This window comes from Macaca fascicularis, chromosome 9, assembly GCF_037993035.2.
Source record: "Macaca fascicularis isolate 582-1 chromosome 9, T2T-MFA8v1.1".
Taxonomy (NCBI): Eukaryota; Metazoa; Chordata; class Mammalia; order Primates; family Cercopithecidae; genus Macaca; species Macaca fascicularis.
In genome coordinates, this window is record NC_088383.1 from 66,739,551 (window position 1) to 66,811,415 (window position 71,865).

General features: G+C 43.1%; 1 protein-coding gene and 1 non-coding gene across 3 annotated transcripts; both read left to right on the forward strand.

Annotated features, from left to right (window-relative positions):
- The first annotated feature begins 22,413 nt into the window (after positions 1-22,413).
- Positions 22,414-22,879, forward strand: LOC102132039 (nuclear nucleic acid-binding protein C1D). Its single transcript, XR_006700882.3, has one exon. It is a non-coding gene; the product is annotated as a nuclear nucleic acid-binding protein C1D (transcript).
- Positions 22,880-28,332: 5,453 nt separating this feature from the next.
- Positions 28,333-46,678, forward strand: LOC123575570 (double homeobox protein 1-like). Of its 2 annotated transcripts, none has more exons than XM_065520826.1 (5): positions 28,333-28,520; positions 29,268-29,422; positions 36,616-36,721; positions 40,992-41,137; positions 43,079-43,312. In XM_065520826.1, exons 1-5 carry the CDS (start codon positions 28,496-28,498, stop codon positions 43,295-43,297), a joined length of 651 nt encoding a protein of 216 aa, XP_065376898.1. In that variant the 5' UTR covers positions 28,333-28,495; the 3' UTR covers positions 43,298-43,312. The 2 variants fall into 2 exon arrangements, with proteins under 2 accessions (XP_065376898.1, XP_045255930.2); XM_045399995.2 differs by lacking the exon at positions 43,079-43,312 and adding an exon at positions 45,608-46,678 and having other exon boundaries at positions 28,340-28,520.
- Positions 46,679-71,865: the final 25,187 nt, after the last annotated feature.

Sequence of the window (71,865 nt, forward strand, 5' to 3'; positions counted from 1 at the left end):
CTGAACTCGTGATTCGCCCGTCTCGGCCTCCCAAAGTGCTGGGATTACAGGCTTGAGCCACCGCGCCCGGCCGAACTCTTGGTCTTAAGCAAACCTCGGCCTCCCCAAAGTGCCAAGATTACAGACATAAGGCACAGCGCCTGGCCATATTTATTAAATATACTTGATTGAAGTATCATGTCTCCCTAAAATGTATAAAACTAAGCTGCACCCCGACTACCTTGGGCATAAGTTCTCAGGACCTCCTCAGGGCTGTGTCACAGGCCATGGTCACTCATATGTGGCTCAGAATAAATCTCTTCAAATATTTTACAGAGTTTGACTCTTTTCGTCAACACAACTGTGAACAAGACAAATTCAGGTTGAGCATACTGTAGTTCATATGACAGAAAACGGAATAATCAATAACGATTTACTAGAGGCAGCATAATAATATTTTAATACAGGTTTCTATTTTGCACTTACGAGATTCTGTATTCAAAGATTGCAAACAGAAATGTTCTCAGGGCATTGCATTAATGAATGAGGGGGCAGGGATAGTCCACCAGGGTGTTGTGGTAGAAGGGAGGAGTCCAGGGTGTGTTTGGCCTTCCTAAAAATCTTCAAATAATGATAGTGATGATAATTAGGTTTTGTGCAGAAATCTGACCTATATGACACTTTTTAAAAATATATTTATATGTTTGGAAAGCGGTTAGCTTATTTACTGTTTTTAAGACAGAGTCCCACTCTGTTGCCCAGGCTGGCGTGGGAGTGGCATGATCTCAGCTCACTGCAACTTCTGTCTCCCAGGCTCAAGTGATTCCTGTGCCTCAATCTCCCGAATAGCTGGAATTATTGGCATGTGCCACTACGCCGGGCTAATTTTTGTATTTTGGGTAGATATGGGGTTTTGCCATGTTGGCCAGGCTGATCTCAAACTCCTGGTCTCAAGTGATCTGCCTGCCTCAGCCTCCCAAAGTGCTGGGATTACAGGTGAGCCACCGGGCCTGGCTAGTGGTTAGTTTAAAAATGGTGCAAAGTAAAAATGTAATAAATGTTAGTTATTCTTACTTTCGTAAGAATTTAGTGAAATAAGTTTTGTGATATGAAAGAGGCAGACGAGTAGCTGAAATTTAGTTTGAGAAAATATAAGTTCACTGAATAGGCAATTGACATAAAATCATCAACAAAACAGCGTGTTGAAAGCCAATTTGCTGAATCACTGGTTTGCTAAATTTGCTGGTTGTGTCATGCCTTAATAGTAATGTTAAAGAGCTTTATCAAACATGTTCACTTTTGGTCATGAAGAAGGCAAATGCTGCATTTTTGAAATAAGGAAACCAAGGACTAAACATGCTTTTGGACATTTAAGTTAAATGAACTTTTAACATTCCAAAAGCAATAGGGGAAATAAATAATAAATTCATTATATCCAAAAATGGAGAAAATGTCCCCCAAATCTGGGAATTTCCTGCCCCCAACCCTGAAAACAAACAAACAAACAAAAAAACACTTAAGGAAAACAAAATCATTTTATAGAACACTGAATCTTAAACTCACCTGTTAATGATGTCTTTTTCATTTTAACCAGATAACCATTTAAATCAAATTGCCATGTTGATAATTTTCTTTTGGTCAAAGTGTTTTTCTTCCAGAGTCATTTGGAACTCTTCTGCGGCACCTGAAGTAGATAGATGAAGCCAGGAGGGCTGGGAGTATCTCAGAACCTGGAGATGGACAAGGCTGGTTAGAACATTTAGAACAAAGATTTCGCAGGTGGTGAGAGTCTCAAAGGCGAAGCTGAATGGTAGTATAATTAAAAAAAAATTTTTTTTTAAATATTTTTTGGGGGGAACAGAGTCTTGCTCTGTCACCCAGGCTGGAGTGCAGTGGCACTATCTCAGCTCCCTGCAACCTCCACTTCCCAGGTTCAAGTGATTATCATGCCTCAGCCTCCCGAGTAGCTGGGATTACAGGCACGCGCCACCATGCCTGGCTAATTTTTGTATTTTTAGTAGAGACAGGGTTTCACCATGTTGACCAGGTTGGTCTCGAACTCTTGACCTGAAGTGATCCACCTGTCTTGGCCTCCCAAAGTTCTGGGATTACATGTGTGAGCCACCACTCCCGGCCTGAATGGTCACGAAACTCCCTGCCAGTCATTCTAATAAGTTCTGACTTTTCTTTGCAAGTGATAATTGGGAGTTATGTGTTTTTTGTTTTGTTGTTGTTGTTGTTGTTGTTGTTTTAGACAGAGTCTTGCTCTTGTGGCCCCAGCTGGAGTGCAATGGCGTGATCTTGGCTTACTGCAACGGCCCCCTCCCAGATTCAAGCGATTCTCCTGCCTCAGCCTCCCAAGTAGCTGGGATTACAGGCACCCACCACCACCCCTGGCTAATTTTTGCATTTTTAGTAGAGAAGGGGTTTCACCGTGTTGGCCAGGATGGTCTCGTGATCCGCCTGCTTCGGCCTCCCAAAATGCTGGGATTACAGGCATAAGCCACCGTGCCTGGTCTGGGAGTTACGTATTTTTAAAAGTTCACCAGAATGTTGATTTTCGGAGACTCCATTTGTGCTATTCACAGCTGCATTGCAGGTCTCAATACACAGCACTCAGTACAAACTGGGCCCTTACTGTTACGAGGTATTTTGAAAAAGGATGAAGGACTCAGCGGGCATCCACTGAAACCGAACTTAATAAAGAATCTGGGGCCGGGCGCGGTGGCTCAAGCCTGTAATCCCAGCACTTTGGGAGGCCGAGACGGGTGGATCACGAGGTCAGAAGATCGAGACCATCCTGGCTAACACGGTGAAACCCCGTCTCTACTAAAAAAATACAAAAAACTAGCCGGGCGAGGTGGCGGATGCCTGTAGTCCCAGCTACTTCGGAGGCTGGGGCAGGAGAATGGCGTGAACCCGGGAGGCGGAGCTTGCAGTGAGCTGAGCTCCGGCCACTGCACTCCAGCCTGGGCGACAGAGCCAGACTCCGTCTCAAAAAAAAAAAAAAAAAAAAAAAAAAGAATCTGGGCCGGGCACTGTGGCTCACGCCTGTAATCCCAGCACTTTGGGAGGCTAAGGCGGGCGCATCACCTGAGGTCAGGAGTTTGAGACCAGCCTGGCCAACATGGTGAAGCCCTGTCTCTACTAAAAAGGCAAAAATTAGTTGGGTGTGGTGGCAGATGCCTGTAATCCCAGCTACTCGTGAGGCTGAGGTAGGAGAATCCCTTGAACCCGGAAGGAGGAGGTTGCAGTGAGCCGAGATGACGCCATTGCACTCCAGCCTGGACAGCAGAGCAAGACTCCGTCTCAAAAGAAAAAACAAAATCTGAAGTAGGGGAGTTTTCAAGGAAAACAAAGATTGGCCAACAGTGTTCAATGAGGTAGGGAGGAAGATTAACCGTAAGATCGGGCAATTTAGGAGTTGGCTTGTTAATTTTTACCAGTGATGTCTAAACAATGCAGTGAGAACAGAGAGATTGGAGTTGAGAAAATAATGAAAAGCAAGAAAGTGAAGGTCCCTTGTAAAAATGTTTTTCGGAAGCAGCTTGATGAGTGACGGGGAGGGGGAAGGTCGCCACCTAGTGTGAGTCCAAGGTACTGAGAGTAAAATAAAGCGTGGGCCGGGCTTGGTGGCTCAGGCCTGTAATCCCAGCGCTGGGGAAGCCAAAGCGGGCGAATCACCTGAGCTCAGGAGTTTGAGACCAGCCTCCGCAAAGTGGCGAAACCGGTCTTTTAAAAAAAAAATACAAAAATTAGCCGGGTGAGGTAGCGCGTGCTTGTAATCCCAGCGACTCAGGAGGCTGAAGCAGGAGAATCGCTTGAGCCTGGGAGGCGGAGGTAGCAGTTTGCTGAGATCTCTCCACTGCACTCCAGCCTGGGCGACAGAACGAGACTCGGCCTCAAAAAATAAACAACAACAAATCAACAACCACAAAGCGGGCACGAATTACTAGGAAGACAAAAAAGCCAAAGAAATCAGCATAGGCCCAATCCAATTTTGGTTTGCTCTGCTCTCTCAGTCGTTGATATTCTCCAAGACTTCCAGCTACCGAAATATTCCTTCAACTACCCCAAAGCATCTGGCATTGCTCCAAAGGACCTGCTGAAGTCCCAGGATGAAAGGAGATTATGTTAACCACGGAAATGAAGAAAACCATGAGTTGTTCCTCTTGCTTTTTCTCATTTTTCATTGCAGAGGCACGATCCACCCTGGAATGAACTGAGAAACTGAAATCATTTGGGACTCTTTCCTTCCTGCAAGTCTGCCATTACCTTGCCCAATTAAAACTTTATTTTCATCTGCTTTGATTCCTGCTAGTTATTTTCCTCTTTTTAGTTTGACCTCAGGTAAATTAGCTAATCTCTTTGTGCTTCAGTAGTCATCTTTCTAATAATATATATCCCCGTAAGGCACTGTAAGATTTAGGTAAGAGAATGTCTGAAAAATCTGTTCTTTGGGCCGGCCATGTAATGAGTCCTCATAAATTGTAGCAATTCGTTTAAGTAGAAAGAAGAATATATGTATCACTCTGAATTAAGAGGGATTAATATAAAACAGTTGTCGAGCATGAGCTGCATTTTCCAAACCTAGAGGACAAAAAACCCTTCAAGTGTTATTACCTTACCCCACACATTTGGGAACGTACCATGTCCTAGAGTTGTGAAAAAAACAGAAAAGCCCACAGTTTCCTTGTCTGTAATATGGAGGTTTTGGCTATTTCATCGGGTGGTTTTTAGAATAGGATGAATTAGCAAATGGTCTAATGTTCATAAAACATTCATTTTATATCTTTTAATGTCCTTATTCAGTGTTAATCTATGGTCACTCCTGCCTCCAATCTCAGTATTCTGTAAGCAATGATATATCAGGTGATTTGGACCTTCTGTGAGCCTGACCAGACTTCCATCCTCACAGAACGTGCAGTCTATAAACATGAAAGTGATGGCCACAGGCACGAGATTCAAGGTCAGACTGCCTGCGTCAGAGGCTCACTCTATGGTCTAAACCTCTCTGCCCCTGCTGTTGTCAAGTCTAAGTAGGATTAAAATAGTATGTGTCATGCGTGTCCATGTGAAGAGACCACCAAACAGGCTTTGTGTGAGCAATAAAGCTTTTTAATCACCTGGGTGCAGGCAGGCTGAGTCCGAAAAGAGAGTCAGCCAAGGGAGATAAGGGTGGAGCTGTTTTATAGGATTTGGGTAGGTAAAGGAAAATTACAGTCAAAGGGGGGTTGTTCTCTGGTGGGAAGGAGTGGGAGTCACAAGGTGCTCAGTGGGGGAACTTTTTGAGCCAGAATGAACCCAGAAAAGGACTTTCACTAGGTAATGTCATTACTTAAGGCAAGGACTGGCCATTTTCACTTCTTTTGTGGTGAAATGTCATCAGTTAAGGCGGAGCGGCGCATTTTCACTTCTTTTGTGATTCTTCAGTTACTTCAGGCCATCTGGGCGTAAACGTGCAAGTCACAGGGGATTCCATGGCTTGGCTTGGGCTCAGAGATCTGACAGTATGCACTTTATAAGGGTGTTGTAGGGATTAAATAAGCAAATTGTTTTCACTGGGTGCTCATTGAGTGAATGGGATTTGAAAAGTTAGGTAAAGCCATCAGGAGGTGTGCCTGGGGCAGGGCTGTGCCTAGGGGGGGCTGTGTCTGGGGCAGGGCTGTGTCTAGGGTATGTGTAGGGAGGGCGTCTCAGGGTTATGTTTGATGATTGCTGCTGCAGAGTTAATCACTCTATCTTTCAGAACCTGGACTAGAGATTCATCTTAACTTCCAATGGTGAGTTTCTTTGGTGGAGACCAAAGCGTGTTTCTTTTGCAAGAGGCTCCTTAGCTGATGCATTAGTGTTTTGTATTAATAGATGTTTGGACTTTTTTTTTTTTTTTTTTTTTGAGACAGCGTCTTACTCTGTCACCCAGGCTGGGGTTGGGGAATCTTGGCTCACTGCAACCTCTGTCTCCTGGACTCAAAGCTATATTCTCCAGCCTCAACCTCCCAAGTAGCTGGGACCACAGGCGTGCGCCATCACACCTGGCTAATTTTTGTATTTTTTGTAGAGACAGGGTTTTGCTATGTTGCCCAGGCTGGTCTCAAACTCCTGAACAAAGCAATCTGCTCACCTCGGCCTTGCAAAGTGCTGGGATTACAAGCATGAGCCACCGTGCTTGGCCTTTCATCTTTTAAAAGTGCTAGCTTATAGACTGGGAACAGCTCATGTCATCAAAGTAATTGTGTGTGGTTGCTGTACGGTAGAATTGGGGATAGGACTTTACTAGAGGCTCAGGTATTTAAATCTTAACCCATGATGGCATTAAAAGAGACTTTATATTTTAGAGATACATATGGACGTGTATTTTTGGGTGAATGACGTATCTGAGATTCACTTCAAAATATTGAGGGTGAGGTGTCAAGGGGATAAAATTGGCCATGTATTGCTATATATTACATTTCAGTGATAAGATCATCAGGCTAATTATACGCTTCCCTCTACTTTCCTGTACGGTTAAACGTTAACAGTATAAATACTGAAGACAAAAACGTCCTCAAAGCAAAAGAGCTATACTGGAAGAATTGTAGAAATGGCCCTGGGCATTTTTTTCCCTTTAGTTTACAGATTTGATATTCCATGAAATTCAGAAATAATTTGGAGCTTTTCAAACCTGGAATATGGAAAAGTGACACTCCTGTTTTCTGGGAAGGTGCGCTTGCAAAGTATGGGGATTCTGGCTTTATTTTTCTAGATGAACCCTAGTTGAGAGAAGGCTCCGGTTAGTTCTAGTGGTGCCTTGTACCTTAATACGTTGTGTTTTATGAGTAATAACCGAAGTCAAAGCTGCCCCAACTATATACAGTGGGCCCCAAAGTCCACTGGGCCCATCACTATGTTACAGAGGTGAGAATCTGCATCAAAGAGCCCTGGAAGCAATCATGGTTCAGCTGTGATGCCTTTAGAACATGAAGTCCTCCAAGAAGATGCCATAGGAATGGCCTCCATCCCAGGGCCTGGAGAGCAGCCAGAGACAAGGAGAGTGGCCCAGGAGGGCCAGCCAGTGACAGTCAGTGCTACACTGGCCTGTCAGCCTCAGAGCCAGGATTTAAACACAGGTAGAGGGCCGGGCACGGTGGGTCACGCCTGTAATCCCAGCACTTTGGGAGGCCGAGGCGGGTGGATCACGAGGTCAGGAGATCAAGACCATCCTGGCTAACACGGTGAAAGCTTGTCTCTACTAAAAAATACAAAGAAAAAAGTTAGCTGGGCATGGTGGCGGGCGCCTGTAGTCCCAGCTACTCGGGAGGCTGAGGCAGGAGAATGAAGTGAACCCGGGGAGGCAGAGCTTGCAGTGAGCCAAGATCGTGCCACTGCACTCCAGCCTGGACGACAGAGGGAGACATCATCTCAAAAAACAAAACAAAACAAAAAAACCCAACAATACAGGTAGGCAGGCTCCAGAGGCTATGAGTGTTAGATGTGCACATTTGCTTTTGAGAAATGTTGGGAACATTTTATATTGAGTCATGGCTATTGGAAACAATATGCTGCTATGAACACAGGTGTATAAATCGCTGTTCAAATCCATGCTTTCAATTATTGTGGGTATTTACCCAAAAGTGGAATTGCTCAATCATATAATAACATTTAATTGTTTGAGAAACCATCAGAGTGTTTTTCTTTTCTTTTTTTTTTTTTTTAGACAGAGTCTCACTCTGTCACCCAGGTTGGAATGCAGTGGCGTGATCTCGGCTCACTGCAACCTCTGCCTCCCAGGTTCAAATGATTCTCCTGCCTCAGCCTCCTGAGTAGCTGGGATTACTGGTGTACACCACCATGCCTGGCCACTTTTGTATTTTTAGTAGAGACGGGGTTTCGCCATGTTGGCCAGGCTGGTCCTGAACTCCTGACCTCAGGTGTTTTGCCCACCTCGGCCTCCCAAAGTGCTGGGATTACAATACAAGCATGAGCCACTGTGCCTTATATGGCCACACCATTTTACATTTCCAGGGTTCAGGGACTCCAATTTCTTTACATCCTTGAGAACACTTACTGGTTTTGTGTGTGTGTGTGTTTTCTCTTTTTTTTTTTTTGACATGAGCCATCCTATGCTAATGGGGTGAGATGATGTATCACTGTGGATTTGACTTTTTTTTTTTCATTTCCCTAATGATTAGTGATGACGAACATTTTTTATGTGCTTAATGGCCATTCATATACCTTCTTTGGAGGAATATCTGTTCGAGTCCTTTGCCCATTTTAAAATCAGGGTTTTTTTGTTTGTTGTTGGGTTGTAGTTTCTTGATATGTCTTTATATTAACCCCTTGTGAGACATGATTTGCAAATATTTACTTCCATTCCACAGACTGCCTTTTCACTCTGCTCATTGCATCCTTTGCACAGAAGTTTTCAATGTTGGTGCAGTCCTATTCTCTTGTTATCTGCGTTTTTGGTGTCATATCCAAGAACTCATGCCAAATCCAAAGTCAGGTTGCTTTTCCCTTCTGCTTTCTTTTAGAATTTTATACTTTTAGCTCTTGCGTTTAGGTCTTTGAGCCATTTCGAGTTAACTTTTGTGTATGGTGTAAGGTTAGGGTACAACCTGATTATATTGCATATAGATACCCAGTTTCCCCAGCACTGTTTGTTGAAAAGAATGTCCTTTCCCCAGTGAATGGTCTTGACACCCTTGTGAATCATTTGACCATGTTTGTGAGGATTTATTTCTGAGCCGTCTAGTCTATCCCACTGTTCTACATGCCTGCCTTTGTGCTAGTACCAAACAGTAATTGCAATGGTAACCTCAAGAAAATATCTACAGAATATATATACACTTGTACTTCCACTAGTACCACATTGTTTCACTGTAGCTTTGTAGTAAGCTTTGGAATCAGGAGGTGTGAGACCTTCAACTGTGTTCTCCTTTTTAAAGATTGTTTTGTCTATTTAGGATACCTTGAGATTCCATATACCTTTTGGGATTAAATTTTCTATTCTGCAAAACATGTCTTTGGGATTTTAAAAATAGGAATTGCATTAAAGCTGTAGATCACTTTGGGTAGTATAGACATCTTAACAATATTAGTTCTTCTAATCTAGGAACACAGGATAACTTTGTATCTTAATTAAAAAAATTTTTTTTTTTTTTTGAGACAGGGTCTCACTCTGTCACCCAGGCTGGATGGAGTGCAGTGGTGTGATCATGGCTCACTGCAGCCTTGACCTCCTGGGCTTGCTCAAATGATCCTCCCACCTCAGCCTCCCAAGCAGCTAGGTTAACAGGTATGTGCCACCATGCCCAGCTAACTTTTAAAATTTTTTATTTTAACTATTTTTGTTTTTTGACAGGGCCTTGCTCTGATGCCCAGGCTGGAGTACAGTGGCACAATCATGACTCACTGCAGTCTTGAACTTCTGGGCTCAAACAATCCTTTCGCCTCTTAGCCTACCAAGTAGCTGGGATTGCAGGCATGCACCACTATGCCTGGCTAAGTTTTTATTTTTTAGAGATGGGGTCTTGCTATCTTGCCTAAGCTGATCTTGAACTCCTGGCCTCAAACAATCCTCCCATCTCAGCCTCCTGAGACAAGGAGATTACAGGCTTGAGCCACTACACTTGGCTAATCTCATTTGTAATTTTATTGTTATGTACGGGTATGAGATTGGGCTCCACTTTAAAAAAGTTTTATGAAATAGCCAATGACTGACCTTTTTTTTTCCCACACTCTGGACACTACTAGTATTCTCCAATGTGTTTCTCTTTCTGTTTGTACATTTTTTAGGATCTCCCATGGACAGTCATAATGAAGGAATAACAAGAAGACGGGGAAGAGGAAGTGTAAAACCATGGCATAAATTTACCGAGTATAAGCTGAGTGTGCTTCAGCAGTCATTTGCACAGAATCCTTATCCTAATTTTACAACCAGGGAAAAACTGGCTGGACAATCTCTTGTCCCGTGTTTGTAATTGATGTAAGTAAAATATTAAAAGCTTTGCATGAGTATATCTTCTTATAGTTAATATGGAAAATGTAAAGAAGCATGAAAAAGTTTAATAGCATTTTATCACGTAGCACAAAGTGATTTTTTTAGGCAGAGTGCAGTGGCTCACGCCTGTAATCCCAGCATGTTGGGAGGCTGAGGCAGGCAGATCACTTGAGGCCAGGAGTTCAAGACCAGCCTGGCCAACATGGCAAAACCCCGTCTCTACCAAAAATACAAAAATTAGCCAGGCATGTTGGCATGTGCCGGTAATCCCAGCTACTTGGGAGGTAGAGGCAGGAGAATCCCTTGAACCTCGGAGGCAGAGGTTGCAGTGGGCCATCGCACCACTGTACTCCAGCCTGGGCCACAGAGTGAGATTCTCAAAAAAAAAAAAAAAAAAGAGCTTTTTTTTTGTTGTTGTTGTTTTTCATCTCAGTGTGGGTGTGAATATATTATGTATGCATTTTATGGAAAAATAGACTATTGTGAGGCAAATTTGGGACGAGTGTCCAGTTAAGCTATTGTAGGCTGGCTGTGGTGGCTCACACCTATAATCCCAGCACCTTGGGAGGCCACAGTGAGTGGATCACCTGAGGTCAGGAGTTCCAGACCAGCCTGGCCAACATGGTGAAACCCTGTCTCTACCAAAAATATAAAAATTAGCCGGGTGTGATGGCACGTGCCTGTAATCCCAGCTACTTGGGAGGCCGAGGTAGAGGAGGTGGAGGTTGCAATGAGTCAACATCAGGCCACTGCACTCCAGCCTGGACAACAGAGCGATACTCTGTTTCAAAAAAAAGAAAAAGCTATTATTGTAATTCTCCAGGATAGAGACAGTGATGGTTTTGACAAGGGTGCTGGCTGTGGAATTAGAGAACTGGGAAGACCTTTAATTTTTAAAGGTGGAGCTGCTTATAGTTTGCCGAGCTATTGGGGATGCAGTGAGCAGGCCAGAGGTAAGGATAGCTCCAAAGTTTTAGTTTGAGGAAATGGAAGATTGGAGATGCCTTTAACTAACAGGGGAGCTTGGGAGAAAAGCAGTTTTGTGTCAGACATTTGGAGTTTTACTTTGGACATGTTAAGTTTGGTGTGCCAATTAAACCTCCAAGAGGTTTACTTACTTCAAAGAGTAAGTAAAAAGTTCGGCATGCAAGTCTGAAGTGCAGGAGGAATAAATTGGCTTGATAGTGTCGCGGGACTTGGCATAGAACCCCACAGCATCAGCAGTTGCTTCATACACATTTATTGCATGAACCAGTATTTTGTTTGGGGATTTTCTGGTATGATTGTTGTAAATTGTTAAAGCACAACATCTTATTGTATTTGAATTTATATTATTTACACACACAATCTTTTCTCTAATCCCCTGATAGATTATATATACACATTTAAGGAGACTTTCATATTTCTCTTCTGTGATTATCCATTGACTATTGAATATATTAGTTGCTTGACAGATGGACAAAATTGTGTTAGTGAAAACAAAGAATATAAGCAGCTTTGGAGAATAAAATAAAAGTGTAGGCAAATATTGCATAATGAAATTTTTATAAAAATTTTGTGAAGTAGGCCAGGCATGGTGGCTCACGCCTGTAATCCCAGCACTTTGGGAGGCCAAGGTGGGTGGATCACCTGAGGTTAGGAGTTCGAGACCAGCCTGGCCAACATGGTGAAACCCCATCTCTACAAAAATACAAAAATTAGCTAGAAGTGGTGGCAGACACCTGTAATTCCAGTTATTCAGGAAGCTGAGGCAGGAGAATCGCTTGAACCTGGGAGGCAGAGGTTGCAGTGAGCTGAGATGGTGCCACTGCACTTCAGCCTGGGTGACAGAGTGAGACTCCATCTCACTCTGTTTCGTGAACTGAAAACATTTCAAGGGAAATACAAACCAATGCTTTCCTGCCAATAAGTAGAAAATCCAAATAAATAACCAGGATAGAAATGGAAGGACTGGTTGATTTTTTTTTTTTTTTTTTTTTTTAAGAGACAGGGTCTCACTCTTGCCCAGGCTGGAGTGCAGTGGTGCAATCATGGCTCATTGCAGCATCGACTCCCTGGGCTTAAGTGATGCCACCTCAGCCTCCTGAGTGGTTGGGACCACAGGCCATGATGCCTGGCTATTTTTTTTTTTTTAATGTAGAAATGGGGTTTTGCCATATGGCCTAGCCTGGGTTCAAACTCCTGGTTTCAAGGAATCCTCCCGCCTCAGCCTCCCAAAGTGCTGGGATTACAGCATAAGCCATTTCTCCTGGGCTTGGTCAAACATTTAAGTAAACGTTCTTATACTGTTCATTTATTTACATTTCTAACTTCGTGACAATTGGGTTGCTCATGGTCAAAACTGCTTTTTAATTATTTTTTATCCTTCCTACTTGTCAAACGGATAGATTCCTAAAAGGAAGTTCATAGATAATGGCTGGTCAAATTACACTGAATTGAACTGACCTGCATGTGCTTAAGGAAAGTGCCTATGACGTAATCAGGAAGCAAGCCTGGTTGAGGGGAGGGCCACAGGAGGCTCTGTCATGAGACAGTGAGTTCTTGTCTTTTGGTTGGGTCCTCATGAGATCTACCTCCTAATGGCTGTATAACGTCTGACTTCTAGAGGCGCAAGTTGACTTGTACCTTATCTTTCCGTAAAATATGTATAATTATGTTGTGATGGTGTTGTGAGAAGAAAATGAGTATGTCTGGAGGTGCCAGGTTTATTGTGCATGGTCGCAATTTTATTTATTTATTATTTATTTATTTTGAGATGGAGTCTCACTCTGTTGCCCAGGCTGGAGTGCAGCGGCACAATCTCAGCTCACTGCAGCTTCTGCCTCCCGGGTTCAAGGGATTCTCCTCCCCCACCTCCTGAGTAGCTGAGATTACAGGTGTGTGCCATGATGCCCAGCTAATTTTTGTATTTTTAGTAGAGATGGGGTTTCCCCATGTTGGCCAGGCTGGTCTCAAACTCCTGACCTCAGGTGATCTGCCCGCCTCAGCCTCCCAAAGTGCTGGGATTACAGGCATGAGCCACCACTCCTGGCACACAACTTTGTTTTAAGCAGTCATTATAGGTTTGGATCAGAGATCTTTCTAACTTTAAGTGCTATTAACCTAAAGCAATTCTGAACTTGCAGACAGAGGGGTTCCAGGAGGGATCAAATATTAAAAGACCCCCATGCATCCTTACCTGTATGGTAGGGCTCTAGGCGCCCTACCACAACCAGAGCTTATTAGGATGGAGAGTCTAAAACAATGCTGATCATTTCTCCCTTCCCCAAACCCCTAGGGATTAGGGTTGGCATGTGTAATTATCCTCTCTTTATGGGGAAGGGAAAAGAATGAAGACTAGAGGTGTCAAATGGAATGCTTAGAGTCACATATAAAATGCCTTGTCCAAGTTATTACAAACTCTTGCTTGTTCTTTTTTTTTTTTTTTTTTTTTTGAGACAGAGTCTTGCTCTGCCACCCATGCCAGAGTGCAGTGGCACAATCTCGGCTCACTGCAACCTCTGCTTCCTGGGTTCAAGCAAGTCTCCTGCCTCAGCCTCCTGAGTAGCTGGGATTACAGGCACACGCCACTATGCCCAGCTAATTTTTATATTTTTTTTAGTGGAGACGGGGTCTCACCATGTTGGCCAGGCTGGTCTTGAACTCCTGATCTTGTGATCCACCCACCTCCGCCTCTCAAAGAGCTGGGATTACAGGCATGAGCCACTGTGCCTGGCCAACTCTTGCTTGTTCTATGTATAGCATTTGAATACAGTGAATTTAAGGGTATAAATTAGAGGATATTGAATCGTAAGTTTATCCTGGTAGGTCAGCTTGAGTAAAATAAGTAAGTTAGGGAAAGGCTGGAAGTCTGTTCTTTCCAAATGCGGAGGATTGCAAACAGGTTGCTGGGAGATTTTGAAAGGTCCGGGTTTGCATGTACAAAAGGGCCACTGCAACTATGAGGCAGTTGAGATTTTGGAATTGTGCACAATTTATAACCCCCATAATGTGCGGCCCCACAAAGGATTGCTTTCATTATTTGTGTCTTATTCAAGTCAGGAAACAAGCCAGTGATCATCCTGAGACTAAGCTTAACTGTAAAATTCTCCTACATTGTGGAAATGCATTGTACGATATAACTTAACAAACAGATTGAATTAACAAACTATTCTTTCTCTTCAGAACTGGTTTCAAAATAAAAGAGCCAGACTACCACCTAGAGAGAGACATACAATGTTTGCTGCCGGGAAACTGCATGATTCCTTTGCCAAAGGCCACCCATTTACAAGAATCCAGGGAAACCAGGTGGAATCTCCCAATGATGACCCTGAGCAGAACTTCTTGTGCCCAGGAAGTTCTACTGGTGGAACTGGCCACTCTTCCGTGGAGACACAGGGGATTCCCAATTAACATGATGGCGCAAATAACTCTGTAGCCTTATGAATTAAAAGGAAACTAAGCTGTGATTTAGAGTATCCAGGTGACACAGATAATGGCCCTTCTCAATGTAGATCGGCATTATTTCCTCATCCTTCTGCATCTCCTCCTCAGTATTCTGAAATGGACAAGCCTGAGATGGGGAAAAGCCAGCATGCAAGGCCCTCCCCTTTGCACTGTGTTCGTGGTATATGCAGGGATACAGGCAGCTTAAAAAGAAAGAAAAGGCTTGATCTGTGTAATTGTGTGAGTGTTCTGGGACATACTGTTTATAAAAAATCAAGTTATTGGCCGGGCGCGGTGGCTCAAGCCTGTAATCCCAGCACTTTGGGAGGCCGAGGCGGGTGGATCACGAGGTCAGGAGATCGAGACTATCCTGGCTAACACGGTGAAACCCCGTCTCTACTAAAAATACAAAAAACTAGCCTGGCGTGGTGGCGGGCGCCTGTAGTCTCAGCTACTCGGGAGGCTGAGGCGGGAGAATGGCATGAACCCGGGAGGCGGAGCTTGCAGTGAGCCGAGATCACGCCACTGCACTCCAGCCTGGGAGACACAGCGAGACTCCGTCTCAAAAAAAAAAAAAAATCAAGTTATTGAATAGTTTGATAATATGATAATCATGAAAATAAAGGATAAAGCAGCAAGTAATGATTATTCTTCCATATATATATCCAGTCACATATGGAAAAAATACAAAAACATGAACAGGGTTTACATTCACTAAATTACTAAGAGTTACTTTTGGATAATGAAGAAAAATTTTTTTCTTTAATGTTATGAAACATACCTTGTAAATGTGAATAAAAATTCTAGAACTTTGATTTGTCAGGTTTCATATATACCTAATTACCTCAGCTATCAAAGATGGCAGTATTTCTATACAATCCTATTCCTTCATCTTTTTTACTTTACTGCATTAGCTGAAAACTGCCAGTAACACTCTATATGGAATCAGAACAATGAGAGATGGCGTCATTGTCTGAATTTCCTAAATTCGACGTGATCTTTAGCTTATATTAATAAATTTCTGCCAGAAGAGCCCCTTTGGTTCCTAGTGCAGCTTTGTATCTCCCCTTTGTATAGGTTTTGAGTTAAGTGCTTTTTTCAGTGATTGCTAGAATCATGACTTTTTTCCTGTCATGTGATTTCAGTGGATTTTTTTCTATTAAAGAATATAAGGCCAGGCCTGGTGGCTCACTCCTGTATTCCCAGCATTTTGAGAGGTCAAGGGGGGTGAATCACTTGAGGTCAGGAGTTTGAGACCAGCCTGGCCAACATGGTGAAACCTCATCTCTACTGAAAATAATACAAAAATTAGCTGGGCATGGTGGTGGGCACCTGTAGTCCCAGCTTCTCGGGCGGTTGAGGCAGGAGAATGGCGTGAACCTAAGAACATAAGACTCCATCTCAATAAAAGAATATAAGAAAAATCCACTGAAATCACATGACCTGAAAAAATTCTTGGAAAAACCCACTGTAACATGATATATCCTTCTAATGTATTGCTGGGTTAGGGTTGCTCATATTTTGATTAAAATTTTTATATCTGTGTTTCTGAATGAGATTTTGCACATACTGTCTTTAGGGGTTTGGGCCATGTTAGCTTTATTTTACTTATTTATTTATTTATTTTGAGACAGAGTCTTGCTCTGTTGCCCAGGCTGGAGTGCAGTGGTGCAATCTTGGCTCACGGCAACCTCCAGCTCTTGTATTCAAGCGATTCTCATGCCTCAGCCTCCCGAGTAGCTGGGATTACAGGCTCCCGCCACCAGGCCTGGCTAACTTTTGTATTTTTAGCAGAGATGGGGTTTCGCCATGTTGGCCAGGCTGATCTTGAACTCCTGGCCTCAGGTGATCCACCTGCCTTGGCCTCCCAAACTGTTGGGATTAGAGGCATGAACCAGCACGCCCGGCCCCATGTTAGCTTTAGTATGAATCAGTTATGGTACCCTCTCTTTATTTACCCTGTCTATACACTATACTTTAGAGAATACTAATTTTTAAAATCTTGTGGAAAATGACATTTATTCCTTTATTAAACATTTGGTTGAATTTTCCAGGCTGGTCTGACATTTTCTTGATGGGAAGATTTTTGAGTACTGATTCCATAGTTTAAATGATTATAAATCACAATAGTTTATTTTTGCACGAGTCGTTTTGGGAACTTAAATTTTAACAAGAATATGCCTATTTCATGAAGATTTTCAAATTTACTGCCATAAAGCCGTTTGAAATATCCTCATAATACTCATTCCTAGAGTACATGTAGTAGTGTACTATTTTAATGTTTTTATTTGCACCTTTTGCTTTATTCTTTGTTAGATTGCTAGAGGTTTCTCTTTTCAGAGAATCAGTGTTTGAAACTGATGCTCAGGTAGTATGGAGGTCATAAAATTTCTTCATGGGCAGTCACTCTGCAGGCCAAACAATGGTGCTGACAGCAGGGCTTCTGCTGGGGTGGGGTCCCAGGTAGGGGCACCCAGAGGAGGCTTGTGGCTCAGTCTTGAGCAATAGATCTTGCCCCATCCTGGTAGGGCTCTGTCAAGTGATATCTGCATACTCCCGGGAAGCCCTGGATGCTGTGCAACTCACTCCTCTCCTCTCTCTGCCTCAACCTGCAACAAGAAGCATCCAAGCAAAACTGGAGGCGGTTTGGCAGCCAGAGTGTGATTGAGGGGATGGAGTCTAGGGGTTTTGGAGACTCTCTGCAATGACATCTATGCCCAAGGGGAAGGATCCCACGGACCTGAGAACTGGGGACCAGAAGTGTCCAGGACTGGATCACAGTTCTACGTCACGTCCAGACATAGAACTGGACCCTATAGTTATCAGGCACATGGAGGAAGCCTTAGGAGAAAGAAGTGTAATTACCCCATGGGGTCTTCCTGCCCATGGCTCAGACAAAATCAATTCACTGAGATCACAGCATTGCGGTAAAGAGTTGAATTTTGTGAACCTAGCCACACCGCACAGGAGATAAGACTATTACTCAAATCAATCTCTCCAAAGGGTCAGAGGTTAGGGGTTTTTCAAAGATAGTTTGGTGGGCAGGGGGCTAGGGGTATGGGTGCTGCTGATTAGGGATGGAATCATAGGAGTGTGGGAAAATGGTCCTCCTGGGCTGAGTCTGCTTCTGGGTAGGGGCCACAGGACTGGATGTGTTACGGGTCCAGGTAGGCCCATTCAATTGTTAGAAATGCAAAAGCCTGAAAAAACATCTCAAAAAGCCAATTTTTTTTTTTTTTTTTAAGATGGAGTTTCACTCTTGTTGCCCAGGCTGGATTACAGTGGCACAGTCTTGGCTCACTGCAACCTCCATCTCCCGGGTTCAAGCAATACTCCTGCCTCAGCCTCCCGAGTAGCTGGGGTTACAGGCATGTACCACCATGCCCGGCTGATTTTGTACTTTTAGAAGAGATGGGGTTTCTCCATGTTGCTCAGGCTGGTCTGGAACTCCTGACCTCAGGTGATCTGCCTGCCTCGGCCTCCCAAAGTGCTGGGATTACAGGTGTGAGCCACTGTGCCTGGACAAACACTCAGCCTGTTTTAAAAAGGCCAATTTTAAAAAACAACTATAGGGCCGGGCACAGTGGCTCAAGCCTGTAATCCCAGCACTTTCGAAGGCCGAGGTGGGTGGATCACGAAGTCAGGAGTTCGAGACCAGCCTGGCCAATATGGTGAATCCCTGTCTCTACTAAAAATACAAAAATTAGCCAGACGTGGTGGCACGTGCCTATAGTCCCAGCTACTCGGGAGGCTGAGGAAGGAGAATTGCTTGAACCTGGGAGGTGGAGGTTGCAGTGAGCTGAGTGCACTTCACTCTGGTCTGGGCGACAGAGCGAAACTCCATCTCAAAATAACAATAATAATAAAATAATCAAATCAAAAAACCCATAAACTACGTTTCTCCCAAAGTCAGCAGCTTGGTCTATGTCCAGTAACGACCGGGGATAGCTTGGAGGTTAAAAACAAGATGGAGTCAATTATGTCGGACTAAAATTACTGTTATAATTTTGCAAAGGTGGTTTCAGAAGGTGGCACTGTCTTTGGAGCCAATAATGGGGAGGTAGTGCCTAGAGGCAGAATTGGGATTGGCTTGTCATTACTTGAGATTGTATTTTAGCTCTGGAGAGAAAGGTCTGAGCCTGGTTCTGGTGGGAATGTTGGGCTTCATTCCCTGGCAGGGGCAATTGGGACTTTGTGCAAGTTGGGAGTGTGAAATGAAGCTCTAAAGACGACCCCAAGCTCTCCAGAGGAGATGCACCTCTTGTGGATGAAAGAGACACACAGATTAAGATGATGGGAGCCAAGTGGCCGTGGTGGGGTGAGGGAAGAGCAGTCATGCATTCCTCTTTCCAGGAGAGGGCAGCTCCAGACAAACACAACGTTTGCACCTCTGAGCTAAGATGGCTCCTGAAACCAGAGCCGAGACACATGGCTGGAAATCTCCTGCCAGCTGCCTGAAAGGGGCACCCTACAGAGACCACTGGCTTTGGGCTTAGAAACTACCCAACTGAGATGCAGTTATTTTCAACCAGTCGGGTCTGAACCAGTTTCAATCTTTCATTTGCATGTACAGACCATGTTGAGGTCTAGGGCAGGACCTTTCCCTAATGAAGCCAGGACCTCTTTTTGTCATATGGAGCTCAATTTTTGTCTTACACTGGAGCCTGTGTCTCCCCGATCCATAGATTTTTTATTTATTTATTTTTATAGAAAATAAGGCCTTTAGGCCGGGCACAGTGGGTCATGCCTGTAATCCCAGCACTTTGGAAGGCTAAGGCAGGCAGATCACTTGAGCTAGATAATTCGAGACCAGTCTGGACAACATGGCAAAACCCCATTTCTACAAAAAATATAAAAATTAGCCTGGTTCAGTGGTCCATGCCTATAATCTCAGCTGCTCAGGAGGCTGAGGCTGGAGAATTGCTTGAGCTCAGGAGCAGAGGTTGCAGTGAACCAAGAACATGCTGCTGCACTCCAGCCTAGGTGACGGTGTGAGACCTGGTCTCAAAAAAAGGAAAAAAAAAAAAAAGCCTTTTTCTTTTTCTTTCACAGACCTCATGGTCTCTTGCTAAGAGGAGTGGATAATTTGTGTTTGGTCTCAAACAAAGGCCTTTGTACCCCACACAGAGTATTGAGGGCTCACAGTGTAGTCCCTCCACTCTCCAACCAGCTCCGGCTGCAAACCAAGGTTGGAGAGAAATAGGAGGGTGGCAGGTGGCAGTCCAGGCGCAGTGGGGAGCCTGCTGTGGGGATTTAGATAGTTTGGATAGTCCCTGGTCATCTCATGGTGTCTCCTTAAAGGAACTAGCCTGCCCCTCTGCAGCCTCCCCTGTCCACGTGGTGTCCAGGTATGCAGAGCTTTCAGGTGAATAAAATATTCACTTTCTTGAAAAGTGGGTTATAGTTCTTAGCTCAGATATGATGTGGCCAAAAGAAATTCCTATAGGAAATTTCACTGGTGTTTCTATCAACTTACAGTGTTCCATCTGGATCTTAGCTCTTCTGTCACTTCATGCTCTTGGTAACCCATCACAATAGTTGAAATGTCAGCTGTAGATGTGTTGATGTCCTCAAGAACAGGAGAAGCCACTTTGGGAGGCCGAGTGGGCGAATCATTTGAGGTCAGGAGTTTGAGACCAGCCTGACCAACATGGTGAAACCCCGTCTCTACTAAAAATACCCAAAAAATTAGCTGGACGTGGTGGCCTGTGCCTGTAATCCCAGCTACTTGGTAGGCTGAAGCAGGAGGATTGCTTGAACCTGGGAAGTGTAGGTTGCAGTGAGCCGAGGTCATGCCACTGCACTCCAGCCTGGGCAACAGAGCAAGACTCAGTCTCAAAAAAAAAATAGGAGAGGCTGAGTCTCATGGAGGAATATCTGCCTATTTGCATGTCCATTCTATAATTTTTTAAAAAGTCGAGTTGAGTTTTATAAATACCTAGACTCATAGGGGGAAGAAAAAGAAACAATTATGGTTTCTACAAAAGTTTATTTCTTTGTGCATTATATCCCATAGTCAAAATCTAATTGCAAAATCAAACACTTTACTCTGAAAAGATTAAGTACAATTGTGAAATTCTTACCGAGGTGTAATTGACAAAAATGGTGCTGTGATTTGTTTTTCCTCTCTGAAATCCATGCTGAAACTTAATCTGCAAAGTAACAGTATTAAGAGGTGGGTCCTTTAAGAGATAATTGGATCATGAAGTCTCTGCCTTCATGATTGTATTAATCCATTCCTAAATGAGTGAGTTAACGGCTGAGTAGGAATAATAGGGAGTGAATTATCACGAGACTGGTACTGTTATAAAAGCCTGGTTGGCTCTCTCTCCTGCAAACCTCTCCTCTCTCCTTGTGATGCTGTCCACCATGTTACGATGCAGTATGAGGCCCTTACCAGAAGCCAACCAGCTGCAGCCCGTGGACTGTGGACTTCCCAGCCTCCAGCACTGTAAGAAATAAATTTCATTACATGGATGTATTACATGATGAAAAAAAAAAAAAAGGTCGGTTGCAGTGGCTCATGCCTATAATTACTGCAGCCCTGACTCTCAGCCTCACATGGTCTTCTCACTTCAGCCTCCTGAGTAGCTGGGACTACAGGTGCCCACCACCACACCAGCTAGTTGTTCTATTTTTTGTAGAGATGGGGTCTTGCTGTGTTGCCAGGGCTGGTCTCAAACTCCTGGGCTCAAGGGATCCTCCCTCCTCAACTTCCCAAAGTGCTGGGATTATAGGTATGAGACACCATGCCCCAACAGATAAACTTTAAGTAGTGATTTGGCATATAATAGGGACATTCCCCTTGATTCTTTTTTTTTTTTTTTTGAGATGGAGTCTTGCTCTGTTGCCCAGGCTGGAGTGCAGTGGCACAATCTCTGCTCATTGCAAGCTCTGCCTTCTGGGTTCACGCCATTCTCCTGCCTCAGCCTCCCGAGTAGCTGGGACTACAGGCACCCGCCACCATGCCGGGCTATTTTTTTTGTATTTTTAGTAGAGATGGGATTTCACTGTGTTAGCCAAGATGGTCTGGATCTCCTGACCTTGTGATCCACCTGCCTCGGCCTCCCAAAGTGCTGGGATTACAGGCATGAGCTGCTGCGCCCGGCCATTCCCTTGATTCTAAAAGGACCTCTGAACCAATTGGGAAACATCTTTATTTAATCCGGATCATATATATATTTATAATTTTTTATATATAAATATATATATTTATATAATTATATGTACATATTATTTATATATATAAATATACATTTATTATATTTATGTTTATATTTAAAATATATATACTTCTATACTACATTTATATATATTTATATAAAAATGTGTATATATTTTTCTGAGATGGAGTCTTGCTCTGTCTCCCAGGTTAGACTGCAGTGGTACGATTTTGGCTCACTGCAACTTCCACCTCCTGGGTTCCAGCAATTCTCCTGCCTCAGCCTCCCGAGTAGCTGGGATTACATTATATATATATCTATACACACACACACCATAATATATAATATATACATATATATAGTATATATATAACATATATATTATATAGTATATAGTATATGTAGAACTCCTAGGTTCAACCAATCTGCTGCCTTGGCCTGCTAAAGTCTTGGGATCACAGCCATGAGCTACTGCGCCCAGCCTGTGTCTTTATTTATTTAGTTCAATTGTGTCTCCTTCTGTTTCTGCACATCATGTGAGCACCTGAGCAAACATCTCCCCATGATCTTGGATGTTATAATGAATCGTGTCTTACTGGTGTACCTCTTTAGGCTTAGAGCCTGAGAGAATGACAAGCGTCTTAGAATATTTCATTTAAAAAATAAATTTTGTGCTCTTCTAATGTTCCAGGAATTTTACTTCTGTTGAAAAAAGGGCCATAAGATGCAATTATAATAAATGTATTTCTGGGAATGTAGAGAAATACTTTAAAAGCCTCAGTTCCAGATCCGGCGCATCGTTGACGTCATTGTTGCCGGACCGCTTTCTAGGAGACTGGAGTCGAAGGCCGTGAGTCAGCCATAATGGCAGCTGAGGAAATTAATGAGGACTATCCAGTAGAAATTCACGAATATTTGTCAGCGTTTGGGAATTCCATTGATGCTGTGGATGAGATGCTGAAGAACATGATGTCTGTTTCTAGAAATGAGTTGTTGCAGAAGTTGGACCCACTTGAACAAGCAAAAGTGGATTTGATTTCTGCGTACACATTAAATTCAATGTTTTGGGTTTATCTGGCAACTCAAGGAGTGAATCCTAAGGAACATCCAGTAAAGCAGGAATTGGAAAGAATCAGAGTATATATGAACAGAGTCAAGGAAATGACAGACAAGAAAAAGGCAGGCAACCTGGACAGAGGTGCAGCTTCAAGATTTGTAAAAAATGCCCTCTGGGAACCAAAACCTAAAAATGCATCAAAAGTTGCCAATAAAGGAAAAAGTAAAAGTTAACTTTTTGTTTTTTATGTACACATATTCAAAAAGTACATCTTTTTTTCCCCACAAAATAATTCTGTGGTAGTGCAAGGTTTAAATGTAGTCCTTATTGAATTAATATGTAATTATTATGAATTAATATGTTTTAACATTGTGATATATTTTATATTTAAAATTTACCATGTCTTTTGATGAGACTCTTATTTCTTTATATAGGTCAGTCTTGCAAGTACCATTTTCTAAGCAACTGTGAAATTTAAGTGAAATGTTCTTTGTAAATATTTGTACTATTTTAAATGAAATAACACACTTATACCATCCACAGACACATATAAAATTCTCAATAAAGGCCAATTAATGTAGTTGATTGCACGTAGCTCCAGATACAGTTATTCCCCAATTCATTGTCTATTTCTTCTTTCTCTTAATTATTTTGAGCTTATCAGTTGTAGCAAAAGCACACACTTTTTCCTCTGTAGTAGTGTAGACAACATAAATGATCTCTTGGTAGAAGTTTGAATCCAGTCATTGCTTTATTTTATTTTGTTTTTTTATTTTAGATACAGAGTTTCATGTGCAGGTTAGTTATATGGATATATTGTGTGGTGCTGAGGTTTGGGCTTTTATTGATCCTGTCACTCAAAAGTGAACCTAGTATCCTATAGATAGTTTTTCAACCCTTCCCCGCTCCCTTCTTCCTCCTCTTTTGGAGTCCCCAGTGTCTTTTGTTCTCATCTTTATGTCTGTGTGTACCCATTGTTTAACTCTGAGTTATAAGTGAAAACGTGCAATACTTGGTTTTCTTTTTTTGCATTAATTTGCTTAGAATAATGGTTTCTAGCTGCATCCATGTTGCTGCTGCAAAGTCTATGATTTCATTCCTTTTATGGCTGTGTAGTATTCCATGGTGTATATATACCACATTTTCTTTGTCCAGTACACCACTGATGGGTACCTAGGTTGGTTTCATGTCTTTACTATTGTGAATAGTGCTGTGATAAGCATTCAAATGCAGGTGTCTTTTTGGTAGAATGATTTATTTTCCTTTGTACATATATCTAGTAGTGGGATTGCTGGGTTAAATGGTAATTCTATTTTTAGTTTTCTCGTTTGTTTGAGACCGAGTTTCGCTCTTGTTGCCCAGGCTGGAGTGCAATGGCGCCATCTCGGCTCACTGCAACCTCCGCCTCTTGGGTTCAAGCAATTCTCCTGCTTCAGCCTCCTGAGTAGCTGGGATTACAGGCGTGCACCACCACGCCCAGCAAATTTTGTATTTTTAGTAGAGATGGGGTTTCTCCATGTTGGTCAGGCTGGTGTCGAACTTCTGACCTCAGGTGATCCGCCCACCTCAGCCTCCCAAAGTGCTGGGATTGCAGGGATGAGCCCCCACACCTGGCTGGAGCAGCCTCTTTCATCACAGGCTTACTGGGTCCCAGGTGGAAGTGCTCCTGCCTCATCTGCAACAGTGCAGTGGGGAGGGGATGGGAGAGGCAAGAGATGACACCCTCTCCACATCCATTCCCAGGCTCTTATTGTGACTCCTTCAGTGAGTAGTGCTGCGGCCATGTTTCTTTTCTTCCAAAGGGGGCTTTGGTGGGCTGCACTCCCCCAACCTTGAGTGGACTGCACTGAGGGTATATGACACCAAGGGATCTGCAACTCCCCAGTGACCTCTCTCTGGTCCCCTGTGCTTGCTGGAGTCAAGTGGTATGTCTTCAGGCAGTTAGGCAATGCAGTGGCACCAGTGGTGTACGACTGTTATGGTACCTGTGGCCTGGGGTTTTCGGTCCTGCAGGTGGCCATGAGGCCTGCCCAGCTCATGCTCTCCTGACCTGGTGCGTCTCTTCTGGCATCCACACTGGCAGCAGGCCCAACTGGCTAGGCTTGCTCTAAGCTGTCTGCATCCAGGTTGCTGAGCCATTCCAGGTATTCTCAGCCATGAGACCCCATGGGGGAGAAGCCTTGGCTATCAGGCCCTGCCCTTCCCGGTCCAGTCTTGCAAGGGGGGGGCACTCAGCTCCCATGCTGGCACATGGACCTGCACAACACTCTTCTCTGTGCAGTGCAGTGGAGGTGTGCTGTGGGCATCCTTCTGTGAGGCTGGCCAGGTGGGCAGTCTTGGGAGGTGCTGGGAGGCAGTGGGAGTGAGGTGGTAGGGGGAGTGTGGTTCAGATGCACCTCGGTCCCATGCTCAGTGCAAGACAAAGCGTCTTCGGAAATCAGCGTTTATGGTTGTGTTTTGCTACCATGGCACAGCACAGCGAAGCCTGGGCTTTGCCCAGATTCAAGCTGTGCCTCTGCTTGTTCTCCAGGCGGCTCTCCCTGGAAGTCCAAGTGTTTATGGGGATCATGGGAGCTCCTGTAGCTAGGATCACAGGGGTCCATGCAGGGAACATGATGCCTGAAGTTCTTTCATCACCAGCTCCTTAGATCTGGTCCAGGTCCAGGAACTGTTCCTGGCACCCAGCAACTCCGAGTAGGCTGTGAGCTTCCTTCCTCTAAAACCATGGTGTTTGCGTGGCCTCTCCATTGACCCTTGGTGTTTTCTCAAGAGATGTTTGAAATGTGAAGGCTTCCTCAATACTTTGGTTCCTCTTCGCGGAAGAAGCACCCTCCAGTGGCTTGTAGTTGTCCGTGTTGCCTCTTTTTGCTTTAAACCAATGGTGTGATGGCCATAACCCGGGTTTGAGTATATATATATATATATATATGGTTGTTGTTAGGATGTGGGCCTCTAATTTTTTTTTTTAATTTCCTTATTTAAAATGAGAAAAAAATATCTGTAGGTTTACCTTACCTTTCTTTTCCATTTCCTTCGCCCTCTTAAGCAAAGTATTTCTTTCTGAACTCATTTCTTTCTTCATATACCCTATGTATAATATGTACCCTATGTACAGTACCAGCTAAGAGCAGGTGAGTCATGATAGTGATATTCTGCTTTCATTATTTTCCTCACTTCTGCCTTCCAGGTATTCACAACTGACATAGATTTACCAAAAATTTACAGTGGTATAAGATTGTCTGCCGGCCGGGCGCGGTGGCTCAAGCCTGTAATCCCAGCACTTTGGGAGGCCGAGACGGGCGGATCACGAGGTCAGGAGATCGAGACCACCCTGGCTAACACAATGAAACCCCGTCTCCACTAAAAATACAAAAAAATTAGCCGGGCGTGGTGGCGGCGCCTGTAGTCCCAGCTACTCGGGAGGCTGAGGCAGGAGAATGGCGTGAACCCGGGAGGCGGAGCTTGCAGTGAGCCGAGATCGCGCCACTGCACTCCAGCCTGGGCGACAGAGCGAGACTCCGCCTCAAAAAAAAAAAAAAAAAAAAAAAAAAGATTGTCTGCCATCTTTCTTTTTTACTTTCTTTTATTTTTTTGGTTGAGACGGAGTCTCTGTTGTCCAGCCTGGAGTGCAGTGGTTCTACCTTGGCTCACTGCGACCTCCACCTCCCAGGTTCAAGTGATTCTCTGCCTCAGCCTCCTGAGTAGTCGGAACTACAGGCATGTGCCACCACACCAGGCTAATTTTTGTATTTTTAGTAGAGATGGGTTTTGTCATGTTGGCTAGGCTGGTCTCAAACTCCTGATCTCAAGTGATTTACCCACCTCGGCCTCCCAAACTGTTGGAATTACAGGCATGAGCCACTGTGCCCAGCCCGTCTGCCATCTTTCTAGGATTCTAGGAGAGAGGCCATGTATCACCCATGGCCTATCTCCAGGGACAAATCTACCCATACAAGGTTTCGTATTATGTCATTTTACCAAAATAAGCAATGGGATGATTATATCTGTCATGCGAGTCCGTGTGAAGAGACCACCAAACAGGCTTTGTGTGAGCAATAAAGCTTTTTAATCACCTGGGTGCAGGCAGGCTGAGTCCGAAAAGAGAGTCAGCGAAGGGAGATAAGGGTGGGGCCGTTTTATAGGATTTGGGTAGGTAAAGGAAAATTATAGTGAAAGGGGGGTTGTTCTCTGGTGGGCAGGAGTGGGAGTCACAAGGTGCTCGGTGGGGGAGCTTTTTGAGCCAGGATGAGCCAGGAAAAGGACTTTCACAAGGTAATGTCATCACTTAAGGCAAGGACCGGCCATTTTCACTTCTTCTGTGGTGGAGTGTCATCAGTTAAGGCGGAGCAGGGCATTTTCACTTCTTTTGTGATTCTTCAGTTACTTCAGGCCATCTGAGCATATCCGTGCAAGTCACAGGGGATTCAATGGCTTAGCTTGGGCTCAGAGGCCTGACAGTATCCATCAGCGTATCAACCAAGAAAAAGAACTAGTATATATTTAGAGATGTGTTGCAAGGAACTGGCTTATGTGATTGTGGACGATCACTTGAGAAAGTCCAAAGTCCATAGGAAAGGTTGGGCGAGAGCTGATGCTGTTGTTCACAGGCAGAATTTTTTTTATGGAAGACTCAGTTCTGCTTTGAAGGCCTTTTTTTCCAACTGATTATTTCAATAAAGTTTATTAGAAACCCAGAATCAATTCAGAAAACTCATCTATAATATTCTTTGTTATACAGCCACTAACAGTACCAATATCTGTCAGTCAAAATTCGACCAGAGAAACAGAATCAGTTTTCAAGGAAATTGACTTACACAATTGTGGGGACTGACTAGGCAGGAAGGAAATTTGTAGGGAAAGGTGAGCTGACACTCTCAGGCAGGAGCTAAAGTTGTTCTCCAGTCCCATCCACATTATATTGAATAATCTGTTTTAGGTAAAGCCAATTGATTTTATATATTAATCACACGTGCAAAATGCATTTATAGCAACACCTGCATTCATGTTTGATTGGTAAACAGCAGAGCTTAGACTAGCTAACTTCACACATGGCCAGACCACCACATTGATGATGGAATAAAATATATTTCAGGAAAAGCTGAGGAAAACGTGAAAAGTACAAAGGAAGGCAAGACTCTCCTTTTTTTTTTTTTTTTTTTTTTTTTTTTTTTTTGAGAAAGTGTCTCGCTTGCTCTGCCGCCCGGGCTGGAGTGCAGTGGCGGGATCTCAGCTCACTGCAAGCTCCACCTCCCGGGTTCACGCCATTATCCTGCCTCAGCCTCCCCAGCAGCTGGGATTACAGGCACACGCCGCCACGCCCGGCTTATTTTTGTATTTTTAGTAGAGACGGGGTTTCAGTGTGTTAGCCAGGATGATCCACCCGCTTTGGCCTCCCAAAGTGCTGGGATTACAGGCGTGAGCCACCGTGCCCGACTTCCTTTTGTTAAATAACATGGCCAAGCCAAAATAATTAAGAGATAAAAGAACCTGAACACAGAGAAGAAAATGCTTAAATATGTATAAACTAGAGAGTACAGAACCAAAGTCATATTTGGAAAAGTATCATGATAGACGCAAAATTACCTAGTAGAATCTGTACTTCTACTTAAAATTCAACTTACCCTTAATCTAATTACTTCAAAATCCTTTTATAATGGTGTTAAATATTCAATGACGGGATTAAGTAGAAAGGTATTTAACAAATGGGTGTGCCCAGGTTCAGAGGCTCATGCCTGTAATCTCAGCACTTTGGGTGGCCAGGTAGGCGGATCACCTGAGGTCAGGAGTTGGAGAGATGGGTGGGCCATCCTGAGTTTTGTTGTATCTTGTGTCCCTGGCAGTTTTTCAGTGAAGCCACTAGACTCTGGAATCCAGGCCACCCTTCCCAGTATGGATTTGGCCAAAAGTTCAAATGGTAAGTTCCTATCAGCCTGCTCACTGTTCTCTGTGTTGATTCCAAAGGCCTTGTTTGTTTTCCAGAGTTTATGAAAGTTTAAATCATGGCTCAGCACAGTGGCTCACGCCTGTAATCCCATCACTTTGGGAGGCCGAGGTGGGAGGATCACCTGAGGTCAGGAGTTCGAGACCAGCTTGGCCAACATGGTGAAACCTCGTCTCCACTAAAAATACAAAAATTAGCTGGGCGTGATGACAGGCACCTGTAATCCCAGTTACTTGGTAGGTTGAGGCAGGAGAGTTGCTTGAACCCAGGAGGTGGAGGTTGCAGTGAGTCGAGATGGCGCCATTGCACTCCAGCCTGGTGATAGAGCGAGACTCTGTCTCAAAAAAAAAAAAGTTGAAATCAAAACCATGATTAGAAGGATATGCCTTTTAGTTTTTTACATGATATTTGCTTGTTTTATTAATTTTATGTATTTTTCTAATTCTGTTGCTTCCTATTTTCTTGCATGTACTGTTGTGGAATTTCTGTAAGCTTTTGCTCTGTATACTTAGATCATTGCCTATCATATTTCCTAAAATACGAATTTACACCTATATGTATCCTTACTAGCATGACTTAAGATATGTTGCTAAAGTAAAAACATAGTCATCATTGGATATATTGGTTTTCCATCTGAAATAAACATAATGTGCTCATGCCAGTAATTTTAATCTATAAGCACATTCTTCATATTCTTGTATTCCTTTTCGTCTTTGCTAGGCTCACTAGAAAGAGAGGCCCGGCGAAAGAGGATTGTTTTGAACCAGCATCAAAAAGATACCCTCCAGGCGTGGTTTGAAAAGAATCCCTATCCTGGTATAGCTGCCAGGGATCAACTGGCCAAAGAAATTGGCATTCCAGAGCCTAGAATTCAGGTAGGCATTTGGTTTCTATTTATTTTCTTTCAAATTTAGGTAAAGAGAAAAGCTAGGCTAAGCACTTTCAGGCAATTCTCTTAGTTCTCGTATTTTGCCAAGAAGTTTACTCCTGTTATGTAATGAAAAAAATAAAACAAAAGCAATAACTCTGTGTATCTTTTTTTTTTGTGTGTGTGACAGGATGTCACTCTGTCACTCAGACTGGAGTGTAATGACTCAGTCACAGCTCACTGCAGCCTCAACTTCCTGGGCTCAATCAATCCTTCCATCTCACCCTTCCAAGTAGCTGGGACTACAGGCACATGCCACCATGACTGGCTAATTTTTTCTTTTTTTTCTTTTTTTTTTTTTTTTTTGAGACTGAGTCTCACTCTGTTGTCCAGGCTGGAATGCAATGCCACAATCTCGGCTCACTGCAGCCTCCACCTCCTGGGTTCAAACGATTCTGCTGCCTCAGCCTCCCGAGTAGTTGGGACTACAGGCGTGTGCCACCACACCTGGCTAATTTTGGTATTTTTAGTAGAGACAGGGCTTCGCCATGTTGGCCAGGCTGTTCTGGAACTCCTGACCTCAGGTAATCTGCCTGCCTCAGCCTCCCAAAGTGTTGGGATTACAGGCATGAGCCACTGCACCCCATCCCAGCTAATTTAAAAAAGTTTTTGTATAGATATGGTCTTGCCATCTTGCCCAGGCTGGTCTGAAACTCCTGGGCTCAAGCAATCTTCCCACCTGTTTCCCAAAGTGCTGAGATTATAGGTGTGAGCCACCACAACTGGCCCTAATTTTTTTAAGCTAATGTCCCTAATTTGATTCATACACAAGAAATTCTATATTGAATTATTTTAAATAAAATTATTGATGCAATAATTAAACTAAGATAATTTTTCAACTTATTAAAGAGATAAAGTATATAATTGTCCCAAGTGAGATGGTATTTAAACCAATGAAGACAAGTGAATATGTCTTTTTAGGGGTAAAAATTGAGTTCGGGTTTTAGCATCTAATATATAATCTCTGATTAATTGGTTATAATGACCTCAATTTTTGAAAATGCTCAAGAGAATAAAATTTTCTTATGTTTTTAATTGCCTGATGGGTTCTTCCTGCCTGCTGTGCAGATGAAACCAAGTCACTGAGACCAGGGCATTGCAATAAATAAGTTAATTGACATGAGGTTGGCCACACCACGTGCAGATGTAGTTATTACTTAAATCAACCTCCCTGAAAATTCAGAGGCTAGGATTTTTCAAGGATAGTTTGGCAGGTAAGGGAATGGATGTACCTGATTAGTTGGGAATGTAATCATAGGGGTGTGGAATATGGTCCTCCTGTGCGGAGTCTGCATCTGGGTGGGCCCACAGGGTGGTCAGCGGCCTTGGTGGAGCTATCAGTTGTCAGAAGGTCAAAAACCTGTAAAGACATCTCAAAAGGCCAATCTTTTCTACAATAGTGATGTTATCTGGAGGAGTAATTGGGGAAGTTGTGACCTGTGGAATAATGGCTGGTAATCCTTTAGGTCTACAAGTCAGTAGAATTCAGGCTCCTCTTATCCTCCTATCCTAGTGGTCTTTCATTAGCTTTACAAAGGCGGTTTTGGGGAAGGGCTATTATCATTTAAACTATAAACTAAATGTCTCCCAAAGTTAGCTTCGCCCAAGCCCAGGAATGCCTAGGGATGGTTTGGAGGCTAAAGGCAAACTGGGCTGGGTGTGGTGGCATGCATCTGTAGTCTCAGATACTTGGGAGGTTGAGGCAGGAGAATAGCCTGAGCCCGGGAGGTGGAGATTGCAGTGAACCAATATTGCACCATTGCACTCTACACTGGGCCAAAAAGCAAGATCCTGTCTCAAAAGTAGACAAATTAATTAATAAAAGCAAGGTGGGTGCTGGTTAGGTCAGATTTCTTTCTGGTTAGGTCATAATTTTCTCACTGTTACAATTTTTGCAAAGGCAGTTTCATGTTTAGATGATCTATTCTGGGTATGGGAGATAGAGCTTACTCAAATTCCGGTAATAAAATTGCTGCATGTGAGAACAACTGGTGATTGGCTGCCTGAGAGGCATTGAGCTCCTTGGAACCTATGGTGAGAAGGAAAGGCCAGGAAACAACGTAAGGTGCTGTTAGCTCTCATACGGTATTTACAAAGGTATTCATTAGTTTAGATTCCAGCTGTGTGTAAGACTTTTTATCTAAAAATATTTTGATTAATTAATTTAGAGAACAGATATAGGCTTTGAGCACAATGCTTGGGAATTAAGAGCAGATCAATAGTGCCTACGAAAATAGTCAAACTATAAAAATTTTGTGTTTTTTTGTTTTTTTAACTTTTTGGGTTTTTTTGTTCTTTTTTCTTTTTCTCTTTCTCTTTTCTTTTTGTTTTTTCTTTTTTTTGAGAAGGAGTTTTTGCTCTGTTGCTCAGGCTGGAGTGCAGTGGTGCGATCTTGGCTCACTGCAACCTCTGCCTCCTGGATTCAAGTAATTCTCCTGCCTCAGCCTCCCGAGTAGCTGGAATTATAGGTGCCCACCACCAGGTCCGGCTAAGTTTTGTATTTTTAGTGCAGACGGGGTTTCACCATGTTGGCCAGGCTGGTCTCGAATTCTTGACCTCAGGTAATCCAGCCGCCTTGGTCCTCCCAAAGTGCTAGGATTACATGCGTGAGCGACTGCACCCGGCCTTTTTTAACTTTCAGTTTTTTTAACTTCTGCATAACATCTGTAAGATATTTAAAGAAATGCACTGAGCCAGATATGAGTGATCCTGGCCCATGATGCAGCCCTCAGGAGGTCCTAAGAACATGTGCCCCAGGTAGTCGGGATGCAGCTTGGTTTTATACATTCTAGGGAGACATGAGACTTCAATTATACACTTTTAAGAAATACAGGCCGGGCCGGGTGCGGTGGCTCACGCCTGTAATCCTAGCACTTTGGGAGGCCGAGGTGGGCAGATTGCCTGAGCTCAGGAGTTCGAGACCAGCCTCGACAGAGTGAGACTTCGTCTCAAAAAAAAAGGAAAAGAAATATAGGCTGGTCACACTGAGTCACACCTGTAACCTCAGGCCTTTAGGAGTCCAAGATGGGTGGATCACCTGAGTTCAGGAGTTCAGACTGGCCTGGGCAACATGGTGGAACCCCATGTGCAGTGTCATGATCCTGTAGTCCCAGCTACTAAGGAGGCTGAGGTAGGAGAACTGCTTGAGCCTGGGAGGCAGAGGTTGCAGTAAGCCGAGATCATGCCATTGCACTCCAACCTGGACAATAGAGCAAGATCTTGTCTCAAAAAAAAACCCCACAAAAACCCACAACATTGATCTGTCTGGAAAGGCCGGACAACTCGAAGAGGGTGGGCTGCTTCCAGTTCACAGGTAGGTTTAAAAATTTTATGGTTGACGGTTGGTTGAGTTTATCTAAATACCTGAGATCAATAGAAAGGAAATGTTCTGGACCAGGCGCGGTGGCTCACGCCTGTAATCCCAGCATTTCAGGAGGATCAAGGCAGCTGGATTACCTGAGGTCAAGAGTTCAAGACCAGCCTGGCCAACATGGTGAAACCCTGTCTCTACTAAAACTACAAAAATTAGCCAGGCCTGGTGGCAGGCGCCTGTAATCCCAGCTACTCGGGAGGCTGAGGCAGGAGAATTGCTTAAATCCAGGAGGTGGAGGTTACAGTGAGCTGAGATGGTGCCATAGCACTCTAGCCTGGGTGACCAGAGTGAAACTCCATTTCAAAAAAAAAAAGAAAGAAAGAAAGGAAAAGTGTGGGCGGCAATAAGATGTCGTTGAGGAGATGATTGTTTTGTTATGCAGATGAAGCCTCGGGGTAGCAGGCTTCAGAGAGGATAGATTGTAAATGCTTTTTATTGACTTAAGGTCTGTGTTGATGTTAATGCAGGGGAGGTATAATGAGGCCCATTGGACCTGGCTTGCTATCTTGGCCTGAACCAGTCTCTCGGGTTAAATTTTAAGAGTGCCCTGACAGAGAAGGGGCTTGGGGGGCCTTAGGATTTTGTATCTGGTTTACAATAGATACTGGTCATCATTAAGTTACAGATCTTATAATGGAATGACATTAGGCCGATTGACTTACAGTGTTACCAGAAAGAGGTCCCCATCCAGACCCCAAGAGAGGCTTCTTAGATCTCCAAAAGACAGAATTGGAGGCGAATTCATAAAGTGAAAGCAAGTTTATTAAGAAAGTAAAGGAATAAAGAATGGCTACTCCATAGGCAGAGCAGCAAAATGGGCTGCTCGACTAATTATAGTTATTTCTTCATTATATGCTAAACTAGGGGTGCATTATTCATGAGTTTTCTGGGAAAGGGGTGGAGATTTTCCAGAACCGAGGATCTCTCCCCTTTTTTGACATATAGGGTAACTTCCTGACATTGCCATGGGATTTGTAAACTGTCATGGTGCTGGTGGGAGTGTCTTTTGGGATGCTAATGTATTTTAATTAGACCTGGGGCAGTGGCTCAGGCCTGTAATCTCAGCACTTTGGGAGGCTGAGGCAGGCAGATTGCTTGAGCTCGGGAGTTGGAGACCAGCCTGGGCAACATGACGAAGCCCCGTTTCTACTAAAAATACAAAAAAATTAGCCGAGTGTTGTGGTGCCCACCTGTAATCCCAGCTACTCGGGAGGCTGAGGCATGAGAATTGCTTGAACCCAGGAGGCGGAGGTTGCAGTGAACCTAGAGGGCACCATTGCACTCCAGCCTAGGCGAGAGAGTGGGACTTCGTCTAAAAAAACCCGATAATAATAATAAAATAAAATAAAGATAAAAAATAAAATAATACATTTTAATTAGCATGTAATGAGCAGTGAGGATGACCAGAGATCACTTTAGTGACCATCTTGGTTTTGGTTGGCTTCTTTACTGCAAGCTGTTCTATCAGCAAGGTATTTGTGACCCGCATCTTGTGCAGAATTCCATCTCTCATCCTGTGACTAAGAATGCCTGACTACCTGGGAATGCAGCCCCATAGGTCTCAGCCTCATTTTAACCAGCCCCTATTCCAGATGGAGTCACACTGGTTCAAACACCTCAGACAACAGGAGAAACGATATACAGATTGATTTAACGTGTGAACAGGACCCTTCAGAATGAAGACCCAACTTCCCAAAGAGTTACAGAAACTTATATACCATCCTGAGGACACTAAAGAATATAGACTTGGAGCATGGCCCGAAACAAGTAAATCAGGTTTGGTGGCAAGACAGGTTAAGAGAGAGAAAGGAGGCCGGGCGCAGTGGCTCAAGCCTGTAATCCCAGCACTTTGGGAGGCCAAGGTGGGCGGATCACAAGGTCAGGAGATCGAGACCATCCTGGCTAACACGGTGAAACCCCGTCTCTACTAAAAATACAAGAAAATTAGCCGGGTGTGGTGGCGGGCGCCTGTAGTTCCAGCTACTTAGCAGGCTGAGGCAGGAGAATGGTGTGAACCCGGGGGGCGGAGCTTGCAGTGAGCCGAGATCGCGCCACTACACTCCAGCCTGGGGCACAGAGCAAGACTCCATCTCAAAAAAAAAAAAAGAGAGAAAGGAAGAAGCTGGGCTAGCAAAGTTGGCCTTGTTATATGGATGATGCCTCCCTCAAAGAGAATAAACGGTAAACGGTTGTTTTTTTGTTTTGTTTTGAGACAAGACCACCATCTGTCGCCCAGGCTGGAGTGCAGTGATGTGATCCTTGCTTACTGCAGCCTTGACCTCCCAGATTCAATCAATGTGCCCACCTCAGCCTCCTGAGTAGCTGGGACTACAGACGCATGCCACCACACCTGGCCAACTTTTCTATTTTTTTTTTAATTTGTAGAGATGACGTTTTGCCATATTACCCAGACTGGCCTCAAACTCCTGAGCTCAAGTGATCAGCCTGCCTTGGCCTCCCAAAGTGCTAGCATTATAGGCATGAGCCACCGCACCCAGCGATAAATGTTTCTTTTCAGACTTTTAAAGGTGTCAGACCCGGTTAGGCACAGTGGCCCACGCCTGTAGCACTTTGGGAGGCAGAGGCAGCCGGATTACCTGAGGTCAGGTGTTCGAGACCAGCCTGACCAACATGGAGAAACCCCGTCTCTACTAAAAATACAAAATTAGCCGGGCATGGTGGCCCATGCCTGTAATCCCAGCTACTCGGGAGGCTGAGGCAGGAGAATCGCTTGAACCCGGGAGGCGGAGGTTGCAGTGAGCTGAGATCAAGCCATTGCACTCCAGCCTGGGCAACAAGAGTGAAACTCTGTCTCAAAAAAATAAAATAAAATAAAATAAAATAAAAAATAAAGGTGTCAGACTCATTCTCCTAGATCTGGGAAAGGCATAGAAAGGGAAGGGGGAATAATTGCATTAATGGACACTCTTTACAGATGAAAATTTTCACCACAGCTTTTCAAGACCTCTTCTGCCTGCTGGCCAAATGGCAGCCATTTAAAAATATGTCAAATAAATATATTTTGGGGTAAAATGGCGACAGAAAACAGTTGGACTAACATACCTTCATACTTATATCTTATTTCATTCCAGGGCCAGATATATATGTGGATATATATGTGGAAATATCTATATGGAATTAATCTTTGAAATATACGTATATATACATATATTATGAAATATTATTTCTTATGAAGAGATGACGGGGCCAACAAAAGACATTGAATACCTATTTGACAAAGGAGAGAGAGAGAAAACAGTGTCTTTTTTTTCTTTTTTTGAGACAGGATCTGCCTATAGGGTTCAAATGATTCTTGTGCCTCAGCCTCCCTAGTAGCTGGGATTACAGGTGCCCACCACCACACCTGGCTAATTTTTATATTTTTAGTAGAGACAGGATTTTCACCATGTTGGCCAGGCTGGTCTCAAACTCCTGACCTCAGGTGATCCACCTGTCTTGGTCTCCCAAAGTGCTGAGATTACAGGTGTGAGCCACCGTGCCCGGCTGAAAACAGCGTCTTAAATCAAGAAAATTTACTTCACTGGAGAGACCATTAGAGGACCTGCTAATTTGAGCTCAAACTGATGCTGTCCTGAATTTCATGCTAATAATTTAAGGCAATAGCATCATTGTTAGAATAATACATTGCTTTTTGCTCATGAATATTACCCCAAGGGCAGATGCCAAATCAGTTTTGTTCGACTGGATTGTTGTTTGGAGTGATCTGAGTTACGTCTTCTCTCCCCACATCTTCTTGGGCCACTTAGGTTTGGTTTCAGAACCACAGATCGAGACAGAGACGACTGGGGTTAAAATGCTGCTTTGAGGAATATCAAACCCAGGGACAGACCAATCCTCAGTTTGGGACTCAAGGTAAGAACCCACCAGTCCAAATAAAATTCCTCAGGGGATCTCCTTGAGTGTATAAACAACTATGCATGTTGTGCCCACATTTTCTGCAAAGAATGCTTAGACTAGGGACCAAATAATAGTCCTGGGCATCCTAGTGTCAGAGATATAGACATCATCTCACTATTTGGAGTGGGGGTATTACTGGTTGCCTGGGAGAGGTCCTCAAATGCAGGTGGGACCTTGACCCCAGTTGGTGTCCAGGCTCTTGACACCATTGCATGAAGGAATTCAAGGATGAGTCAGAAAATAGTAAATGTAGGGAGATTCACTGCAAAGTGAAAGGTATTGTAACTGCCCAGTGGATTCACCTTGCCCACTGGCTAGACAGCCAATTTATCCAGACAGGGGAATTGCAATAGAGAAAGAGTTATTCTCACAGAGCCAGCTGTGTGGGAGACCAGAGTTTTATTATTATTCAAATCAGTCTGCCTCAATCTTCAGGGATCAGAGTTTTTAAGAATAATTTGGTGGGTTGGGGGACTGAATCGGGAATGCTGATTAGTCAGGTCAGTGATGAAATCAGGGAATTGAAGGTGTCCTTTTCTGCTGAGTCAGTTCCTGGGTGGGGGCCACAAGATCAGATAAGTCAGTTTATTGATCTGGGTGGTGCCTACTGATTCATCAAGTGCAGGGTCAGCAAAGTATCTCAAACACTGATCTTAGGTTTCACAATAGTGATGCTATTCCCAGGAGGAATTTGGGGAGGGTCAGAGCCTTGTAGCTTCTAGCTGCTTACCTCCTAAATCATAATTTCTAATCTTGTGGCTAATTTGGCAAGAAGGTTTGTTTTGGGAAAGCAGTCTTATCATCTTTGTTTTAAACTATAAACTAAGCTCCTCCCAAAGTTAGTTTGGCCTACACCCAGGAATGAACAAGGGCAGCTTGGATGTTAGAAGCAAGATAGAGTTGGTTAGGGCAGGTCTCTTTCACTTTGTCAGTTATAATTCTCCAATGGCAGTTTTGTGACTGGAAGGAAGGTCTTGAGTGTTAGATTAAACAAAACGCACGAACAAAGCAACCAGAGAATAAAACAGCAAAAGCAGAGATTTATTGTAACCAGAGTACACTCTACAGGGTGGGAGTGGGCCCCACTGGTAAGAGCCGCAGTTGCGAAGTTTTCTGGGGTTTAAGTACCCTTTAGAAGTTTCTTTTTTTTTTTTGTTGAGACGGAGTCTCGCTCTGTCACCCAGGCTGGAGTGCAGTGGCCGGATTTCAGCTCACTGCAAGCTCCGCCTCCCGGGTTTACACCATTCTCCTGCCTCAGCCTCCCAAGTAGCTGGACTACAGGCGCCTGCCACCTCGCCCGGCTAGTTTTTTTTTTTGTATTTTTTTTTAGTAGAGACGGGGTTTCACTGTGTTAGCCAGGATGGTCTCGATCTCCTGACCTCGTGATCTGCCCGTCTCGGCCTCCCAAAGTGCTGGGATTACAGGCTTGAGCCACCGCGCCCGGCCAGAAGTTTCGTATTGGTTATCCACTATGTGAATGAAGGATTTGGCCTGTGGCCAATTAGAGGCAGAAGTGAATTGACCAGAGACTGTCAGAGTTGGCACACTATGCAAACTAAGGAGCAGCCCTTGACCAGTCAGAGGATTGAGTGAATTGGCACCTTATGCAAATAAGAGTGACCCACAGCTAATCAGAGGCATTTCTGTTTGTGAGGTAGTGGAGTGGAGAGGTGGGGTATGTCGGGGAAGTGGCTTCTGGTGCCCTGTTACTTGGGCATGGAGGTGGGGTTTCCCCTCCAATCTAGTTCCGGGCAGTTGACACAAACTGGTCTTTGGTTTCCTGTCTCCAGACCCTATTCTCTTGCCTCAGTTTCAGTATACACTCAAGAAAGGGGAGTGTGGGTGTACTCAAGAGTTGTGTGCAAGGGGTTTAGGCTGCTACCTTTATGGGTTTCTTTAACCAAGGGGTGGAATATTCATGAAGATTCCTGGAAAAAGGTGGAGATTTCTTAGAACTATGGTGTCACCCCTTTTTACACTAAATATGGGTCTTTCCAGAACTATCATGATGCTGCTGGGTGTGTAATTTAGTATATTAATGAGCATATAAGGAGGTCCTAGGAGAAACCCAGCTCAAATCCAGCACCATGTTGGGTCCAGTCAGTCTCAGACAGTTTTGTCCATGTCTGTTTTTTTTTTTTAATTTATTTTTTGTATATTTTTTGTATTTTTTTGTACAGATGGTGTTTCCCCATGTTGTCCAGGCTGATCTTGAACTCCTGTGCTTACATGATCCACCCACCTTGGGCTCCCAAAGTGCTGGGATTACAGGCATGAGCCACTGTGCCCGGCCACAGATCTGGCTTATTTATTTATTTATTTATTTTTCTAAGACGGAGTCTCGTTCTGTCTCCCAGGCTGGAGTGCAGTGGCACCATCTTGGCTCACTGTAACCTCTGCCTCCTGGGTTCAAGCAATTCTGCCTCAGCCTCCTGAGTAGCTGGGATTACAGCCGCGTGCCACCACACCCAGCTAATTTTTGTATTTTTAGTAGAGATGGGGTTTCACCATATTGGTCAGGCAGGTCTTGAACGCCTGACCTCATAATCCACCCGCCTTGGCCTCCCAGAATGTTGGGATTACAGGTGTGAGCCATCGCGCCCGGCCCCTGGGTTTTATTTTATTTTTATTTTTTGAGCTAGGGTCACACTTTGTCATTCAGGCTGGAGTGTACTGGCGTGATTATGGCTCACTGCCTTCTTGAACTCCTGGGTTCAAGCAATTCTCCCACCTCAGCCTTCCCCCAAGTAGCTGGGACTACAGGCACATGCCACCACATCTGGTTAATTTTTTTTTGTAGAGACGAGGTTTTGTCATGTTGCTCCGGCTGATCTCGAACTTATGTGCATATTTTGCAGTGTTTCATGAGAGAAAATGGCCTTAATTGCCCCTTATTCTCCCTCCGCGTTGTAAATAAACATGTGTTTAATATAGGTTAAAGCTATATATAAAAACTCAGAACTTGAATCCTGTCAGCTTAAACTTGTGTAGGGAATTTTTAGTTTTTAAAATGTGAAGGTATTTGGATCTATGTTGAAAGTCGTATATTTTTATCTGTGCAATGCTGAGTGCAGGCCACCAGCTCCTAAACAGAGGTTCCCTATATACACATTTTACATGGTTGAATAAACACAACTGTCTCCACTAAAAAAAAAAAAAAAAAAAAAAAAAGGGATCCTCAGCCGAGTGTTGTGGCTATGCCTATAATCCCAGCACTTTGGGAGGCCAAGGCGGGCGGATCACCTGAGGTTGGGAGTTTGAGACCAGCCTGACCCACATGGAGAAACCCAACCTCTACTAAAAATACAATTAGCCAGGCATGGTGGCACATGCCTGTAATCCCAGCTACTCGGGAGGCTGAGGCAGGAGAATCGCTTGAATCTGGGAGGTGGAGGTTGTGGTGAGCTGCGATGGCGCCATCGCACTCTAGCCTGGGCAATAAGAGCGAAACTCTGTCTCAAAGAAAAAAAAAAAAAAAGGAAAAATATTTATCCTCCTGCCTCGGTCTCCCAAAATGTTGGGATTATAGGTGTGAGCCACCGTGCCTGGCCAATACCCACTTTTTCAGGGTCTTATCAGCCTATAGCCTCTACTCATGTGTAACTGCTGCCTGGAATTTTTTATTCTCCTGTGACCACCCTGTATTATTCTTGTCTCAGGGGAAAGATAGTTTCTTACCGAGAAGGGTTTTGGGCCAGGTGCTGTGGCTCACGCCTGTAATCCAGCACTCTGGGAGGCCGAGGCGGGCAGATCACCTGAGGTCAGGAGTTCGAGACCAGCCTGGCCAATATGCTGAAAACCCTGTCTCTACTAAAAATACAAAAATTAGCTGGGTGTGGTGGCGCACGCCTGTAATCCTAGCTACTTGGGAGGCTGAGGCAGGAGAGTTGCTTGAACCCAGGAGGCGGATTGCAGTGAGCCAAGATCTGCACCATTGCACTCCAGCCTGAGCAAAACTCCATTTCAAAACAAACAAACAAACAAACAAAACAAAAAAAAGAGAGAAGGGTTTGAACCTCCCATTTCTGCTGCTGCTAAGCAATGCCGTGTCCTGCTCTCCTGTCACCTCTGGGGTTCTATCCCAGGGACAGGACTGGCTGCTGAGTTCCACAGCGAGTGTACAGAGAAAGTAAAGGTTGTCAGAATGGTATTCAAAAATTTGATTTTCAGGTTTGAATATGAAAACTGGCCTAAAAATCCTATTTTGTGCCCATGTTCTATTTAGCGAAAGAAGCTGGACGAATTCGAACATCTATCACAAGATCTCAAGTTAGTATCCTAGTTCAAGCCTTTGAGAAGAATCAGTTCCCTGGAATTGCTACCAGGGAAGAACTGGCTAAACAAACTGGCCTTCCAGAATCCAGAATTCAGGTAAGTTTTATGTTTTTGGCACCAAATTTGACCCGTCTAGAATTGGTATTGCTTCCTGAGATGTTACTGGATATATTTGAGCTATTTGGGGTTATCTAGGGCAAAGGTATGGGATAGTAAACATGTGGGATTGCAAGTTAAAGTCTGGTGAAGGGATGTATTTTCTAATCACATTGCATACATCGAGAAACAATAGCAGGACAGAAGTGGGAAAATGTGAAAGTTGACATAGTTTGAGAACAGTCTATGTCAGGGTTGCTAACCTTGGTAATGTTGATTCAGCCTGAGTTATTAGGGCTTTGTCCTGTGTGTGGTGGGATATTCATCAGCATTCAGGGTCTACAGAATGCCAGTAGAGACTTTGACCTCACCCCACCCCCTATTGTAATAACCTAAAAAGTCTAGGAGTATTTCCAATGACCTGCCATCAGGGTAAGCATAATATTGCCCCAGTTAAGAATCCCTGTGGTTTGCAAATTATGGGGTGGTGGTGAAGTGTACATTAAATGTTCATAATTTCTGAAGCACATTTATAGGGTAATCTAGACAGAAACTTTCAAAAGCTTCATATGTATTTTTTTTTGTTTTTTGAGACAGAGTCTTGCTCTGTTGCCCAGGCTGGAGTACAATGGCGTGACCTCAGCTCACTGCAACCTCTGCCTCCCAGGTTCAAGCGATTCTCATGCCTCAGCCTCCCAAGTAGCTGGGACTACAGGCTTGCAAGACAATGCCTGGCTAATTTTTGTATTTTTAGTAGAGATGGGGTTTCACCATGTTGGCCAAGCTGGTCTCGAACTCCTGACCTCAGGTGATCGGCCTGCCTTGGTCTCCCAAAGTGTTAGGATTACAGGCGTGAGCCACCACACCTGGCCTGTATTTTTGAATATCTATGATCATACTTATACCTGTTCAGATGTGTTCTTATGTGCTCACTGGTGGAGAAGAGAGATCTTATGCCTTTTCAGCCAGAGTATTACTTCATCTACAACTCATGGCTGCATGTGTCATGACTTCCATCCTTGATCGAAGTGTTGGTGTATGTATCAACTGCACATACGGCCCAGATTTATTATTTTGACTTTAAACTTAGAAAGGGGCCAGACATGGTGGCCCACACCTGTAATCCCAGCACTTTGGGAGGCCGAGGCGAGTGGATCACCTGAAGTCAGGAGTTCGAGACCAGTCTGGCCAACATGGTGAAACCACGTCTTGACTAAAAATACAAAATTAGCCGTGGTGACACATGCCTGTAATCCCAGCTACTCAGGAGGCTGAGGCAGGAGAATCACTTGAACCCGAGAGATGGAGGTTCCAGTGAGCCGAGAGATTGCCCAATTGCACTCCAACCTGGGCGACAAGAGCAAAACTCTGTCTCAAAAATAAATAAATAAGTAAATAAGTTAAAAAATCAGTAAGGAACATCTCGACTAGAAGAGATGGATTTGGATTACAGGAATTATCTGTTTTGTTTGTTTGTCGAGACAGAGTCTCGCTCTGTTGCCCAGGCTGGAGTGCAGTGGTGGGATATCGGCTCACTGCAACCTCCGCCTCCCGGGTTCAAGTGATTCTCTGCCTTAGCCTCCAGAGTAGCTGGGACTATAGGCACCCACCACCACGCCTGGCTAATGATTTGCTTTTTTTTTTTTTTTTAGTAGAGACGGGGTTTCACTGTGTTAGCCAGGATGGTCTTGATCTCCTGACCTCGTGATCCACCCGCCTCGGCCTCCCAAAGTGCTGGGATTACAGGTGTGAGTCACCGTGCCCAGCAGATTACAGGAATTATCAAGAGGGAAAAAATTTTGAGAAATGAATGTTTGTGTAAATTCATGCAGATTTCTGTGGTCAGGGTGAAGAATTTACAAGTATATGTTCTACGAGAGTGGTCAGGGACCATTTTGTGGAAGACAACTTTTTCTTTTTCTTTTCTTTTTTTTTTTTGAGATGGAGTTTCGCTCTGTTGCCCAGACTGGAGTGCAGTGCAGTGGCACCATGTCGGCTCGCTGCAACCTCTGCCTCCTGGATTCAAGTGATTCTTGTGCCTCAGCCTCTCGAGTAGCTGGGACTACAGGTGTGCACCACCATGCCCACCTAATTTTTGTATTTTTAGTAGAGATGGGGTTTCACCATGTTGTCCAGGCTGGTCTTGAACTCCTGACCTGAGGTGATTTGCCCGCCTTAGCCTCCCAAAGTGCTAGGATTACAGGCGTGAGCCACCATGCCCAGCATGGAAGACAATTTTTCAATGGATGGGGTTGGGGGGAAATAGTTTCAGGATGAAACTGTTCCACCTCAGATCATCAGGCATTAGTTAGATTATCATAAGGGGCATACAACCTAGATCCTTCAGATGCACAGTTCACAGTAGGGTTCACACTCCTTTGAGAATCTAATGCTGCTGCTGATCTGACAGGAGGCAGAGTTCAGGTGGTAATACTTGCTCGCCTACTGCTCACTTCCTACTCTGCAGCCATGGACTGGTACGCGCTCACGGCCTGGGAGTTGGGAACCCCCATTCCACAACACAAAATGAGGGCAATATAAAATTACATCATTCTAGTAATATAAAGGGAAAAGAATTCATGGATAAAGTTTCACAATTTTGGGATTTCAGAAAATCAGTGTAGAATACATCCCAAAGCAGAAGTAAACTGGCTGGGTGGAGTGCCCCATGCCTGTAATCCCAGCACTTTGGGAGGCCAAGACCAGTGGATCACCTGAGGTCAGGAATTCGAGACCAGCCTGGTCATCATGGTGAACCCCTGTCTCTATTAAAAATACAAATATTTGCTGGGCGTGGTGGTAGGCACCTGTAATCCCAGTTACTTGGGTGGCTAAGGCAGGAGAATATCTTGAACGCGGGAGGCTTCGGGTTGCAGTGAGTTGAGATCACGCCACTGCACTCCAGCCTGGGTGACAGAGCAAGAGTCAGTCTCAAAAAAAAAAAAAAAAAAAAAAAAGAAAAAAAGAAAAAAAAAGAAGTAAACAGTGGCCCTTAATTGGGGCATATTTTAAAGAACAATTTACATATCTCAGATAATCCTGAGATTAGGCCTTATGTTGATAGTCTCCTTGCTTAACAGATTTTGAGAAGCAGCTGGAATCTTACATCTGCTGATGTCTAGGTATCCCTTTTTCTTTCTTTCTTTCTTTTTTTTTTAATTATACTTTAAGTTCTAGGGTACCTGTGCACAACGTGCAGGTTTGTTACATATGTGTACATGTGCCATGTTGGTGTGCTGCACCCATTAACTCATCATTTACATTAGGTATATCTCCTAATGCTATCCCTCCCCACAATAGGACCCGGTGTGTGATGCTTCCCTTCCTGTGCCCAAGTGATCTCATTGTTCAGTTCCCACCTATGAGTGAGAACATGCGGTATTTGGTTTTCTGTTCTTGTGATAGTTTGCTGAGAATAATGGTTTCCAGCTGCATCCATGTCCCTTTAAAGGACACAAACTCATCCTTTTTTATGGCTGCATAGTATTCCCTGGTGTTTATGTGCCACGGACATTTGGGTTGATTCCAAGTCTTTGCTATTGTGAATAGTGCCACAATAAACATACGTGTGCATGTGTCTTTATAGCAGCATGACTTATAATCCTTTGGGTATATACCCAGTAATGGGATGGCTGGGTCAAATGGTATTTCTAGTTCTAGATCCTTGAGGAATCGCCACACTGTTTTCCACAATGGTTGAACTAGTTTACAGTCCCACCAACAGTGTAGAAGTGTTCCTATTTCTCTACATCCTCTCCAGCACTGGTTGTTTCCTGATTTATTAATGATTGCCATTTTAACTGGTGTGAGATGGTATCTCATTGTGGTTTTGATTTGCATTTCTCTGATGGCGAGTGATGATGAGCATTTTTTCATGTGTCTGTTGGCTATATGAATGTCTTCTTTTGAGAATTGTCTGTTCATATCCTTTGCCCACTTTTTGATGGGGTTGCTTGTTTTTTTTCTTGTAAATTTGATTGAGTTCTTTATAAGTTCTAGATATTAGCCCTTTGTCAGATGAGTAGATTGCAAAACTTTTCTCCCATTCTGTAGGTTGCCTGTTCACTCTGATGGTAGTTTCTTTTGCTGTGCAGAAGCTCTTTAGTTTAATTAGATCCCATTTGTCGATTTTGGCTTTTGTTGCTGTTGCTTTTGGTGTTTTAGACATGAAGTCCTTGCCCATGCCTATGTCCTGAATGGTATTCCCTAGGTTTTCTTCTAGGGTTTTTATGGTTTTAGGTCTAACATTTAAGTCTCTAATCCATCTTGAATTAATTTTCATATAAGGAGTAAGGAAAGGATCCAGTTTCAGCTTTCTACTTATGGCTAGCCAATTTTCCCAGTACCATTTATTAAATAGTGAATCCTTTCCCCATTTCTTGTTTTTGTCAGGTTTGTCAAAGATCAGATGGCTGTAGATGTGTGGTATTATTTCTGAGGGCTCTGTTCTGTTCCATTTTTCTGTCTTAGATATGGTTTCAGAACCGAAGAGCTCGGCACCCTGACTGGAGCAGAGGTGGACCCGTGAATTCCCTGGCAGCAGGCCCAAGCCGGAGACCTCACATGACTGTGAAGCTGGAGCAAAGCCTCCTGTGTGCTGCCCCACGCAGCTCTGCTCCCGTTCCTCCTTCCAAGTTTTTCAGCAGCAAACAGTCCTTTGTACTGGCTTTTCTCCCATTCTACATGTCCTTGATTCCTTGGGATCCCTCTGGGGGCTGCATGAGCCAGGAACCAGGGGTTATGATGCTTCAGCCTACCCAGGCTGTGCAGGGAGAGAGCTCTCACTCTCCTTTGACACTTAGAAGTCCTGTGTCAGTAGTACCAGTTCTATGAGTGCGGCTGTCACATAGGCAGACTCCTTTCTGACCCCCATACCAAGGAAGATGCCAAGGTGACAAGGGGAATAAGCACACTGGCCTGGTAGTGCTGCCCTTTAAGAATCCAGCTCAGCCTCAGCCTGGTGACCCTAAATAGCAATGGCAGGGTCTGGGTCAGCAAGACACAGCTCTCTCTATGCAATGCTGGAATGAGTGTCTCCAGTCTCTTATTGTTGATGGGAACCTTGTAAAAGGACCTGCATATCCTGGACAAACTGAGACACCGATGGTAGCGCAGGCCCTACCCCTTGAAAAGCCATCACACTACTTGACTGACCATGCCAGCACTATGGATAAACTTGAAGCTTTTTAGATTAACTCCTGTCTGCCACAGATTCTCAGGAAAAGATATCATTTGTCTAAGCAGATGACAGTCCATGACCTGAATAACCTCTTAGTGAAGATTTTCAGATTCTGCTCCACATGCTGGGAAGCTCACCAAGGCTTCAGATTTAGGAGGAGGATTATTGTTTTTTTTTATGACCTCGATCCAGGCCTCCTTTCCTTGGATGCAAAATTAGTGTCATAGAAAGGAAAATGAATAGCAAGCACATTGTGGTATTAGTGAAAGAAGCGCCTGCCATTTGGAAGCCCAAAGGGGAGTGTTTACTTTTTTATTTTTAATTGTAAAAATAAAATATTAAATTTACGATCTTGACAATTACTAAGTGTACAGTTCGGTAATGTTAATTATATTCACATTGTTGTGCAATAGATAGCTGTAAGTGTTTTCTTTTCTTTTCTTTTTTTTAGACAGAGTCTCGCTCTGTCACCCAGGCTGGAGTGCAGTGGTACGATCTCGGCTAGCTGCAATCTCTGCCTCCCGGGTTCAAGCGATTCTCCTGCCTCCTCCCAAGTAGCTGGGACAACAGGCATGCACCACCACGCCTGGCTAATTTTTTGTATTTTTAGTAGAGACAGGGTTTTGCCATGTCAGCCAGGCTGGTCTCGAACTCCTGACCTCAGGTGATCTGTCCATCTCCGCCTCCCAAAGTGCTGGGATTACAGGTGTGAGCCACTGCGCCCGGCCAGTTTTAGCCTCATTTAATCATAGTTACTTCTTTAAAGGTCTTATCTGCAAATACAATCCTGTTGAGGTTGTGACTTCAACACGTGAATTTGGGAGGGACACAATTTGGTCTGTAACACTCTTATTTATAACTCCTGATTTCCCCTTTTCCTATCCCCTGCCAACCACCATTCTACTTTCTGTTTCAATGAGTTTGATTGCTTTACATACCTCACATAAGTGGAATCATACAGCATTTACTTTATGTAACTGGCTTATTTCACTTAGTATAATATCCTCAAGGTTCTACGTTGTGGCCTGTGGTGGGATTTCCTTTGTTGAAGGCTGAATAATATTCCATTTAATGTATATGCCACATTTTGTTTATCCATTCATGTATCAATGGACATTTGGGTTGCATCTCTTGGCTATCATGAATAATGCTGCAATGAACATGGATGTAAAAATACGTCTTTGAGATCCTACTTTTAATTCTATTGGCATATACCCAGAAGTGGGATTGCTGGACCTGGTATTTCTATTTTTCATTGTTTAAGGAAGCTTCTTACCGTTTTTCATAGCAGCTGTACTATTTTTACATTCCTACAAACAGTGTACAAGAATTCTCATTTATCTACATCCTCATCAACACGTGTCATTTTTTGTTGCTTTCATAGTGGCTTTCATAGTGGCTGTCCTCATGGGTGTCAGGTGATATCTCACTGTGCTTTTGATTTGCAATTCTCTAATGATTAGTGATGTTGAGCATCATTTCATGTGTATGCCTTTTTTGGATAAATGTCTATTTAAGTTCTTTGTTCATTGTTTAATCAAGTTTTTTGTTGTTGAGTTATAGGAATTCTTATATATTTTGTTACTTATATTATTTTTTGAGACAGGGTCTCACTCTGTGCCCAGGCTGTAGTGATATAGTGCGATCTCGGCTCACTGCAGCCTCAACCTCTTTGAGCTCAGGTGACCCTCCCACCTCAGCCTCCCAAGTAGCTGGGACTACAGGTGTGTGTCACCATGCCAGGATAATTTTTGTATTTTTCACAGAGACAGGGTTTTGTCATGTTGGCCAGGCTGATCTAGAACTCCTGGGCTCCAGTGATCTCCCCACTTCGGTCTCTCAAAGTGCTGGGACTACAGGTGTGAGCCACAGTGCCCAGCTGGAATTCTTTATATATTCTTGATATTAACCCCTTATCAGATAGAATTGGCAAACACTTTCTCCCATCCCATAGCTTGCCTTTCACTTTGTGTTCTTTGATCCACATAGGTTTTAACATTGGATATAGTCCTATTTGTCTATTTTTGCTTTTGTTGCCTGAGCTTTTAGTGTCAATCCAAGAAATCATGGACGGTTTAACCTTATGAAGCTTTTCCCTTATGATTTCTTTTTATTTATTTATTTATTTTTATTTATAAAGGTGAGGTCTCCCTGTGTTGCTCAGGCTGGTCTTGAATTCCTGGGCTTGAGCGATCCTCCAGCCTCGGCCTCCCAAAATGTTGAGATTATTGGTGTGAGCCACCATGCCTGGCCTCCCTTATGATTTCTTTTTTCCCCTTTACAAGTGAGGATAAGCTACCCTCCCTTATGATTTCTTATAGGAGTTTTATACTTTTAGGTCTAACTCAAAATGAATGGAAGATTTAAATGTAAGACTTCAAAATATAACATGAGGCCGGGCATGGTGGCTCACGTCTGTAATCCCAGCACTTTGGGAGGCTGAAGCCGGAGGATCACCTGAGGTGGGGAGTTTGAGACTAGCCAGTTTGAGACCAAAATTAGCTGGGTGTGGTGTCACATGCCTTTAATCCCAGCTACTTGGGCGGCTGAGGCAGGAGAATCACTTGAACCTGGGAGGTGGAGGTTGCGGTGAGATGAGACTGCGCCATTGCACTCCAGCCTGGGCAACAAGAGGAACACTCCGTCAAAAAAAAAAAAAAAAAAAGTGTAATATGAAACTTGTAATATGAAAATTAGCTCAAAATAAATGGAATATTTAAATGTAAATTTTCATACATGATGTAAGGTAAGGATCCAACTTCATTATTTTGCATGTAGGTATTCAATTTTCCCAACTCTATATCTTGAAGACACTGTCCTTTCTGCATTGTCTGATCTTGGTCCCCTTGTTGAAGACCATTCGACCACATACTCCTGAGTTTATTTCTGATCTCTGTATTCTGTTTTATTGGTTTATATGTTTGTCTTTAGGCCAGTACCATACTGTGTTGGTTACTATCGATTTATGATTAGTTTTGAAATCAGAAATTGTGAGATCTCCAACTTTGTCCTTCTTTTTCAAGATTGTTTTGGCTATTTCGCTTTTCTCTGAGATTCCACAGAAATTTTGTTTTTGTTTTTTTGAGACAGTCTCACTCAACTCACAGTTGCCCAGGCTGGAGTGCACTGGCGCCTTCTTGATTCACTGCAACCTCTGCCTCCCAGGTTCAAGTGATTCCCCTGCCTCAGCCTCCCAAGTAGCTGGGATTACAGGCATGCACTACCATACCCAGATAATTTTTACATTTTTAGCAGAGGTGGAGTTTCACCACATTGGCCAGGCTGGTTTCGAATTCCTGACCTCAAGTGATCCACTCGCCTCGGCCTCCCAAAGTGCTGGGATTACAGGTGTGAGCCACTGCACCGGGCCCCAATTCCATAGGAATTTTAAGATAGTTTTTCCTATTTCTATAAAAAATGCTATTGAAATTTTGATGGGGATTGCATTTAATCTGTACGTTTTTTTTTTTTTTTTTTTGAGACGGAGTCTCACGCTGTTGCCCAGGCTGGAGTGCAGTGGCGCGATCTCGGCTCACTGCAAGCTCCGCCTCCCGGGTTCCCGCCATTCTCCTGCCTCAGCCTCCTGAGTAGCTGGGACTACAGGCGCCCGCCACCGCGCCCGGCTAATTTTTTGTATTTTTAGTAGAGACGGGGTTTCACTGTGGTCTCGATCTCCTGACCTTGTGATCCGCCCGCCTCGGCCTCCCAAAGTGCTGGGATTACGGGCTTGAGCCACCGCGCCCGGCCATCTGTAGGTTTTAAATAGTATGAGAATCTTGGCAGTATTAAATCTTGAAATTCATGAATACAAGATTGTTTTCATTTATTTGTGTTTTGTTAAATTCTGCTCAATGTTTTGAAATTTTGAGTATACAAGCCTTTTGCCTCCTTGGTTAAATTTATTCTTAAATATTTTATTTCTTCTAATGCTTTTTAAAAATATATATAGGTAAGCCCAGCTGTGCGATCTTTTTGATGCTTTCATAATGGGATCATTTTCTTCTTCAGATTTTTTTATTTTTTATTTTTGAGACAGAGTCTCACTCTGTCACCCAGGCTGAAGTGCAACGGCACCATCTTGGCTCACCACAACCTCTGCCTCCCAGGTTCAAACAATTCTCCTGCCTTAGCCTCTTGAATAGCTGGGATTACAGGCATGTGCCACCATGCTTGGCTAATTTTTGTAATTTTAGTAGAGACGGGGTTTCACCATGTTGGTCAGGCCGGTCTCAAACTCCTGACCTCGTGATCTGTTGCCTTGGCCTCCCAAAGTGCTGGAATTACAGGCATGAGTCACCGTGCCTGGCTACTCAGATTGTTATTTGTTAATGTATAGAAAGACATTTGATTTTTGTATGCTGATTTTTTAAAAATCCTGTAACTTTGATGAATTTGTTCATTATTTCTAATAGCTTTGTTTAGGTTTTCCTATTTATGAGACCACATCATTCATAAACAGATAATTTTACTTCTTCCTTTCCAATTTGGATGCCTTTTTTCTTTTTCTTGTCTAATTGCTCTGGCTAGGGCTTCCAGTCTATCTTGAATAGAAGTGGCAAGAGTGGACATCCTCACCTTTTCCTTACCTGAGAGGAAAAGCTTTTAGTTTTTCACTGTTGAGTATGATGTGGATTTTTTTTTTTTTTGAGACAGAGTCTTGCTCTGTTGCCCAGGATGGAGTTGCAGTGGTGCAATCTCAGCTCACCACAACCTCCGCCTCCCATGTTCAAGTGATTCTCCTGCCTCAGCCTCCTGAATAACGGGGACTACAGGCACACGCCACCATGCCCGGCTAATTTTTTTTTGCATTTTTAGTAGAGACAGGGTTTCACTATGTTGTCCAGGCTGTTCTCGAACTCCTGACCTTGTGATCCACCTGCCTCAGTCTCCCAAAGTTTTGGGATTAGAGGTGTGAGCCACCGCTCCCGGCCTAGCTGTGGATTTTTCGTATACAATCTTATGCTGAGATAGTTATTTCCATACTTAGCCATAAAATAGCCTATTTTATTACAAATAAATTATATATAACCTTAAAATCTCTTCAATAATCATCCCTCTTTTTAGTCTTCTACCTTCTTTTTTTTTGAGACGGAGTCTTGCTCTGTGGCCCGGGCTGGAGTGCAGTGGCCGGATCTCAGCTCACTGCAAGCTCCGCCTCCCGGGTTTACGCCATTCTCCTGCCTCAGCCTCCGGAGTAGCTGGGACTACAGGCGCCCGCCACCTCGCCCGGCTAGATTTTTGTATTTTTAGTAGAGACGGGGTTTCACCGTGTTAGCCAGGATGGTCTCGATCTCCTGACCTCGTGATCCGCCCGTCTCGGCCTCCCAAAGTGCTGGGATTACAGGCTTGAGCCACCGCGCCCGGCTTCTACCTTCTTTTGATGTAATAACATGTGAAAATACATCATAGTGTAACAAAGCATATGTGGCTTTAGTTTTATACAATAAAAATATCTTTGAAAAAATTATTATCCCTTTCCTGTGTTACTTTATCAAATTGCATTATGTCGCCATTATACAAGTTTTCAGTAATTTTCCTTCTTCTTCATTGGCACTTGAAGTGTTGGAATGAGGTAAGTGCACAACATAGATCCAGTTCATAGCTTATGTCTACAAACATACCAGTTTTGTACTTCTTACAAGTATGTAGTGGACTTTTTTTTTTTTTTTTTTTTTGGAGATGGAGTTTCACTCTTGTCGCTCAGTCTGGAGTTCAGTGGTGCCATCTTGGCTCATTGCAACCTCCACCTCCTGGGTTCAAGTGATTCTCATGTCTCAGCCTTCTAATGCCTCAGCCTCCCGAGTAGCTGGGATTACAGGTGCCTGCCACCACGACTGGCTAATTTTTGTATTTTTAGTAGAGATAGGGTTTTACCACGTTATCCAGGCTGGTCTTAAACTCCTGATCTCAGGTGATCCACCCACCTTGGCCTCCCAAAGTGCTGGGATTGCAGGTGTGAGCCACCGCACCCGGCCATGTAGTAGACATTTTTAATGTTGTATCTGAGTACATGTGTGTAAGAGTTTACACACAGAAGCACAAGTGCCAGCATATTCTAAACTCTCTTCATTACCAAAGTACACTCATCAGAAGCTATTACTCCTAACATGAACTGTACATTCATTAACCACCTAGGGGATTAATATACATGTGTGTGTGCACACATGCCCACACAGATATTTATGGCACAGAACTATCTGAAGAGAGTCTGATGTAATGATTTTTTAGTTTTAAGTTGTTTTCTGAGATCATTCTGTTCCTGCAAGTGGTTCTCAAGTTTATCCAGAGATGAGAACTCCAAGTATCACTAGTCACATTCCAATACTTGCAACACAAATGTGGAAAGAGTTCTCCAAGTTATGAAAACAAATCCAATGTTTGTCTGTTGACATATATTCATTTATATTTGTACAGGTTGAGAATCACTTATGTAAAATGGTTGGGGCCAAAAGTGTTTCAGATTTTGATTTTTTTTTTTCAGATTTTAGAGTATTTGCATTGTATTGGTTGAGCACCCCAAATCTGAAAATCCAAAATCTGAAATGCTCCAATGAGCATTTTCTTTGAACATTATGTCAGTGTCCAAAAAGTTTGAAATTTTGGAGCATTTCAGATTTGGGATGTTCAACCTGTATCTATATGTACCTCTCTCTGTATAAATATATATTCTTTTTATGTATAGTTCTATGTAAATTACACCTGTATCTATATCTATGTTGTATCTACATCTCCCCTGCCTACCTCCTCTCTATTCCTAACCTTCTCTACAAATCTACTTATATCCTCTGAAAGGAGTTATCCAGGTTTGCATTTTCTGGACAAAAAAGGTGAATGTCAGCTTTTGAAACAAGAGGTAGAGACTAAGTTACTGGCGATTACAGGTGAGGATTAGTGTCCAGCCAGGGGAGAGAATAATCCAGATATATCTGGCATCTCATGTAAATTAGATGTCCCTTTTACACATTGAGTCAACCAGATATCCTGTTCTTCAGGTAGTTTTAGGAAATCGTTGCATGTACAGCTTGAGTTTATTTATTTATTTATTTATTTATTTATTTATTTATTTTTTATTTATTTATTTATCTATGACAGAGTCTTACTCTGCCTCCCAGCCTGGAGTGCACTGGTGCAATCTCAGCTCACTGCAAACTCTGCCTCCTGGGTTCAAGCAATTTTTTTTTTTTTTTTTTTTTTTTTTTTTAGACACGGAGTCTCGTTCTGTCGCTCAGGCTGGAGTGCAGTGGCGCAATCTCGGCTCACTGAAAGCTCCCCCTCCCGGGTTCATGCCATTCTTCTGCCTCAGCCTCCCAAGTAACTGGGACTACAGGCGCCTGCCACCACGCCCAGCTAATGTTTTGTATTTTTAGTGGAGACGGGGTTTCACCGTGTTAGCCAGGAGGGTCTTGATCTCCTGACCTTGTGATCCGCCCGCCTCAGCCTCCCAAAGTGCTGGGATTACAGGCATGAGCCACCGCACCTGGCTGGTTCAAGCAGTTCTCCCGCCTCAGTTTTCTGAGTAGCGGAAACTACAGGTGCGTGCCGCTACGCCCGGCTAATTTTCTGTATTTTTAGTAGCGACGGGGTTTCACCATGTTAACCAGATGGTCTTGATCTCCTGATCTCATGATCCACCCGCCTCGGCCTCCCAAAGTGTTGGGATTACAGGCGTGAGCCACTGCACCCGGCCTTTATTTATTTATTTATTTTGAGACGGAGTTTTGCTCGGATTGCTCAGGCTGGAGTGTAGTGGTGCTATCTCGGCTCACTGCAACCTCTGCCTCCCAGGTTCAAGCGATTCTCCTGCCTCAGCCTCCCAAGTTGCTGGGATTACAGGTGTGCGCCACCATGCCTGGCTAATTTTTGTATTTTAATAGAGACGGGGTTTCCTCACGTTGGCCAGGCTGGTCACAAACTCCCAGTCTCAGGTGATCTGCCTACCTCCGCCTCTCAAAGTGCTGGGATTATAGGCATGAGCCACGGTGCCCGGCCAGCATTGAGCACCTTTAAATCTTACGTGGATGGTAGAATGTGAGTGAGAAGGTGGGTGAAGTCCTGGGCCCTGTTGGATTTTTGTTTAAGGCCAAAGATACTTAAAGAGGCTCTGTACCCAGACCTGGAGGTTCAAGGCATTTGTACCGTCCTGGGAGGCCCTGGCAAATCAGTAAGCCATTCCGCTGCTCCAGGATTCATCCTGCACTGAGTGGTTTGGAGCAGGAGCGGAAGGGTATCCCACAGTGAGCACATGGTGGAGGTCAATGTTCTTTCTGAGGCTTGGGATCTCCAGTGTTCTGCATCCCTTCCAGAAAGACCTCTGTACCCTCTCGGAAGACCCCCAGGTCCCATCAAGCCTTCCCCATCTTTCTCTGAACTTGGGCCTGAGAAACATGAAAGGAAGAGTCAAGGAGAAGTTTGCCCTTCTTGCAGACCACTCCTGGTCCAGTTTTTGTCAGTTTTGAAGAAGCACATGGTGACCATGCGGGGACTTTGCCTCTGGAGCTGAAATCACTGTTTAGCCTCTGGAGGGGAAATTGTGGATTCAGTAAGTAGTGGCACAGTCAATTGTTTAAAAATTGAGATATAATTCGTATACTATAAAATTTGCCATTTTAAATGCTATATATTTAAACTACAATTCAGCATCTTTAAGTATATTCTAAAGGTTGTACAATCATTACCACTCTCTAAACTCAGCACATATTCTTTACTCCAAAAATAAATCCTGTACCTATTAGCAGCCACTCCACATCCACACTCCTCTCCTTCCCTGGCAACAGCACTCAAGCCATCCTCCCTGGCTTTCTTTAATGTTCTGTAGAGACGAGGTCTCGCTATGTTGCCCAGACTGGTCTCGAACTCCTGGAATCAAGATATCCCTCTGCCTTGACCTCCCAAAGTGTTGGGATTACAGGCATGGGCTACTGTACCCGGCCTTGGACATTTCATATAAATGGAATAACACAGTATGTGGCCTTTTGTTTCTGGCTTCATTCACTTAGCTTGATATTTTCAAAGGTCGTCCATATTGTATTTTACTTATTCCTTTTTAAAATTTTTAAATTACACTTTAAGTTCTGGGAAACATGTGCAGAGCGTACAGGTTTGTTACATAGGCATACATGTGCCATGGTGGTTTGCTGCACCCATCAACCCATCATCTACATTAGGTATTTCTCCTAATGCTATCCCTTTCCGTGTCCCCCACATGCAATGTACCTTATTCCTTTTAATGTTCTTTTTGTTCATCCGTTCATCAGTTGATGAATATTTGGGTTATTTTCACCTTTTGGCTTTTATGAAATGTTACTATGAAGACTAGTGTACGAGCTTTTGTGTCATCACAGGTTTGCAGTTTTCTTTTTCTTTTTTTTTTTTTTTTGAGACCACTCTATCTCGTCCAGTCTGGAGTACAGTGATGTGATCTCGGCTCATTGCAGCCTCTGCCTCCGAGGTTCAAGCGATTCTCTGCCTCAGCCTCCTGAGTAACTGGGATTACAGGTGCCCGGCACAACACTTGGCTAATTTTGTATTTTTAGTAGAGACGGGATTTCACCATGGTGGCCAGGCTGGTCTCGAACTCCTGACCTCAGGTGATATGCCCGCCTCAGCCTCCCAAAGTGCTGGGATTACAGACGTGAGCCACCACACCCAGCTTGTTTTGTTTTCTTAGGTAGAGGAAGTTCTGGGTTATATGGTAACTTTATACTTAACCCTTTTGAGGAACTGCCAAATTGTTTTTCACCTTCAGCTTCACCATTCTACATTCTCACCAGAGACGTATAAGCGTTTCAGTTTCTTTACATCCTTGCCAACATGTTGTTTTTAAAAAAACTTATAGTCATTCTAGTGAGAGGTGCCATGGTATCATTTGTGGGGTGTTTTTTTTTTTTGAAATGGGGTCTTGCTATGTTAGCCAGGTTAGCCTTGAACAGCTGACCTCAAGCAATCCTCCTGCCTCGGCCTCCTAAAGCGCTAGGAATACAAGTGTGAGCCACTGTGCCAAGCCTCATTTTGTGGTTTTGATGTGCATTTTCTTAGTGTTTAATGATGTTGACTATCTTTTAATGTGCTTATTGGCCTTTGTGTTTCTTATTTCCAGAAAAATACTGTCATTTTGACCATTTTAATTAAATTAATTAATTAATTAATTTAGAGACAGAGTCTTGCTCTATTGCTCAGGCTGGAGTGCAGTGGCACAAACTCGGCTCATTGCAACCTCCACCTCCTGGTTCAAATGATTCTCATGCCTGGGCCTCCCAAATAGCTGGGATTACAGGCATGTGCCACCATGCCCAGCTAATTTTGTATTTTTTTAGTAGAGAGAGGGTTTCACCATGTTGGCCAGGCTGATCTCAAACTCCTGACCTCAAGTGATCCACCCACCGTAGCCTCCCAAAGTGCTGGAATTACAGGCATGAGCCACTGTGTCTGGCCTGTCATTTTGCCCATTTTTAAATTGGGCTGTTTGTGTTTTCATTGTTGAGTTTTAACCATTCTTTGTATATTCTGCATATTAAATCCATAACAGATAAATGATTTGTCAATATTTTCTCCCATACCGTGTGATGACATTTAACTTTCTTGATAGTGTTCTTTGATGCACAATAGTTTTTAATTCTGGTGAAGCCAATTTATCTAGTCTTTGTTTGGTTACTTGTGCTTTAGGTATCATATCTAAGAAACTGTTGCCTAATCTAAGGTCAGGTAAGCTTACTTCTGGTAGTTTCATAGTTTTGACTTGCATGCTTAGGCCTTTCTTCCCTTTTGAATTAATTTTTATATGTAACTTGAGATAGGTATCCAACTGCATTCTTTTCCTTGTGGATAGCCAGTTGTTCTAATACCTTTTGTTGTAAAGACTATACATTTCCCATATTTGTCTTGGCATTCAAGTTGAACTCAATGGATCATAGATGTATGGGTTTATTTCTGGACTCTAAACTCTATTCAGCTGATTTATAAGTTTTGTTTTACGTCAGTACCACAATTTCTTTTTTTTTTTTTTGAGATGGAGTCTCACTGTGTCACCCAGGCTGGAGTGTAATGGTGCGATCTTGGCTCACTGCAACCTCCACCTCCTGGGTTCACACCATTCTCCTGCCTCAGCCTCCCGCGTAGCTGGGACTACAGGTGCCTGCCACCACACCTGGCTAATTTTTTGTATTTTATTTTATTTTTTTTTAGCAGAGATGGGGTTTCACTATGTTAGCCAGGATGGTCTCGATGTCCTGACCTTGTGATCCATCTGCCTCAGCCTCCCAAAGTGCTGGGATTACAAGCGTGAGCCACCGCGCCTGGCCCACACTTTCTTGATTATTATATCTTTGTAGTAAGTTTTGAATTTGGGAAGTGTAAGTCCTCCAATATTGTACTTCTTTTTCAAGATTAATTTGGCTATTCTGGGTCCATTGCATTTCTAAATGAACCTTAGGGTCAGCTTGTAAATTTCTGCAAAAAGGCTGTTGGAATTTTGATAGCAAGCGAATTGAATCTGTTGATCCTTTTGGGAGTATTGCCCTCTTAACAATATTAAATCTTCCAATGCATAAACATGGGCTATTTCTCCATTTATTTAGATCTTTTATATTTTCTTTTAATGATATTTTGAAGTTTTCAGTGTGCACATCTTGAATCTTTTTGTTAAATATATTTCTAAGTATTTTATTCTTCTTGATGATATTGTGTATAGGTTTACTTTCTTATTTTCCATTTTTGAATTGTTCATTGCCAGTATGCAGAAATACAATTGATTGTTTATTTCTTTTTTTAAAATAGAGACAGGGTTTCACCATGTTGCCAAGGCTGATCTCGACCTCCTGGACTCAAGCAATCCGCCCACCTGGGCCTCCCAAAATGCTGGGATTACAGGTGCGAGCTGCCATGCCTGGCCTGATTTTTAAAATTTTTGATCTTGCATTCTACAACCTCATTTACCTGCTATAATAGTTTTTAGATTCCTTTCATTTCACTGAATGGTGCCTATGTAAGGCCTAGGGGTGGACAGTAGAAAATGATGTCAGAGAGGAAAGGCAGGAGGGGTACAGGTGAGATAAGACATGCAGGCTATTAAAAATAAACTTTATTGAAATATAGTGCACATACCGAAAAGACCACGTATCATACATGGTCAGTTTAATAAATTTTCACAAAACAACCAAAACTCATGGAACAAGCATTCAGATAAAGAAAGAGAATATTACCAGACTTCAGGAGCCTACTTTTGGTTCCCTTTAAGGCACTGATACCCTTCCCTCAGTAGCTCATATCCTTACCACAGCATAGCCAGGTGCAGTGGCTCACGCCTGTAATCCCAGCATTTTGGGAGGCCGAGGAGGGTGGATCACTTGAGGTCAGAAGTTTGACACCAGCCTGGCCAACATGGTGAAACCCCGTCTCTACTAAAAATACAAACAAACAAACAAACAAACAAACAAAAAAACAACTAGCTGGGCGTGGCAGCACATGCCTGTAATCCCAGCTACTGGGGAAGCTGAGGCTGGAGAATTGCTTAAACCCAGGAGGCAGAGGTTGCAGTGAGCCGAGATTGTGCCACTGCACTCCAACCTGGATGACAGAGTGAGCCTCCATCTCAAAATAAAATAAAATAAAGTAGCCACAGCAAAGATTAGTTTTGTCTGTTTTATATAAAATATTAATGGAATTATACAGTATTCTCATTTACTTACTCCTAATTTTAAAGATAAATTCTGTATTCCAGGGCTTGGCAAACTTTCTCTACAAACAACAAAAAGTAAACATTTTGGGCATTGGGCAAAGTGGAGTCTCAAGTACTCAACTCTGCCATTTTGCCTTAAAAGCAGCCATAGACAACAGACAAATAAATGGGTGTGGCTAGTGTCCCAAGAAAACTATTTATAAAAACTGAAACTGGGCCGGGCGCGGTGGCTCAAGCCTGTAATCCCAGAACTTTGGGAGGCCGAGATGGGTGGATCACGAGGTCAGGAGATTGAGACCATCCTGGCTAACACGGTGAAACCCCGTCTCTACTAAAAAATACAAAAAACTAGCCGGGGGAGGTGGCGGGCGCCTGTAGTCCCAGCTACTCGGGAGGCTGAGGCAGGAGAATGGCGTGAACCCGGGAGGCGGAGCTTGCAGTGAGCTGAGATCCGGCCACTGCACTCCAGCCTGGGCGGCAGAGGGAGACTCCGTCTCAAAAAAAAAAAAAAAAAAACTGAAACTGGCTGGATAGGGCCCATTCGTAATAGTTTGCCAACCCCTGCTTCCATTTGTAACATTGTTATTGTGAATGGCTGTGAAGCCCTAATTTTACACTATAAATGGGTAGTCAGTTGTACCAGCATTGCTGTGTTTAATCATTTTCTCTCTGAATACTACCAGTATTCAGGTACTAGTTTTTTTTTCTTTTTTAATAGAGAGGCAAATAATTGAATAATATCAAAGAGAAAATGTGGTAGTCAACCAAAATAAAAAATATGAGTTTTCTCACATAATAAAAGTATCATAATATCTGCATTTTTACAGATGATATAGAAAATGAAAAGAATTATGAAGCAGTGTAATAGCATAAATCACATGGTAAAATGGCATTGATATTTTGCCACATTTCATGTTTATCTATATGTGATACCAATGTGTGTTGGGAAAACATAAGTACAGTGAGGCTGATTTGTAGGGTGATGGTATCTTGGGATAGATAGGGTGATGGTATCTTGGGATAGATAGGGTGATGGTATCTTGGGATAGATAGGGTTCTGGCTGTGCAGATGGAGAGAACTAGTAAGACTCTGAGTACATTTTGGAGACAGAGTGGACGGTGTTTATTGCTATATTGGTTATGCAGTGAAAGAAAAGGTAAGAGTCAAAGATGACTCCAGAGGGGACCCAAAGCTTCAAAGTTTTGAGTAAATGGAAAACGGGAATTGCCTTTTACTAGAGGAGAAATCTAGGAGAGGAGTAGGTTTGTGTCAGAGGGATTGAAGTCGCACTGTAGACACACAGAGTTTTATTTGCCGGGTAAAATTCATGTGGAGATATTAAGCGGATATTTGAGTATGCAAGTTTGAAAATCAAGGGTAAGGAGTGACAGGTCCAAATGTGATAGTTATCAGTTCATTGGTGGTGTCCCCATTACCTGGCACAGTCCCTGGTGGCATGGTAGTTCCTCTCTATTTGCTGCACAAACCAACATTTTGGGAACTTTTTCTGATACCACAGAATCAGTTAAGAAACAAAAACTCGGCCGGGTGCGGTGGCTCAAGCCTGTAATCCCAGCATTTTGGGAGGCCGAGACGGGCGGATCACGAGGTCAGGAGATTGAGATCATCCTGGCTAACATGGTGAAACCCCGTCTCTACTAAAAAATACAAAAAACTAGCCAGGCGAGGTGGCAGGCGCCTGTAGTCCCAGCTACTCGAGATACTGAGGCAGGAGAATGGTGTGAACCCGGGAGGTGGAGCTTGCAGTGAGCTGAGATCCAGCCACTGCACTCCAGCCTGGGCGACAGAGCGAGTCTCAAAAAACAAAAACAAAAACAAAAACCAAAAACTCATTGTGTTAGATTTATGCTATTTATAAACAGTATTGCAAATATTTCCCCTGCTCTTTCTGCTCTGTAATTCCTCAAAGAGCATTGTAGTTGTTGGTTGGTTGAAAACTGGAAGAATTTAATCATTAATGTAGTCTAGAAAGGGGATTTAAGATCAAGTTTGGGAGGGAAAATATGTAGACAAATATAAGTAACTCTGTTACTAAGTTATAAAATGAATAAAACTATTTCTGGGAAAATCCAAATGATCGATGATTTCTCAAAAACTAGAAGGAAAGGAGGGGTCAAGATGGCAGACTAGAAGCAGCTCATATGTGCCTCTCCCATGCAGAGGAAACAAAAGTGCTAGGGAATACTGACCCTACAAGCTGATCATTGAACAGACCACATTGGGGGAGCAAGGGGACGAAGAGGGCAGAGAGGACTGAAGCTACGCAGCTACCATCTGGGATCAATGTAGAACCAGGAGAAGCTCCCCAACCCTGGAAACAGTGAGTGAGAGTGCCCCAGGGAATTCACACCTTCCAGGGGGCCCCGTGCAAGCCTGGGAGTGGGAGAATCCCTCTGGTACCTCCCCCTTCCATATGCTCCCCAACCTTGATTCTAAACTGTGGCAGAGAGCTAGCCACCTAGAGTTTTTGTAAAGGCAACTCTCAAGTTCATGGGAACCTCTATAAACTTTGGACCCCAGAACAAACCTGTACCAGTGTCGCAGCCCCAATAGAGGCTGCAGATGTGGTGCCTGGGAGCAGTAAGATGACACCCTGCCTTGCCAGACAAGGTTTGGTGCCAGCTTCAGCAGTCCTGCTTCTGCTTGAACTCAGCCAGTAGTCGCAGCCTCTCGTTGCCCTAGGAGACACCCTGATGGCAGGTTATACTTATTATAAGTTGTTATACTTATTATTTTTGATAGGTTCATTTTTTAGTGTTCCTACTCAAGACATTAGTATTTTACACACAATTACAGTGTTATAATATTCTATATTTATCTATGTACTTATTGTTACCAGTGAGTTTTGTATCTTCAGATGATTTCTTTTTTTCTTTTCTTTTTTCTTTTTTTGAGATGGAGTCTTGCTCTGTCACCCAGGCTGGAGTGCAGTGGCGCCATCTCAGCTCACTGCTACCTCTGCCTCACGGATTCAAGTGATTCTCTTGACTCAACCTCATGAGTAGCTGGGATTACAGGTACCCGCCACCACACCCGGCTAATTTTTGTAGTTTTAGTAGAAACAGGGTTTCACCGTCTTGGCCAGGCTGCTCTTGAACTCCTGACCTTGTGATCCACCTGCCTCGGCCACCCAGAGGGCTGGGATTACAGGCATAAGCCACCATGCCCAGCCAGATTTCTTGTTGCTTGTTAACATCCTTTCTTTTTTCAGATCAGAGAACTCCCTTTAACATTTCCTGTAGGACAAGTCTGGTGTTGATAAAATCCCTAAGATTTTGTTTGTCTGGGAAAGTCTTCATTTCTCCTTCATGTTTGAAGGATATTTTCACTGGATTTAATATTCTAGAATAAAAGTTTTTCCTTCAGCACTTTACATATATAATGCCACTCTCTCTTGGCCTGTAAGGTTTCGACTGAGAAATCTAATGCGAGATGTGTTGGAGCGCCTTTATATGTTATCTTTTTCTTATATCTTGCTGCTTTTAGGATCCTTTCTTCATCTTTGACATTTGGAAGTCTGATTATTAAATATCTTGAGGTAGTCTTATTTGGGTAAATCTGCTTGGTATTCTATAAGTTTCTTATACTTGAATATTGATATCTTTCTCTAGGTTTGGGAAGTTATCTGTTATTATCTCCTTGAATAAACTTTCTACTCTGATCTCCCTCTCTACCTCCACTTTAAGACCAATAACTTAGATTTGCCTTTTTGAAGCTATTTCGTAAATTTCATTATTTTTATTCTTTTTTCTTTGACTTCCCTGACTGTGTATTTTCAAACAGCCTGTCTTCAAGCTGACTAATTCTTTCTTCTGCTTGATTAATTCTGCTGTTGAGAGACTCTAATGCATTCTTCAGTGTGTCAATTGAATTTTTCAGTTGCAGAATCTCTGCTCGATTCTTTTAAATTACTTCAATCTTTTTGTTTAATATATCTAACAGGATTCTGAATTCCTTCTCTGTATTATCTTGGATTTCATTGAGATTTCTTAAAACAGCTATTTTGAATTCTCTGTATAACAGGTCACATATCTCTGTAACTCTGGAGTTGGTCACTGATGCCTTATTTAGTTTGTTTGGTGCAGTCATGTTCTCCTTGGTGGTCTTGATGCTTATGGATATTTGCCAGTGTCTGGGCATTACAGAGTTAGATATGTATTCTAATCTTTTCAGTCTGGGCTGGTTTGTACCTGTCTTTCTTGAGAAGGCTTTTCAAGTATTCAAAGGGAATTGAATGTTGTAATCAAATCATTTGGTCACTGCAGCCAAATACACAATAGGGGGAACCCCAAGTTCAGTAGTGCTGTGACTCTTGCAGACCCATAAACGTATCACCTTAGTGGTCTTGGGTTAAATCTGAGATAATTCCCTGGATTACCAGACAGAGTCTCTTGTTCTCTTCCCATACTTTCTCCCAAACAGACAAAGTCTCTCTCTCCATGCTGAGGTGCCTGGAGTTGAGGAAGAGGTGACACAAGCACTCCCATGGCCATCACTGCTGGGATTCTGCTGGGTCACACCTGAAGCCAGTACTGGGTCCCACCTAAGGCCTCTGGTGACAATTTCCTGGCTACCACTGATGTTTATTCAATGTTCAAGGGCTTTGTAGTCAGCAGGTGATGAATCCTGGCCAGGACTGAATTTTTCTCTTCAGTGCAGCAGTTCCCCTTCTGCCTCAAGGTGAGTCTACAAATGCCATCTCAGAGCTAGGGCCTGGGATTGGGGATTTTAGGAATCTGCTTGGTGCTTTATTTTGCTGAGTTGGTACCCAAGTTACAAGCCAAAGTCCTTTTTACTTTTCCCTTTTCTTTCCTCAAGCAGAAGGAGTGCCTCCCTGTGGCCACCACAGCTGGGAATGTGCTGGGTGGCACATGAAGCCACAAATGTCCTGGGTCTCATCCAAAACCCATGGTACTTACTGCCTGGTTACCACTGATGTTTATTAGGGCCCAAGGGCTCTTTAGTTAGCAGGGGGTGAATTCTGCAAGGACTGGGTTCTTTCCTTGAGGGCAGTGGGTTTCCTTCTGGCCCAGGATGAGTCTAAAAATGTCATCTGGAAGCTGTGGCTTAGAATTAGGGCTTCAGGACTCTGCTTGGTGCTTTATTTTACTGTGGCTGAGCTGGTATGCAAGTTGCAAGACAAAGTCCTCTTTACTCTTTTTTCTCCCAGAGCTGTGAGCTGCACTGCCTGGAGTTGGGGGAGGAGTGATGCAAGCACTTTCTTGGCCACTCCAGCTGATATCTCACTGGGTCACATACACCTCAAGCAAGTCTACTGGCTCTGAGCCCAGCATAGCATAGGGACTTGCCCAGGAATTTCAGTCCTTGTGGTTTAGACTGCCGTTCAAGTTTATTTAGGACCCCAGAGTACTTTATCCCATGGTGGTGAGTCTATCCAGGTTCTGACCCCTAGAATGGACAATTCCCCTTTGGCTAGGGCTGGTCTAAATGCTCCCTCTGTGAGTGCTGGCCGAACTCTGTCCTGTGTTGCTTTCTGCTGTGATGGCATTCCAGTGTAAAGTTGCATAATCACTTTGCTCTCTCTCTCCCAAGTACACAGGTTCTCTCTCCCCATATCAGTTGATGCTGCCAGTGAATGGGGATAGTGTAGGCAATTCAAGACTGTCTTTCCTACCCTCTTCACTGCCTCTGTCCTTAATGTAATGCTAAAACCATGTACTGTGATTGCTCACCCGATTTTTGGTTCTTACGAAGGAGTTTTTTTGTGTGGATAGTTGTCCAGTTTGGTGTTCCAGCAGGGCATGGGGAATGATCACTGGAGGGCTCTGTTTGGTCATCTTGCTCTGCTTCCTGATTCAATTTTTTATCAATGTTTTATTGTTTTTCAGTGTACAGATCATTCACCTACTTGGTTAAGTTTATTCCTATTTTATTTATATATTTTTTATTTTCTGGTTTATGTTTTCTCATGATGTTTTTAGATATTTTAATAATTTGATGTTATTTAAATAAGATTGTTTTCTTAATTTTTGTTTCTGAGAGTTTGTTGATAGTATTTAAAATGCAACCTATTTTTGCATGTTGGTTTTGTATCCTGCAACTTTACTGAATTTATTTATTCTAACAGTTTTTTGGTGGAGTCTTCAGGGTTTTCTAAATATAAGATAACGTAATCTGCAGACAGATAATTTTAGTTCTTTCTTCCTTTCTTTCTTATTTGGGTACCTTTTATTTGTTTTTATTGCCTAATTGAGCTGGCTAGGATTTCCAGTATTTTCATAAATAGAAGTAACAAGCGTGTACATCCTTGTCTTGTTTCTAATCTTCAAGGAAAACACTTTAGAATTTCAGCATTGAGAATGATGTTACCTGTAGATACCTGTGGATTTGTCATATAAGGCCTTTATTTTGTTGAGGTACATTCATTCTATAACTTTTTTTTTTTTTTTTTTTTGAGATGGAGTCTTACTCTGTCACCCAGGAGTGCAGTGGCGCGATCTTGGCCCACTGCAAGCTCCGCCTCCTGGGTTCACGCCATTCTCCTACCTCAGCCTCCCGAGTAGTTGGGACTACAAGCGCCCGCCACCACACCCGGCTAATTTTTTGTATTTTTAGTAGAGACGAGGTTTCACTGTGTTAGCCAGGATAATCTCAATCTCCTGACCTCGTGATCCACCCGCCTTGGCCTCCCAAAGTGCTAGGATTACAGGCATGAGCCACTACACCCAGCATATACCTAATTTGTTATGATGAAAATAACAAATTCATCTCTTATGATGAAAGAATGTTTAATTGTATCAAATACTTTTTCTGCATCTATCGAGATGATCATATGGATTTTTCCTTCACTCTGTTGTTATGATGTATTACATTTATTGATTTGCATATGTTGAACCATCCTTGCACCCCTATGATAGGTCCCATAGATTATACCAAACAGCATTGCATCTTGGACAGATGGTAACTAATCTACTGTAACTACAAATTATGGCGAAGCGATATCATCTGATAAAAACCAAAAGGCAAAAAATGGGACATCCTCCTTTTCACTTTAAAGGAAAGGTAAACAGACTGCAAGTGGTTAGGTTCACCTGTTCTTGAGTGCTACTGTCAGGGTAAGTCAAGAAATTCTTGAGCTCAGAAAAGGATTGCACTGCTGAACAAGCTGGCAGAAGGGTGGTGCTGGAGAACAGGTTAAATGAAAGATTTGAAGTATCATGCGAGATCTCTTTAGTGAAAAATAAAACTTTCCTCAAAATTGAAGATAATGAAAGGGAAGAGGAAAGAAAGGTGGAAAAGAAAGAAGAAAAAAAGAAGTAAATCTGAAGACCTACTTCAAGTATAAATAGAAAAAAACCTATAACAACTCCTTAGTGGGCTGTGGATATCACATCTGTGTTTTAAAGCAATGACTGGATGCAAACAGCTACATTTAAATAATTCCAACTGGCAAGAGGGCTCTAGATAATTAAAAATAATGGGATGTATACTTTCACCACAGATACCTGAAAAACTCAAGTTCCCTATATTACCATGAGGACAAGAAAAACTAGCCAGATTGATTTGTAAATGAGACTGATTACCTGTGAAACTAGATACATTAAATAGATTACAATGTCGCTTTGTGCATGTGTGAGCACTGTGTGTGTGTGTATGTGTGTGTGTGTGTGTTATTGTTTATGATTGAGTACCAGAAAAGCTGCTTGCTTGAACTAAATGAAACACTATGAGTATTAATAAAAGTAATGTCCTGTGGAACTCTAGGATTCTTCACAGCTAGTAGGTTGCTCTCTGACCTCAAGTTTCAGCTGGGACTTGTTTGTGAGCAGAGCACCAATACAGTGAGTCTTGTGGTTGGGAGGGATTCCACAAGGTAGAAACATCTTGACTGAGGGTCACTAATTGCAGAGACTTTTGCTAAATAATAAATCCCTGGCACCCAGCCAGGAACTACGCTGAGTTTGACTCCAGAAGTGAAATGGCCACGTCTCACTCCTATAGTTTCTTCCCCACTGTACAGGCTGCTTTCATGCTGCTGATAAAGACATATGCAAGACTGGGAAGAAAAAGAGGTTTAGTTGGACTTACAGTTCCACATGGCTGGGGAGGCCTCAGGATCATGATGGGAGGAGAAAGGCACTTCTTACATGGCTGCTATCAAGAGAAAATGAGGAAGAAGCAAAAGCAGAACCCCCTGATAAACCCACCAGATCTCATGAGACTTATACACTATCATGAGAATATCATGGGAAAGACCAGCCCTCATGATTCAGTTACCTCCCCATGGGTCCCTCCCACAACATGTGGGAATTCTGGGAGATACAATTCGATTTGAGATTTGGCGGGGGGGACACAGCCAAACCATACCACCCACTCTGAGAGGGTGGTTGCCAGGCAGCACCCAATGACCCATGCCACTTGAACTAGAAGTGGCCTGCTAGTACCATAACTTGGTCTTGAAGACTTCTTGTCCCCAGTTCTCAGAAGGGGGAGGTGGGAAAGCTTCATTATGCTCTTGTTGAATCCTCAGGGTTTTTCCCTTTAGGTGCAGATGGCTTTACTGAGAAAAGCCCTTCTTTTGCAGCCTGGACTTGGACTCTGGCAGCAGTGGCAGTGGTGGTGCCATCGCTCTTCTGGCACCAGACTTCCTTCAGCAGCCATTTTATCACTTACCCTCCCAAACTCTGTGGTTTCCCAGAGCAGTAGATATGATTGACTCAGTAGCCGGGCCTTCTGGCTGTATGTGGCAAAAACACATACAGATGTGTTTTTGCACAGGCTGTCAGGTGATGGGATAAGATCCACTGTGCAAGCCTGGATCTCAGGCTTCTTTGAGCTGGCTGACCAGGACCACAAAACCAGCTGAACTCCAGCTTTCAGCACCATTTATTGCCTTTGGCAATTCAAGTTCCCCCAAATCTTAAAGTCCCCATGTTACTGGAGTCACTCTTTCCTTTCAGAACCAATGGCCATCACTTTGATTCTTTTGCCAAAAGAGAAACTCTTATTTTTCTTAAGGCCACTTCCTAGAACTCTTGTTTCACAAGGTATAGCCCACCACTTCTGCCAAAGAAAAGACTCTTCTCCTCTCTCAACATTAGCTGTAGGCACATCTGTATATATACAAATAAGAATAGAAGGGTGAGATGAGGAGAGAGGTGAAGGGATTTTTGAAGTAGATATAGACACAGAGAGATACATTTTATATACATTTAGAGGTAGATGGAGAGGTATAATACATATAGATATATTTTATATATATCTTACAATTGGCCAATATCAGATTTTTTTTAATGAACCAGAGAACTATGATCACATCACTCTTGAAAATATAGGCATGACTAGAAATACTAGACTGTCTCATCTCTGATGGCATATAAGAAATATCTGGGGGCACAATTGAGAATAAAACAACTAATGGCATAGTCTTAATGCTGTCAAATAAATTTTTCCGTTTATTTAAGGGGAATCTGTGATGCTACTATTTGTGTGTGTGTGTGTCTGTCTGTCTGTGAAACAAACAGAGATCCTAATTTCACAGTTAACATAATCAGCATTATGAGGAAAATATCCTCTATTTGGAGTAATCCACCAGTAAAGAATGAGTTTGGGATTTTCTGGCACTTGTGTTCCGCATACACAAACCAAAGAAACCATTTGGCATAATGCATCCAGAGTCATCCCAAGATGTTCACTGCATGACACTGTGGTGTTATTCCAGACCAGCACCTTTGTAGATGCAAGCTATGAACTAGAGCTGGGCACCCTGTCCTTGCTGTCACGTGTGTATATGAAAGAGACAATGCAAAGGACTAATGGAATTGTAAACAAGGTGGGACAGAAGGTATATTGATAAAATAATACAAGGAAATTAACATTTCGTTTTCAAAGACTTTTTTTTTTTTTGAGACAGAGTCTTGCTCTGTCACCCAGGCTGGAGTGCAGTGGCGGTATCCCGGCTCACTGCAACTTCTCCCTCCCGGGTTCAAGCAATTCTCCTGCCTAAGCCTCCTGAGTAGCTGGGATTATAGGCACCCATCACCGTGCCTGGCTAATTTTTGTATTTTCAGTAGAAATGAGGTTTCACCATCTTGGCCAGGCTGGTCTTGAACTCCTGACCTTGTGATTCACCTGCCTCGGCCTCCCAAAGTGCTGAGATTACAGGTGTGAGCCACTGCGCCTGCCTTTAAAGATATTTTTAATGTACCAGTGGAAACTCCCCTACAGCTTGAAGATCCATGATGTATCCTTGGAAGGTACAAAAACAGAAAAGAGAAGACACAAATTAAGGAAGACAACCAAGAGGCTTGAACTTGATGTACAATTTATTTATAATAAGAAGGGAAGCTTCATGATACGCATGTTAATACTTACAAAAATGCTAACAAGTTGGGAAGATTAATGTTCTTAGACTTTGTTTAATGATTTCATAGAGGGGTTATTGTAACTTTTCCTGTCATTTTCTTTGTGTTTCAATGTTCAAAGGGAAAATCACACATGAAAACAGCTCAGTATTATGGATGGATATAAGCTCATTGAATCAATCCTTGAGAGATGGAGAGTGAAGTAACTTCCAGTTCCCATTTGGAACTCTCAGAACTAGGATAAAAACTCCTTGTCATGAACTCACAGGATGAGAAAATCTAGCATCCTTCCATGTTCTACCCATTTATCTGCCTTCAGGTTTGACTTTTGAACTTGCCAAAAGGGAGAAAAGTCTGGACAAGTTCCCTTTTCACCTATTCTCATCACCTTGGTTTGGTTTCAGTTTGTACATGGTACAGACTTCCCAGGAAGTGATGGTCATGGAGAGGAGATCATATTTGCCATGAAAATGCTTTGGTTATTCAGGATTCAGGGAAGTCATTCACAGCCTGGTTCCCATGCTTTCTCTAGGGGCAATATGGAGCTTGGAAACAATTATCTAGGTCATGAAGTGAGGATGGAAGTTAGGTGCTATCCATAGGACTGAGTCAAAATGCTCCCTTTGTGTGTGTGTGTGTGTGTGTGTGTGTGTGTGTGTGTGTATTTGGGACAGAGTCTTGCACTGTCGCCCAGGCTGGAGTACAGTGGTGCGATCTCCACTCACTGCAACCTCCGCCTCCTGGGTTCAAGCGATTCTCCTGCTTCAGCCTCCTGAGTAGCTGGGATTACAGGTGCCCGCCACCATGCCTGGCTAATTTTTTGTATTTTTAGTAGAGATGGGGTTTCACTATGTTGGTCAGGCTGGTCTTGAACTCCTGACCTTGTGATCTGCCCACCTTGGCCTCCCAAAGGGCTGGGGTTACAGGCGTGAACCACAGTGCCCAGCTCCCTTTGTGTTTTAAAGTAGCTGAGGCTTCTTCTTGCCTTAGTTTTGCTCCCCAATTTATTGTGTTTCTTGTTCCCCCATCCTTTGCATTATACTAAATTTGAATCCAAGGAGAGGAGGCCTGAATTGATGTAATAAGACTGATACCTTTCTCCTAAAGATGATGCCCTGGTGAGCTTTGCAGCATGTCAAACAGAGTCTAAAATTATTCCTCATTGAGAAGGGGGTTTGGGTAGTGGAGAATCATCTTCCTATGGATTCCAGAAGGAAAAAAATATGAACAAAGGCATAGAAAACCTATTTAACCAAATAATAGCTAAAAACTTCTTAAGTCTTGCAAGAGATATAGACATCCAGGTACATGAAGGTCAAAGATTTCCAAATAGATTCAACCTAAAATGATCAATTCCAAGGCACCTTATATTCAAACTATCAAAAGTCAAAGACAAGGAGGGAATCTAAAAACAGCAAGAGAAAAGCATTAAGTCACTTATAAGAGCATTCTCGCAAATGAACAGGGACATTATAATTGATACCATAGAAATAGGAGAGATCATTAAAGACTATTATGAGCAACTATATGCCAATAAATTGGAAAGCCTAATGGAAACGGAAAAATTCCTGGACACATACAACCACCAAGATTGAACCAAGAAGTAATAGAAAATCTGAACAGACTAATTACAAGCTACAAGATTGAATCAGTAATAAAAAGTATCCCATCAAAGAAAAGCCAAGGACCTGATGGCTTTATTGTTGAATTATGCCAGATATTTAAGAAAGAACTAATACCAGTTCTTCTCAAAATTTTCCAGAAAATTGAAGTGGAGGAAATTCTTTTATACTCATTCTATGATGACACCATTACCTTGATACCAAAACATGAAAAGGGCACAACAAAAAAAGAAAACCATAGGCTAATATTTCTGATGAGCAGAGATGCAAAATTCCTCAAAATAAATACTAGCAAACAGAATTCAACAATACATTAAAAATATCATTCACCATAATCAATTGGGATTTATCACAGGGATGGCTCGACATATGCAAACCAATCAACATGATACATAACATTTACAAAATGATGGACATAAACAAAATGACAGTCTCAATAGACACAGAAAAAGCATTTGATAAAATTTAATACCCTTTTATGATAAAAATCTTCAACAACCTAGATATGAAAGAAGCATACATGAACGCAATAAAGACCACATATAACAAACCCACAGGTAGCATTATGCTGAACAGGGAAAAGCTGAAGTATTTTCCTCTAGAAACTGGAACAAGACAAGGATGCCCACTCTCACCACTTTAATTCAACCCAGTATTGATGATGTTCTAGCCAGAGCAATTAGGTAAGAGAAATAATTAAAGGACATCCAAATTGGAAAGGAGGAAGTCAAATTTTATGTGTTTGCAGATGACATGATCTTATAAATAGAAAAACCTAAAGAATTTCCAAAAAACTCTTAGAACCGATAAATTCAGTAAAGTTGTAGGATGCAAAATTAGCAAACAAAAATCAGCAGCATTTCCATATGCCAACAATGAACTACTTGAAAAAGAAATAAAAAAGCAA

Bases quoted from the DNA above. Each gene is read 5' to 3' on its own strand.
- LOC123575570 (XM_045399995.2), top strand. From the start codon at position 28,496: ATGGATTTGGCCAAAAGTTCAAATG. The intron at 36,722-40,991 runs GTAAGAACCCAC...TGTTCTATTTAG, and splicing joins TCCTCAGTTTGGGACTCAAG to CGAAAGAAGCTGGACGAATT. The intron at 41,138-45,607 runs GTAAGTTTTATG...TTTCTGTCTTAG, and splicing joins TTCCAGAATCCAGAATTCAG to ATATGGTTTCAGAACCGAAG.